The sequence below is a fragment of the Vigna umbellata genome, chromosome 2 (genome assembly GCF_029865625.1).
Source record: "Vigna umbellata cultivar VRB3 chromosome 2, Vumbellata_1.0, whole genome shotgun sequence".
Taxonomy (NCBI): domain Eukaryota; kingdom Viridiplantae; phylum Streptophyta; class Magnoliopsida; order Fabales; family Fabaceae; genus Vigna; species Vigna umbellata.
In genome coordinates this window covers 44,490,819-44,562,907 of record NC_142166.1, presented here as the reverse complement: position 1 = coordinate 44,562,907, position 72,089 = coordinate 44,490,819, and the positions used below count along the sequence as shown (strand labels likewise).

The 72,089-nt window shown below is 29.8% G+C and overlaps 7 protein-coding genes across 8 annotated transcripts; 1 reads left to right on the top strand and 6 right to left on the bottom strand.

Annotated features, from left to right (window-relative positions):
• Positions 1-3,169: 3,169 nt before the first annotated feature.
• Positions 3,170-7,244, bottom strand: LOC124844601 (uncharacterized). The gene is made up of 3 exons (XM_047321564.2): positions 7,088-7,244; positions 4,034-6,705; positions 3,170-3,833 (listed from the first exon to the last, which is right to left on the bottom strand). Exons 2-3 carry the CDS (start codon positions 6,618-6,620, stop codon positions 3,493-3,495), a joined length of 2,928 nt encoding a protein of 975 aa, XP_047177520.2. The 5' UTR covers positions 6,621-6,705; positions 7,088-7,244; the 3' UTR covers positions 3,170-3,492.
• Positions 7,245-16,558: 9,314 nt separating this feature from the next.
• Positions 16,559-17,041, bottom strand: LOC124844607 (uncharacterized). The gene has a single exon (XM_047321574.2). It carries the CDS (start codon positions 17,039-17,041, stop codon positions 16,559-16,561), a length of 483 nt encoding a protein of 160 aa, XP_047177530.2.
• A 10,364-nt stretch (positions 17,042-27,405) lies between these two features.
• On the bottom strand, positions 27,406-28,017 carry LOC124844593 (uncharacterized). Its single transcript, XM_047321553.2, has one exon. The coding sequence runs from the start codon at positions 27,963-27,965 to the stop codon at positions 27,576-27,578; it is 390 nt and encodes a 129-aa protein (XP_047177509.2). The 5' UTR covers positions 27,966-28,017; the 3' UTR covers positions 27,406-27,575.
• Positions 28,018-39,707: 11,690 nt separating this feature from the next.
• Positions 39,708-43,427, top strand: LOC124844597 (alpha/beta-Hydrolases superfamily protein). Its single transcript, XM_047321560.2, has 7 exons — positions 39,708-40,183; positions 41,068-41,106; positions 41,337-41,407; positions 41,562-41,626; positions 42,227-42,316; positions 42,408-42,500; positions 42,840-43,427. Exons 1-7 carry the CDS (start codon positions 39,813-39,815, stop codon positions 43,248-43,250), a joined length of 1,140 nt encoding a protein of 379 aa, XP_047177516.2. The 5' UTR covers positions 39,708-39,812; the 3' UTR covers positions 43,251-43,427.
• Positions 43,428-51,234: 7,807 nt separating this feature from the next.
• Positions 51,235-51,927, bottom strand: LOC124844602 (lachrymatory-factor synthase-like). The gene has a single exon (XM_047321565.2). It carries the CDS (start codon positions 51,803-51,805, stop codon positions 51,308-51,310), a length of 498 nt encoding a protein of 165 aa, XP_047177521.1. The 5' UTR covers positions 51,806-51,927; the 3' UTR covers positions 51,235-51,307.
• Positions 51,928-59,948: 8,021 nt separating this feature from the next.
• Positions 59,949-60,709, bottom strand: LOC124844604 (lachrymatory-factor synthase-like). Its single transcript, XM_047321568.2, has one exon. It carries the CDS (start codon positions 60,517-60,519, stop codon positions 60,022-60,024), a length of 498 nt encoding a protein of 165 aa, XP_047177524.2. The 5' UTR covers positions 60,520-60,709; the 3' UTR covers positions 59,949-60,021.
• Positions 60,710-67,192: 6,483 nt separating this feature from the next.
• On the bottom strand, positions 67,193-70,558 carry LOC124844605 (lachrymatory-factor synthase-like). 2 transcript variants are annotated; one of them, XM_047321569.2, is made up of 2 exons: positions 70,493-70,558; positions 67,193-67,877 (listed from the first exon to the last, which is right to left on the bottom strand). In XM_047321569.2, the coding sequence occupies exon 2, from the start codon at positions 67,866-67,868 to the stop codon at positions 67,386-67,388; it is 483 nt and encodes a 160-aa protein (XP_047177525.1). In that variant the 5' UTR covers positions 67,869-67,877; positions 70,493-70,558; the 3' UTR covers positions 67,193-67,385. The 2 variants fall into 2 exon arrangements, with proteins under 2 accessions (XP_047177525.1, XP_047177526.1); XM_047321570.2 differs by having other exon boundaries at positions 67,193-67,882; positions 70,493-70,554.
• Between the last annotated feature and the right edge of the window lie 1,531 nt (positions 70,559-72,089).

The window sequence follows — 72,089 nt, the reverse complement described above, 5'->3', positions numbered from 1 at the left end:
ACATTTGTATTTTTGTTTTTCATTCTCTTCCACCTATCCAAAACTGGATTAATATTTCTTCTCTCTTCCTCTACCGTGACATTGTCCATCCCAAACCCATCATCACCATTTGCCATTCTCTCCTCTTCACTTTCATCAACATTTTCCACCCCTTCGTCCTCAAGAACATTGCCTTCTTCATCTTCTTCTTCATCTTCTTCTTCTTCATCTTGCTCTTCATGTTCTTCTTCACCTTCTTCTTCATCTCCCTCAACATTCCCCTCTTCCTCTTGCTCTTCCACAATTTCTCCCTCAACATTCCCCTCTTCGTCATCTACTACCAAGGTCTTCGTACTTCAACATTTCCCTCCACCCCACCAATATCTTCTTCATCCATAACAACCTCTTCCTCCATCTGCCTGTACTCTTACTTCCTCTGCCTCCTCACCAAATGTAAGAAAACTAAATTTCCTCTGCCTGACTGGGTTGGCCATGTTGAACATAGATTTCAACTTCCTCCTTATTTGCCTCTGCATAGTTAGCCAACAAAATGGCTTCTCTGTCATCTGTCAGTGGTCTGAGGTTGTTCATTGCCTTTTGTTTGGAACCCTTCCACCAAAGTTTGAACTCTCCAGAGTACTTGAATTCTCTAACAAATCCCACATGCTTCAAAGTATGACCACATGTCGGGATCGATTCCTCTAATAACATGTATCTCTCCTCCCACATATTGTAGACCCTTGTTCTTCATGAACTTCCCCATATGATACAAACACACAGTCAAAAACCATTTTTCCTACAAGGTCAAATGAAAACTTCCCACATTAGACTGACAATGCACAGCGGAATGCCCATTACACACACAATTGCTTTTCTTGTTCAACGAATCACAGAGAAAACAAGTTAAACTTAAACTAAAAAATTACCTTGCACAACGAACCACACACAATCGCCTTTCTTCTTCAACGAACCACCTCAACGAACCACAAAAAAATCCCTTTCTTTCACGAACCAAACGCAAATAACCAACACATGAACCACGAAAATGCACGCGCAGATGAACCACGAACCAAACCCAAACAAAGAACAGCAACACCAACACCAATTGTAACTGATTTTGAGTACCAATTTCATTCAAGATTAAAGAGGAATCAGTTCGACTTAACACACGTCAGCAAAAAACCAAGAACACGTGGACAGAAACGTTAGACACATCAGCACATATTTAACGGTGTTAGTTTTCGAGGACTAAAAACAAAGTTTCGAAAAGATTGAGGACCAAATCGTACCTTACTTTGAAAGAGGGACGAAAACCAAAAACGACCAATAGTTTAGGGACTAAAAACATATTTAACCAATTAAGTATTTAAACATGTTTTCAGGAGGGTTTAGTCATTCTTCCATTCTTACAACTATAAATCATCTAAAGTTGGAGGGAAACTCTTGAAGTTTGTTTGGAGTGCCGAAAATATCGTCTTTGTAAATTAAAATTGAAATTGAAACTGAGATGCTCTCAATGTATGAAAATAAAGTGAATAAAATCCAGTTTTTGTAAATTATCTCTGTTAAATTTCTTTTGCCCATCAAATTTTAATAAAACTAAAACAAGAGTTTTTTTTTTGTATTTTTTTAAAATTTTGTTGTTTAATTGAGTTACAAGAACCATCTAATATTACACAAGTCTCTAGAAAAAATGATATATGAATTTTCTATTTTATTATCTATAGAGTTTTATTATCTATAGAATTTGACACACTTACCAATATTGTAAGAATTTACCAAAGACTTAAAAAAACAAAATTATTTTTAAGTCAAATATTATAATATTAAGATTGAAAGATAAAGTTATGTATTTTTTTTAAGTGCTTTATGTAATAATTTAAACAAACTTATGATATTAACTATTTATATATACGCAATAAAAATATCATATACAATATATATTCAATATATAGTATGATACACTATTGTTTCTCTCATCGGTTTGCATTAACAAACTTCTCACCTCTTCTCTTTGACATGTATAAGAAATCAGATTACCCATATAAAGTATTTGCTAGCTATGAATGAAAAGGAGTATATAAAATATTATATTATGTTTCATAGAAAAATATCACATCAATTAAATATAACATATACATTTAGAATATACAGATGAATACAAATTTTATCTTATAAATTAGTTTTATAAAATTAAATTAAATTTAAAATTTACTTATTAAAATAAAATTATTAAAATTAAATTAAATTTAAATTTTACTTATTAAAATAAAATTATTAAAATTAAATTAAAAATAATTAGTCAGATTCATAATATATATAAATAAGTGTAAATTTCATTTTTCAAATTAATTTTATAAATTTAATTTAGATTTAAAATTTAATTCTTAAAAAAAATTATAAATATATAATTTCTAAATATAAATATAACTTTTACTTGATCCATCCAAAGGTTATAATAAGAATCCGATTTAACATTGAACTAATAAAAGTACAGTTTAGAGGTTTAGTGGTCCAATCATAATTAAATTTAAACTAATAATTAAATACTTTATAAACATAAAAGAAATCTGTCATCATAGTTTTATAGCACTAAAAATTAAATTAAAATATCATTTTATAATTTCTTAAATTAAAGTATTCGTAAAATATCACATTAAATATATCTTACGCTTCGGTTTATGTTTTAACAAAATAAAATAACTCGTATGAGAAATAAGATGTTCAGATCTAGAATAAAGCAAAACTCAAATTCATATTAAGATCTATCAAGACATAATAACAATTGTAAATGAATATAAATGATTAATATATGTTTGTAAGAAAAAAAAAATGGTAAGATACTTTATTCCTTATTTAATCTTTTATTTTTTTAAATTAATTTTTAAAATAATTTTGAAGCTCTTTACCGAATTTAAACTTTTATATGAACCGGTTTTACTGTTATTGAGATTTATAGCTTTCTTGATAAATAATTATATAATTTTTCGCATGAGATTATAAAAGCTTTACAGAAAATTAAAATTCATAAGAAATTCTACAAATTAGTATATAAACAATAAGTTTATTTTAATTTATAAAAACCTATACTCTAAACCTATATTTATCATGCAAACCAGGTGGTAAACAGTTCACGGGTTAACAAAAAGTGGAAGAAAAGTCATCTACAAGAATAAAAGAGAGATCCAGCTGTTGGGAAATATATACAAAGATGTTGCATTGCTTTCATATGATTAATTTATTAATCACATTCAATTTATTTACATTTACTTTTACTTTTACACTCATCAGCACTATGTCAAGCATGCCCTTATAATATCAACCAAACATTTCTTCTTCAACAACTTCTGCTAAACTACAAACCTTCAACAAATTAAGGATTAAAACAAAAAAAAGGCAAAAAGTGAAAACTCAAACAAGAGTAAATAAAATCTATAACCATAGGTCAGAGGAATGCTCATGAGATATATGGAAAATCACAGAGTTGAGTTGTCATGTTTTCAGCGCTGAAACTCAACAAAAACTAGTTCTCTGAAAACTCTCTAGGGCTTTCACTACATCTCTTGCGCATGGCCTTGCAGTGGGATCGGTTGTGGTACAGTGCAGCGCTAGATTCATCATCTCAACCATGTCTTTCTCATCCCTCAATGCATCTCCACCTTTCATCACAGGATCAATCCACGTGTCAACATGACAATCAGAGTAGCAATATCGGGCCCACTCCACAATAGTCTTGTGCATGCCATTTCCTGCTTCTATGTCTATGCCGCTCCTTCCCGTCAATAGTTCAATCAGCATCACTCCCAACCCATATATCTCACTCTTCTCTGTCACATTTTTCCTTTCTCTTGCCTCTGAAAATGTAGAATATTCAAGTATCATCACTCACACAATCCGAAACCAAACATTAACTTATGACATAACATAAGACATTGTGGATTACTATCATGAAACTCTATATATATATATATATATATATATATATATATATATATATATATATATACCTAAATATGAATGTATATATATGTAAAATAGTGATTTAGTATAGTACCTTGGGCAAGGTATGTCGAAGAAGTGATACCCTTGACATCCAAACATGTCATTATGGGAGGGGTGACCTTAAGGCGAGGGACACCTTTGATGTCGACCCTAACTATCTCCCTTGCAACCTCTCCCACCAAAACCATGGATGAAGCGTGAGAATGCAGGAATTTAATCGCTTTTGCAACGCCAACAGCAATCTTGCAACGCTGTTTCCAACTCAAACTGTTCACAATCTCGCTTAGTTTCTTACCCTCTTCGTGTTCGTACACCAAGTACCCTCTCTTCCCACACCTACACGTCCCGACAAGATTGAAGATATTGGGGTGACGAACCTTTCCACCCTTCACTGTTTCTTCCCACATACTCGTCGAAAGAGAATTCAACTCACTGATTTCCATCACCGTGAACTGCATGCCATTCTCCATGCACTTCCCTTCGTAGGAAACCCAGTTCCTTCCTTTGGACACGACTCTTCCCTCTTTAACCGTAGAGAAAACGTTTTCTACCTTCATCAACTTCGCTGCTTTGTCACAAAAGAACTGCACTTCCCAGGTTCCGTCTTGGTTTTCCACTTTTCGCACTTCCGAGAAGCTCTTTCTCTTGTGAACATAAAAGACGAGTAAAGAAGCTCCTGCGAACGCAACCAGCGTTAGTAGAAAACACAGCATGATGAAGAGCCAAGTTGGGTTCTGGTTATTGCTTTTGCACAGTGGCAACCCGCTTGAAGAGTCTTCATCACGGTCACAAAGGTTGTTGCCGGTGACTGCACTGGCGTTGATGGCGAGGAAAGCACCGGTAGAAGGTAAACTTCCACGAAAATGGTTGTGTGAAATGTTGATCTGAACGAGAGACTCCGCGCTCCCCAAATCCTTCGGAATCTCGCCGGAGAATTGGTTTTCTGACAGGTCAAGGAGACCGAGAACCGGCATCTCCGAGAATTTCATTGGAATTTCACCACTGAGCTGGTTGTGACTCAAATCTAAGGCCACAAGCTTCTTGCACGAGCAAATTTCTTCTGGAATGTTACCGAAGAGTTTGTTATAGCTGAGCTTCAATTCCACCAGCTCTGATAAGCTTTTATAATCTAGAGGAATAGAACCTGAGAATTGGTTGTTTGATAAGTCCAAGTCCTCAAGAATTTGTGTCCCGAAAGAGGTAGGGAGTTCTCCTGAGAAGTTATTGTTGGCCAAACTGAGCATTTGAAGCGACGGCATGTTCCATTTTCTGTCATTGATCCTTCCGGAAAGTTGGTTTCCAGAGATATCCAAGAAGTACACCTGAGGCAGTGTGGTTAACTCCGGTGGTAATTTCCCCGAGAACTTGTTGTTTTGCAGTCTCACTCGGCGAAGGCTTCTGCAAGAGGTTAAGCTCTTTGGGATTTCTCCTTCGAAATAGTTGGAGAAGAGGATCAGCTTGAAAAGACTACCTGAGTGGCATATGTTATCTGGAATCTTCCCAGCGAGGTTGTTGGTGGAGAGGTCCAACACAGTGAGGTTGCTATGTTTTCCAAGCTCCTCAGGAATCTCACCTATTAATCCATTTGACCATAGCTGAAGGACCTGGAGCCGAGGCAAAAATGCAACACCCTTTGGAATCTTCCCAGTGAAGTTGTTTGAGAAAAGGTGGAGAATCTCCAGCCTCTGGAGCTGAACCACGCGCTCAGAAATCAAACCCGAAAGAGAGTTATCACTTAGATCGAGTGAAATGAGCTTTTTCAGTTCGAAAATGGATTGGGGAATTGGACCACTCAGTTTGTTTTGATAAAGAAAGAGATATTGAAGCTCGGTGAGGTGTCCGAGAGATTGAGGAATCGGTCCAGTGAGGTTGTTGTAGACAAGGTCGAGATGATTCAAAGAGAGTAACTCTCCAATGCTAATTGGTATCTCACCTGAAAGGTTGTTGTAGCCCAAGTAAATCCACTTCAAGCTCTTCATCTGGCCAATTTCTTGTGGTATCTTATCCACTAACTGGTTTGAAGCCAACGTAAGGTACTGCAAAGTGGTCATGTTGGTGATGGAATTCGGAATCTTTCCTACCAAAACGTTTCCTCCAAGATCAAGATACCTTAGGCTGGAAAGCAATCCAATTTGGTGAGGTATGTTCCCTGAAAACATGTTGTTGGAGAGATCCAGACTTTCAAGGTTCGAGAAAAGCACGGAAAACAATGGTTGAGGCAAAGAACCAGTGAAGTTGTTGTTGCTGAGGTTAAGGTAACGAAGTAGAGACAGAGAATTGAGAGAGTAGTTAAAAGTGATTTCCCCAACAAACTGGTTATTGGAAAGGTCGATGTTTGCGACGTATGGAAGTTGAAAAATAGAGGAGACCTCGCCGGTCATGTTTTTTCCCGAGAGCATCACAGCGTTAACGTGGGAAGAGTTAACGTTGTTGTCGCAGGTGATGCCATGCCACCTGCATAAAGTGGCAGAGGAAGTTTCCCAGTTGGAGAGAAAGTGAAGCGGGTCATCGATGGAAGCTTTGAAGGATAATAAAAGCTGAACCTCTTTTGGATCTCCGTGGGATGAGTGGAAATTGAGCATGAACAAGAAGAGGCATATAAATGTCATGGATTTTGTCTCTGAAGATCCTTTGGCCATGTCTAGCTTCCTGATGAGTTTTATTTTTTGTGAAGCAATTCAGTGTTCTATCTTCTGCCTTGGATTTATCTCCTCGGATCCCAAGCTGTAAAAAGTGGATAACATGATTAACGTAACTTTATAATTAGATTAGTGATCAGTGATCAAAGTTCAATAGCATGTCAATTAGAATAATGATGGGCAGAAAGAAAAAAACATATACTAAAGTATAATGAAATATTCTTTATTCTATGTGTGTATGTTTTGGAAAAAGACAAAGGAATATATGTCTTGTGGTAACAAAAATGAAAAACACTTATGCAGCTTTTGCAGGTGGCTATGAGTGATGAGTTTGACTTCTAGCTACCATTAATTTCATGTGAGTCAGTTCATGTGCTAAGGGACATTATGCATGCGCCAGGATATATATGAAGTTGGAAGAGAATTTGTAAAAGTGGCATAGATAATGAAAAGATATTATTACGTACCTAACTATCATTATTGGAGGAGTACTTAGTTTCTGCTGACGATGATGCTCGGAGTCAAAATGAATTGAGGATAGAGAAGAATTGGATTTGAAGTAAGTAAAGAAAGGGAGAGAGGGATATGGTGAAATATTCTTGGAAATACTATTTGAAGAGAATGGGTTGGACGTGAGAGAGAAGGGTGTGTGCGTGCTTAAATAGATGGAATGCTACAAGAACTGGAAGTGGGCACTGAGTTCATTCCTAACTACGAAACTGCCCCTTGACTTCTTAGAGATTGGCGTTTGAACACAAACGGTTGAAAGGGAAACAGGGACAGATGTTGGAAAAAGGCTCTGATTTTGTCGGATTGTTACCAAAATGCTCTTTTTTGACCGACTCACTGGCAGAGCACTTGAGAAAGTGACAAAGAATTTCTGTAACCGTTGAAAACAAACTCTTCAAACTCTTGCTATTATTATATTTAAATCACTAATGAAAAGGTTAAAAATGTGGAAAGCGCACACAAGAGTTGATAAATGTAATTTGGTGAATAATGATCATGCGTCATATCAGCTTCACGTTCTACTAAACGGTATCTATAATTTGCATAGATGAAAAGCATACGCTTAATTAACGGTTGGTCGATGAGAAAGTACGCTTTTGATTTTGAAGTATATATATTAAAATTTACTGGCCCGTCTGTAGTAATTATAGTTCGAATCGCGAACAAAGATACGACATGCAGGATGGTGCAGAGTGGTTTAATTTACTTTTGGTAAAGTTTTGGCTATCTTGGTACTTCAGCACTTGTTTGTTTTATGTTGTCAGAACATTATATGTTTGGTTTCTATTTGATGTTTCATTCCAGTCTTTCGTCTGTCGGACAAAACAACCATGCAAAGAAGAAGCGGGTATTTGAACAGAATAACTGATTCAATTCTATTTCTAAGACGAGGACAACACGTCCATGCATGCCAGCAATCTTCTTCACTTCTTTTCTTTGAACATTGTGTTGTCGGAAATGGAATCAACAAGAAACAAAATATTAAAATGATGAATATTCAATATGTAAGAGATTATTATGCAATTTAATTAGATTGAAGATCATCCAGGAAAGAGGGTAATTCATGGTTTATTCTTTCGTTGACTGTAACTAACTCACATGGCGATTGCTTACATTTATCATTGAGTGAACAAGGGTTTATATATTCATTGTTCAGATTACGTTCTGCTAACTAAAAATTATAATGGAGTGCACAGACATGGCTGCAGAAGAAATTAAAGAAATGGGGTGTGGGTGTAATTTTGTTATAAGTAGAGGGCATAAGTTGGTGGAGCGCAGGATAGAGCAGCTTTCCATTGGCATGTTAAAAAGCAAGATTCTTGAGGCACTTTTGCTTGGACTTTATTTTGTTATCTTGGATTCTCGTTCTCACAAAGCAGAAAGAGGTGCAGAGAGAAAGAAAAAAGACTTTAAGGGAGAGAAAAAGGGAAAGAAAAATAGGAGATGGAAGTGAGGCAAAGGGGAGTGAGCAGAGCCATGGGAGAGAAAAGCTGAAAGAGAATAGGGAAAATAAAATGGAGGAACAAAGTAGAAGAATGTAAAGAAAAAAAAAAGTTGCGAGTCTTTTACGTTACATAGACTGATGATTAGTACTGAGGCCGTGGGCACATTCACTTTATAATAATAATAATAATAATCTTTCATTCTTATTCAGTTGTCTTCAACCTCTGTATCTATCCCTCTGTGCTTTGAGAAGTAACGGACCCACCATGTCTTTCTCGAAGGAATATACAGTGTGTGGTCTTTGTCATACCCGGCATGCTTTGCCCATCTCCATTTTCTAGGGTTTTACACTCTAAATTTCCATTTCACCAATCTTATTCTCACCCTCCACTCCACTCCACTCCACGCTACCCCATTTTCCTTTCCTTTTTCTTGTCCTTCATTCCCACTATCTTCATTCATTATAATAAAACCATGCACTTTTAACATTCATAATTAATACACAAACACCATTCAACGGTTTTTCACCATTATCATGTATTTCATTTTCAAATTACCAAAATGTTACAATTTTTTTAAGAAAATTGCATATAGATAAGTCCGAAATGATTTCATAGCAAAGATGTGTGTCCATATGTAGTAACTTCACTAAAAATGAACTGAAATTATGTTAAGTTATAACAACTTTTATAAAAAATAATTTCAAAATAAAATTATGTCATATTGACACAATTTTTGTTAATTTTACTCTAAAAGTAAAATCGTCTTATGCCATGACAATATCAATTCTAAATGAAATGAATTGAAGTTATGTCGATTTAAATTTTTTCAATTAAAATTGTCTCAAATTATAAGGATTTCACTTTTAAATAATTTTTTATATTAATTGTCATTATTTAATACAATTTTAGTTCAATGAAATGTTTTTTTCTTGATACGGACATTTCTTTATCATGAAATTGTATCAAATTGACATAATTTTCTATATATGATTTTTTTTTTAAATTTGCGCCATTTCCAAAATAAAATTACTCTAGAATGATGAAAAAACCTAATCTGGACAGTCCTAGCACAGGATATACTCTCATGCATATTGTATGCGAAATTGGAGTGTTTATATATATCTTCATAACATTTTTATCGAACCCCTTACGCAAACTTTATGACATATGAAACATACTAATTAAAATCTAATCGATATTATTTGTGGTTAGAAATGAGAATTGAAATTAAGTAGCAGTGATGAGAGTACGGTTGGTGATATATAGAGAAGTAAACAGAGGTGATTCGTTGTTATTTAAAGCATGGCATGAGGTTGAACTCGTTTTGACATAGCTGTCGGTGATGATAACGATTGTAGCTAAAGTAGAAATATTATGGTGGGAGTGTGGTGCAGTTACCTAGCTAGCTATAGCAATAGTGATGTCGATGATGGTGGTCACTGCTCACTGCTCATCGTTATGGGCAGCAACGACTACTGAACTTTAAATTTCTTGCATGGCATGCACCTTTGATATTTAAATTTAAATTATTAGCTTTGAATTCAGAACAATTTTCCAGTGGATTTTAAGGTTGTGGAGTAATATTATCAATGGTGTAATATTCATGGCACATCACATATTAGCCACTCACTAAGAATGCTATGAAGCTTTATTAAGCTCGGTGTTTAATGATAACTCTGTAAGTAGATTTAGCTCCACAGTGGATAGCTAGTATGAAGGAGTAAAGCAACAACAACAGAAAACACTATTAGCTGTTTCAATAATTGAACCATTCAAACGTAAAAAAAAGAGAAAAATTGATTAGTTTATATACTTATATCATGAAGAAAAGTGGAATTGTGCCCATATGCTGTAAAGATAAGTAGTGCTTTGTTTGTCTTGGGTTAGTGCTTTCATTTGTACTAATCTATGGATTAGTATATATATATATATATATATATATATATATATATATATATATATATATATATATATACATGAATCACTTTTGAGCTATATATGTATGTAATATATGTGTCTTCTCCTTAATAAATTCATTCACATTCTGTAATTATTCAGTATAATGAGGTATGCATGACGCGAAGCCGATCCATTTTCCTTTGATGGGATCTGAGTCTCTTTAAAATTTGTAGGGTTCCATGTTCTTCTTTAGTGGTCCAGTTCAATCACTCAGCTATACTTTAATAATGCTTTGATAGATTAAGCAGCATTATTCGATAGAAAAAGTTTTAATGCACTTTCAAAGAGAATAAATTGAAGTAACCCGTGCAGAAATATATATTTATTTTTTTTTCCTTTTATAAAGGGCACTATAATATATACATATATTAATTAATGTTGAGCTAAAAGGTCCACTACGATGGTGACTAACTCACTAACATGGAGTATTAGAGAGATTAACGAAATTAAACACCACTTGGTGCTAACCCTAGCAATGGTGTCAAAACTCCACAGATTCCACTTAGAAAAAGTGATGAATTATAGTCAATTTCTTTGTTAATCATTCACATGAAACCCATCTAGAAACACTTGCAACTGGGATTTAAGCTGGCAAGGATCCACAAGTGTATCAATCAATGTAAGCAACCATTGGTTCAAATAAAGTTGATGTTGATGGATCTGCACTTAAGCAGTTTATTTTACTGTCAAATAAAACTAATTTTGAATAGTTAAATCTAGGATGTTTTGTACTATGAATTTACATTGGAACTGCTGCTACAATAATTGATTTCAAAAATTAATTAATAAATCAACCACTCATTAATTCTATATTTTTCTACCACACATTCCTTGTATTGGATCATTTCTTTATATGCCCTAACATCATTAATCTGGGCCCTACACCATTTGGATATATTTAAAGATAGAACCAAATTACATTGAATCACTATAAAACTACTTTCGTTAACCAAATAGATTTTATAAAGTAATTTAATTCCGGACTTTGTTGACAACGATCTCATTTTTTAAGATTCAATTTATTTAATATTTACATATGTCTCGATTTTTTAAAGAATAAAATCACTTCGATTTTATAAACCTTTTTATATAAAGTGGTTCAATTGAAAATTTTAAGCAGTTTAATATTTTTAGATTTCACACCCTGTAATAATGTCTAACCTTCTGCATCTTACGCCATATAAATTACTTTAGGTTGTCTCTGTTCTGTGTTCAGGCTAATAAAATGTCTAACCACATGCTTCTTATGAAATACATTTTATTGATTATTTTTCTTTGTACAACCAAATTTGAAATTAAATCTTTCGATGACTTTTTTGTTGTGGTAGGTTAGTTTATTCCGACCCATTGTTTTTCAACCAATGACGAACTATATATTTTATCAAATGTATCTATGTCAATTTGGTTTAATCATCATATCAATCTAGAATTAGAATGACCTTTGTTTTATTTTGTAGGTAAATCAATTGATGTCACTTATATTAGAACAAATGAATAACATAAGTCATGAGATGGATGTTCAGTGGGAAATTTTCATGTAATATGGTCTTAAAATGCCTAAATTATTGGGTGAGATTAAACCATAACAAAATCAAAGTTTATCTTTTGTTGTCTATAAGTAACACATTTTACGTTCAACGATTTCCAAAGATCCAATATTTGATTACTCAAAATTATCAACATAATATTCTTGTAACATTCACAATATCTAGATGCCTACAAACCTCAACATACATTAAACATCCTTCTACTAATACATAAGGAATCTTCTACATTTTCTTTTCGTCAAAGAAATTCTTAAGACATTGGTCAAGCCTAAAGTTGTCTCCTCTAGGCACAAAGCTACTATGGGCTTCACAATTTTACATGTCATATAATTTAAGAACATTTTCAATATAAGATTTATATTTTAGATAATTTAAGAGTATCCAAAGTACAATCTCGATGTATATATACAAAAGGTACATTACCAAGATCTTCTATTTCAAAATTCTTAACTAAAAGTCTCTTGGTTTCATCCATTAAATTGATATTATTATTCATAAGAAAAATATAATTAACATACAAAATTAAAAAACATTTTTATCCCCATAAAACTTATGATATAATCATCAACTGAACCAACCTCAAAACAATTCGGAATAATTACATAGTGAAACTTAAAATACCAAAATATATAAATAAAGGATAATACAATGTAAATGTATGACCATAATTGACTAATTGATTTCACCAGTATAAAGAAAAAAAACTTATCATATTTTTTGCACATCAATTAAAATATATTTGTCAACATATTTAAACATCATTATATCATACCAAAATATGAAAACAAAATAAAATCAATTATCTAATTATTAATATATTTTCACCAAATTGTAATAAGTACACATGTATGATTTTATTTTCACTAGAAACACGCTAAAAAGTATATAGAATATTATAATGAAGATATAAGTTCAAAAAGCGAAAAATCTATCATGTTAACCATCAAAATTAAAAACAAAATAAAAATGTATACTATTTATGGATATAAGTGAGATTGTCCTTTGTATTTTTTATTTATCCATTACAAAGTACAATCATCCATTAATTACCACATTAAAGTCATGCATTAAAGGTATCATAACCTTTTAGATACATAATGTAACACTCCAGCACTTAGAATACCACTAAGATAAGTAAAATTTGTAAACTTTACAATCTTTTATTTCGAAACTATGATACCACTACACTATTTAATATTAATGGAAATTGAAACTCTCATTTATTTTTTTCAACAACTGAAGAGTAAAATTAAAATAAAATGTATAATTAAACCAATACTAAAATCAGTTCCATGTTCATAAAATATTTTATGGTTATACATAACATTATATTACCTTTCCACGTAATAATTTTAGAAACAAAAAATAATTAGTATTTAAATATTAATTTACAAACTAAAAGTTATTGATATTTAAATTTTTTTATTATAAATAAAAAAATATAATTGAACTATGAATTGGTTGTTAAATTGGTTTCTAACATTATTTATTAAGATTTTAATTATGAAATAAATTAGGATCTAAATTAATCATTAATTAGAGATTAATTTAAACACTAAATTTTAAAACCAACACATAAAACAAAATCACCAACCGGCAAAATGTTGTAATTTCCTAAAGTATTAAGAAAAAATAAATCACATCTATATTGATAAAATCATGTCGTAGTTTCATTATACCTACACCCTAAACAATTTATGGTATTTGCAAAAATCCCCAAAAGCTTAAGTCATATTTATATATTTTATATCAATACATCTTAAAAATTAGTGAGAATTAAACTCAATACTTTCCATATATTATCCAAATACTCTATCCAAATGAATTATATAACTTATTTAATTATTATACTCATTCCAAAAATTATAATTTAACTAAAGTCAACACTTTCATTATTTAACTTAACACTGTCATTATTCTACTAAATTAAAAGTTTGTAGGATCTTACACATAATTACTAAGACACTTAACACCATCATTTTTAATTTAACACTATTAATATCTTTAATATATAATTATTCATATATTAGATCAATAGCGAAGGATGTAACTTTTAACCTTTCAGATTAATTTTGTTAATAAACGTAAAATATCATAGTGAAATTTTTATACATCAAAGATTGGAACTAACATTGAAGAGTTTATATATTTTAAAAAAAAAAGACTGTATCCCTAAATATTTACAAACAATTCCAGAAATAGATTTATGAACAAAACACCTTTATATTTATTTCACTATACATAATACATTTTGAATGTAAAATTGCATCAGAGTCTGTTTTCTTTTTCTTCTGTTACATGGGCCAATGCTAAAAACTCGGTTACTACTTTTTATGTTCATTTCATACCATACACGTCTTAGTCTAATTATCTTTTCTTTTTATTTCTTTTATAAAAACTTTCACTTGAATTGTTTTAATTCAGCATCATCAAAGTCATCCTGATTGTGCGAAGGGATTTTTGGGTTTTTTTTATATCAGGAAACATGTATCGTATATGTGAATTTAGACGTCTTTTCGCATTATATAGATTATTCGTAACTATATTTATGTCTTTTTCTTTTATATATATATATATATATATATAGATAGATAGATAGATAGATAGATAATTTGTGTGACTCTAATCATATTTAACTCTAGCAATTCCTGCTTTGAACTCTCTTTCTTGAACATTCATGTGTATCCAATTAGAAAAATTAGAGCTTAATATTCCACATGAATTTAGCTAAGAAGAAACTTCCTCCCTCACAATTCCTCATATGTTTAATCACCTGCTTCGAGAATGTCAAAAAAGAATAAAATATTAAAAATAATTCAATAATTCATTTAATCACTTACCTAAAAGAAAAGTATTAAAATAATAAATATTTATGAATAATATGATAATAATCTAAAAGGGATAGTAATCAATTTGTAAAATAAAATTTGCAATTATTGATATATTAATGTAAGATTGTTTTTAGAATGTTGTAGGAAATCATTATTGGCTTAGGCTTGTGATTATGCAAAGAACATCAACCTGATAGCCAACTTCGATAAACCTATTCCGAATATTAAAGTCTAGAAAAATGAAATCAACTCACAAGTATTATAAATATTATTTTAATCTTCATTATGTAGGAAATCAGGAGTTTACCTGGTAGATGACACTGCTTAAACGTACAGGAAAAGAGCAGATCTGGAAAAATAAAATAAAAAATTAAATATCTTGCTGCGTATATGTATATATATCATACATGTTCCATCTTAACTTTACTATTTATATAAATATATATAAAGAAGGAGGAAATCCGAAAGAAAATGCGTATAGGATCACAACACAACACAAGACATGCATGCTAATTTGGTCTCGAATTTGGTACAGTTGGTAGATATAACCATCAAATTGAATCCGTTCAATAAAAATTAGACAACTCATTCACAGTTGGATTTTTTATATATATAAACGTGGTGTAGAAATGAAATACTTATAATCCACTTTATTAATTGTTAAATTTGTATTAAAATGTATTATATTTATTCTTATCAGGAAGATGTCTTCTCAAGGTGGAAACTGAAGTTTTTTAGAATATGAGCTTGAATTTTTAAGTTATAGACATCAAGTTGGTGATGAACATTAAGAAGTTTACCTAGTAGTGTATATGAATATTAAGTAAATACTCTTAAAGCATCATTATATATTATAAGCTTTTTCATTCCTAAGCCAAAACTCAGTAATCAAATAGTATAATCACTCATATAAGTAGTTGAATAATACTGTATATATACATATATCTTTCATACTAATATTTCGTTGTTAGTTATGAATAAAAAATCATTGATAGCTATTACTTATATATTCAAGATTTTGAACATATCTTAATTACCTATATTTAGCTATAATTACATTTCTAAATATCTTGAACTTGGTTTATCTTGAAAATGTGTACTATGAGATAAATTGTGTAAAGAATGGAAAGCCAATGTGACACCAAGTCTTGTTCAGCTGATAATTTAATGAGTGCATACTACACCAAATCTAGACCCTGAAACCATGACCTGCACTAACTTCCTTCTCAACGATAAATTTCTCTTTTTGAAACTTACTTATTGTTTTTTCTGCATTAACTTCAACTATACAGTGCCATGAAACTGGTAAACTACCAATGAAATTAAAATAATCTCCAAATAAGTGAAAACTTTAAAGAATTAATTTCCTAGTGGACTCGGATAAATCCAAAGTATAAGAGAAAGAGAGAGAGACAGAGAATCTTTATGTTTTTATTAAAAATAACAGAAAACAGTAAGAGATTAATAATGTCTCTAACTCAACCTAAATAAAACCCACTATTTCATATTGTATGAGAAATTTATGATTTGAATGAATTTTGACATGAGACATATTAAAGTGTTAAAATTGATTAGAAAAAGAATTATTAAGTGTGTAGGTGTGATGTAAAAATTAGCAGAAGCATGATCGAAGAAACTGTATGATTTCAGGGATAACTAGTGGTGCGAGTAAGCTTGGATTTCCTATTCTGAAAACTTCTTTTGGCTATTTCCCTCATAGAATGAGTTAACGAGAGTTGAGGGTTAAGTCTGGTAGCGTTATATTCCTGACAGAAATCCCTGTGCGAGTTCAAAGCATCTTGCATGGCTACTGTAGTGGGACATGGCCCTACTCTTTCTTTAACAGCTTCAGAACAAAGCCCACAAACCCACTTTCCACAGTAACACTCTTCAACCTCTGTGATATAAACCGAAGTGCAATCCTCTTTCAACCCACAACACTGACATTCAGCTTGTTCCACCTCTTCGATCGCACCAAGTTGCTGCCTCTCCAACTTCAACTCGCTATAGTATTTCTCAATTTCACTCGACACGTCCGACACAGCCTTTCGAAGCTTTTGCTCATTCTGCTCCTGTGTGGAAAACACACGTAAGTAAATGTCCGGTTTAACGTTTGAAAGTTCAGACATGAAAGATAGAAAGAAGGAGAAAAAGTAATTATAAAGACAAGACCATGTAGGAAATTAACTAGCCTTCTCTTAATCTGCCTCGGTTGATGCCTTCATAGCAAAGGGTGCATGTGGTTATTTATACCTAAGATATGTGGGTGAGAGTAAGATTAAAAAAAAAAAGTTAAGTTAGATAAGATTTCCAAGTAACGATGCATTTGATTGAGAATTGACAACTCGAATGCCTTTACAGACCAACTGTATTTGTACATGTAAAGTCCGCTATCAATACTTATTAATTGGTCCACTAGCTCTGCAACAAGCTTAAGTTTTAGCAAAGATGTAATAAAGAAATGTTACATCTACATGTTGAGCAATAAATCTAATACTTACAGATAGCTAGCTAGGTACCTATTCCCTGTTTGCCAAGACATTTGGAACTAGCTCTCATCTTATATGTCTCTCTGGCTTTAACTCGTGAAGCTTCAGAAATTTTTCATGCACACATTGCAAGTTGTTGGTACCATACCATACCCAACTTTACACATACGTGAACACCTCTCTATCGCTCAAATTTAAATAAAGAACCATTCCAATTAAGGACATTGAAAAACCGCTCTATCAGTTCCATATGTTGTCATAAAAACAAAACAGCCGCACACAGCATTACAGCACCAGACTTTTGTAGTTTAACAAATGCCCATACCAGAGGCTTCTGAGTAAGATATTCATATTACGTTTGTCATGTTATGCCTGTAAATCTACTAATAGATTTACCACAAATTTCTTATATAATAATTTTAATCAGTATTTGGTCGTAGAACTTAATTCTAAGTGAGAAAGTCACACTACTGAGATTGAAATTTATGATACAACTTTTAAAAAGATAAAATTATGAAAAAATTTCACACTTTAAAGTGAGCAATATCTCAAGTATTTGAACATTGGAGCATAATATATAACAAAATAAGGGGTTTTATAACTACCAGAATGCAAATGGATTTTCAATATATGGCTGGTAAAACTTAGAATGTGACTCAGGTGATAAAATTATAACTAATATAAACTAACATTAGTTATGAACATAATCAATGTAGAAATTATCACATGTTTTATTTTGGTTCTGATAAAAAGAAATGTAAAATCATATCAATTTTTAAATTATTTCAAAGTACTTTACGTTAAATTTGATTTTTTTTTTATCAACAATAATAAATATAATTAAAAAAGTTCTCTCAATCCATTAAGTTTAACATTTATGATTCTCCCAAAAAAAAAATAGCAAGACAAAATATGGGGATCCTTTTCTGTATGCATATGGACCACTGGATCAATTATGTGGTCTTCAAACGCACAATTTCATTTCTTTACATAGTTTTTGTTATGTGGTCTTCAAAGTAGGTTGATTGGATTGTTAACGTGTAACAAAGTTCTCAATCATATAGAGAGGAAAGTTTACTTGAATTCTCTGATGTCCAAATCAATAAAAATTTTTGAACAAGTATATGTGAATAAAAACAATTATCAGATGAGATATAATTCCTCTTATAACATGTATTTTGCCCTTTAGCCATCTTAGGCATACCAATAACAAGTTAGAATGTTATTATTATATATTAATAGATTCTATTTATATCATAAACAATATTATAAATTTCATAATTATTATTTTTCCTTTATTTTAGAAAGATTAATATATCATAATTCTCGCACTTAGATCTTATATTTATTTTTTAGATCTTTGTCCATAATAATAATATTGTAAATATAGATAAGTAGATACAATTTTCATATTCAACTACATATCATGACACATGGAATTGTCTGTTATGGTACCTTTAAACGTGACATACTAATATATTACTAAAGTGTATTGTGTTGTATGGATCATATGTTAAACTTGATTAAACATTACAATATTAAAAGATTAAAATAAAATATATAATATCTCCAAATTGTTTAATATAAAATTCATACTCAATTAGAAAATTATGTCACTTTCAATTACTAAAGGTTATAGATTTTCAAAAGAAAATTCTTCAAAGTCTACTTTTGAAATTTGCTTGCATATAATAAAATAAGGTAAGACAATTTAGAATAGAAATCAATTATAACGAATACACCATTCTGATTAAACAAATAAAATTATTAAAACCAATTATTCAAATAACACAATAGTACACAATGTAATTATATTTTAAGGTAGATTATTAACACTATATAGCTATTTTTTTAATTAAGTAGTTACAGTGAAGGCATTGATGATGAAAATATTAATATTAGAATGTGATTTATTTTAAATCATGTCATTATATTTAGACTAGCATATTAAGATTGTTTGAGAGATTACAATTTTATTGGGACTTTAAGATCTGAGAATTATTTATTTGGCTACGTTTTAAGTGATATTTGTTCGTATTTATGTTAGTGCAGTGCTTATAATTTTGGAGTGTAAATTTTTTTGAGTTTTTGTTTTTAAATAGTAATTTTTATAATTTAATTTAGAAGTACATGAAATACATTTGAAAAAATATATAAATGTTAATAGAGAATCACAAGTTAAAAATTATACATGAAAAACCAGAAAGTAAAAGAGGTTGTAATTGTAAGACCCATAAAAAAAAAATCTATATATATATATATATATATATATATATTTATAGTAGTAAATTTTAGTATTTTATTAGTAATAATAATTTTAATGGATAGAAAAATGTAAATTTTGGATATAAAATTATAGTAATTTTAGAAGGAGAGGTTCAAATTTTTGGTAACTTAATTAGTAAATTTTTTTAAATTGAATAGTAAAAAGTAAATAGTAAATAGTAAAAAGTAAATAGTAAATAGTAAAAAGTGAATAGTAAAAATAAATTTTCAGCATTTGGATTTCTTAGCATGGAAGAAAGTAGTAGGTAGAAATTAGGATCAGATTTGGTGAGAAAATGATTGAAATATTATTTTTAAATAATATTAAAATAATAAATAATATTAAAATATTAATGAATAGTAAATTTTTTTTTACTATAAATAACCATGGGAGGGAAGATTATTCTGCACCAAGAGAAGAGAAATCAAGTGAGAGAAAGTTAGAGAGAAATTTTTAGTTGCAAGAAGGGTAGAGGTTCTGAAAGGTTTCGGAGAAATAAATTCAGAGCAAGAGACGTCTGGAATAGAGGTAGGGGAGCTAACTTTTCTATGCTTTTATATTATGATTTAGTATTTCTATGCTTTTATATTATGACTTAGTATTGTTTTATTACTATTCATATCTTGAAATTATGTATGAATACTGTTAATGCTTACTGTATGTTTATCTATATTGAAATTCGGTGTTAATATTATATGCTGTTGTTTTGAATCTGTAAATAAGAAATTTGTTAAAAACTAGTTGAGGAACACTTTGGCTAAGGAAAGATTTGGTACTTAAGTTGTCCATTGTGACGCACCTCTCTTTCCTGGAAGTCTACTCGACAAGTTTTTAACTTAAATCTTATTGAACAGATTTTGTACTATTAAAATATTGTGCAATATATCTTGTTGGAATGGAAATGTCTGATGAATTCATTTTTGTGGTAGATATGGAATTATGAATTATAATTGTGATAATTGCATTTTATTATACTGCATTTGAAATTATGCATCTGAACATGTTATGGGTAGTATGGGGAGATTTTGTAAGGGTATAATGTGAGTTGAGGAATATTAGTATGGTATGAGTCTTGTGGAGAGATTAAATAAATGTTATGGTATTTGTGTATATGTTGATGTTGAGGGTCCCGTAGTTGGAGGTTATCCTGATACTCTAATAATCATCTAGTCTCCAGTAGAGAGGGATGAATTATGTGGTGAGAGGAGCAGGAGGTCCTGGTCTATGTGCCGGTTTTGGACATAGTGAGGGGATTAACCTTGTAAATGGTATGAAGTATTTTGAAAGTATATTAAAAAAAAAAGAAGAAGTAGAAGTCATTACAAGTGCATAACTTCCCGTGACCGCTCATCAACGTATCATCCGGATGAGTGTCTATTGGGTATTGTGGTGTCTATTGGGTATTGTGAGACGAGTGTCTAATAGGAATTGTGGTATGAGAGTGTCGAACATAATTATTATATGATGTTTATATCAAGGTAATTATATATGTTTTATAAATGATTTGTTGCATGTTAGCTCACCCTACTTGTTTGTGTTTGTATGATGTGATTGTTGTATGATGGTATGAGTATGTATGACATAATTATTATATGAGGTTTGCATGCATGTTTCATAAATGATTGGTTGCATGTTAGCTCACCCTACTTGTTTGTGTTTGGGTATGTGCGATGATCGTATAATTCGTTATACGGGAGCAGATGAAGGAATGTTGCCTCACTCAGTGCCAAGGAAGGGAGAAGTAGAAGAACTATAATTAGAACATTTTTACATGTATAGACTTATATCAACTAGGAAATTTTAAAGGGTGAGATTACGGGATGTTACCGTAAATGTAATGTTACAATATATAAATTATGAATTATCCAATGTGAGAATTTGGGATGTTACATTAATGGTATCAGAGCAGTTCGTCCTTAGGATGACCTCTGTGTTGTGGGTCTTCCGTGTCTTCTCTGTGAAGAATTGAGTCTAAATGGTATAATTTACCATTTCCTCTAAATCTAGATAGTAGAGTATTGTGTCTAACTACCATGACTTTTACCATAGATGATTTTCCTTTCTTAATTATGAGGGTTTGAGGAAATATATTAGAATTAGTTAAAGCCTTGATAGGGAGATATAATACTAGAGTTTAAGTTTCAAAGGATGAGTGAAGATGTTGGTGTTTAGAAGTAAATTTTTAGAAGTTTCTAGAACAAAATTAATAGATGAGATATCTTACGTTTCACAAAAAGGAGTTGAGTTCAAAGGCTAGATTAAGAGAAGCTTTGGATAAGCATGAATGTGGCAAGGTTTGAGAAATCAGTTTGGTTTAGTATATCAGCAACGTTAGAAGTCAGAAGAGAAGGAAGTATTGATGAGAAACAGAGTGGCATTGTGTGAGATTGGTAACATGGATTGATGTATCAGTGATGATTGGAATCTGAAGAAAGAAAATAGATGAAGATTTGAAGATAAAGCTTAAAATAAAAAGGGATAGGAATACTGAAGTAGATTAAGAATAAATCAAATATTAGACGAAGAAGAGTAAATAAGAAGTTGTATAAGGCATAAAGAGGATTGAGAGAAAGTTTAATAGGAGGAGAAATTTATAAGTTAAGAGAACACGAGGTCTTTAGAGAAGAATGAAGTATTGGAAGGATTCTAAGCTAAATGGATGATTAAAAGGAGATGGTTAGATTTTTTTCAGTAAATACATTAGAGATAAGATTTGAGAATATGTGATTTTGGTATGAGGAGTAGTGGAGAAAATCCAGGTACGAAAATTTTGGCTTTCGGCTTATGCAAAATATTTGGTATTTTTATGATAGGATTAAAATGTCATGATTTATGGTTGTAAATTTTATTGATTTTGGAATGTTAAAGTTAGTAGAGGTAGTGTAGGTGGAATTGATATTATTATGAATATGGCAAGATAAGGAAGAAGAAGAGTTTGGAAATAGATAAAAAGGAGGGTTGCAACACTAATGTGATTAGGGAATTAGGAATAATTAAGAAGTTGTAGGTTGTAATTGGAGCAATTTCATCAGGCATAGTTATATGGTAGTATTCAAACCTCAATGGTGATGTCGCACCTTGATCTCTATTCAGTGATGTGTATGAGTGAACTTGTTGATAATTACTTTTAATTCGCATAAGATAAAAAAAAAATTTAGATTTAGTTAACACTAAATATCCTTGGGATATGGTTTTGATCTCGGGAAACACATTATAATTGAGGTAGGTTTAATGATGGTTGTGATAGGGCTAAAGTAAGAGTGTTTGGAAGGTTTATGATTTTAATTTTTGTGAGTACATTTCAATTTGAGATGCTAGAAATTTTATGCACAAAATAAGTAGAGAAATGATTCAGGTTATGAGTGTGAGACTTTTCTAGTTGAATGCGTTCAGATGAGTATTAAATTAAAAATTTTTATTTTTGAATTTTCGAGGACGAAAATTTTTGTTGTTGGGGAGAATGTAAGACCCATAAAAAAAAAATCTATATATATATATATATATATATATATTTATAGTAGTAAATTTTAGTATTTTATTAGTAATAATAATTTTAATGGATAGAAAAATGTAAATTTTGGATATAAAATTATAGTAATTTTAGAAGGAGAGGTTCAAATTTTTGGTAACTTAATTAGTAAATTTTTTTAAATTGAATAGTAAAAAGTAAATAGTAAATAGTAAAAAGTAAATAGTAAATAGTAAAAAGTGAATAGTAAAAATAAATTTTCAGCATTTGGATTTCTTAGCATGGAAGAAAGTAGTAGGTAGAAATTAGGATCAGATTTGGTGAGAAAATGATTGAAATATTATTTTTAAATAATATTAAAATAATAAATAATATTAAAATATTAATGAATAGTAAATTTTTTTTACTATAAATAACCATGGGAGGGAAGATTATTCTGCACCAAGAGAAGAGAAATCAAGTGAGAGAAAGTTAGAGAGAAATTTTTAGTTGCAAGAAGGGTAGAGGTTCTGAAAGGTTTCGGAGAAATAAATTCAGAGCAAGAGACGTCTGGAATAGAGGTAGGGGAGCTAACTTTTCTATGCTTTTATATTATGATTTAGTATTTCTATGCTTTTATATTATGACTTAGTATTGTTTTATTACTATTCATATCTTGAAATTATGTATGAATACTGTTAATGCTTACTGTATGTTTATCTATATTGAAATTCGGTGTTAATATTATATGCTGTTGTTTTGAATCTGTAAATAAGAAATTTGTTAAAAACTAGTTGAGGAACACTTTGGCTAAGGAAAGATTTGGTACTTAAGTTGTCCATTGTGACGCACCTCTCTTTCCTGGAAGTCTACTCGACAAGTTTTTAACTTAAATCTTATTGAACAGATTTTGTACTATTAAAATATTGTGCAATATATCTTGTTGGAATGGAAATGTCTGATGAATTCATTTTTGTGGTAGATATGGAATTATGAATTATAATTGTGATAATTGCATTTTATTATACTGCATTTGAAATTATGCATCTGAACATGTTATGGGTAGTATGGGGAGATTTTGTAAGGGTATAATGTGAGTTGAGGAATATTAGTATGGTATGAGTCTTGTGGAGAGATTAAATAAATGTTATGGTATTTGTGTATATGTTGATGTTGAGGGTCCCGTAGTTGGAGGTTATCCTGATACTCTAATAATCATCTAGTCTCCAGTAGAGAGGGATGAATTATGTGGTGAGAGGAGCAGGAGGTCCTGGTCTATGTGCCGGTTTTGGACATAGTGAGGGGATTAACCTTGTAAATGGTATGAAGTATTTTGAAAGTATATTAAAAAAAAAGAAGAAGTAGAAGTCATTACAAGTGCATAACTTCCCGTGACCGCTCATCAACGTATCATCCGGATGAGTGTCTATTGGGTATTGTGGTGTCTATTGGGTATTGTGAGACGAGTGTCTAATAGGAATTGTGGTATGAGAGTGTCGAACATAATTATTATATGATGTTTATATCAAGGTAATTATATATGTTTTATAAATGATTTGTTGCATGTTAGCTCACCCTACTTGTTTGTGTTTGTATGATGTGATTGTTGTATGATGGTATGAGTATGTATGACATAATTATTATATGAGGTTTGCATGCATGTTTCATAAATGATTGGTTGCATGTTAGCTCACCCTACTTGTTTGTGTTTGGGTATGTGCGATGATCGTATAATTCGTTATACGGGAGCAGATGAAGGAATGTTGCCTCACTCAGTGCCAAGGAAGGGAGAAGTAGAAGAACTATAATTAGAACATTTTTACATGTATAGACTTATATCAACTAGGAAATTTTAAAGGGTGAGATTACGGGATGTTACCGTAAATGTAATGTTACAATATATAAATTATGAATTATCCAATGTGAGAATTTGGGATGTTACAGTAATGGACATAATTTTATAATTTTTTACTAGTTGATAGTTATTACTAGGAAGGCAAACCAACTGGGATGAATTTCATTATTCCATAGGTATTTATAAGATAAAGATTCATCTTTATATCTATCTCTTAAAAAAAATATTCAAATTTAAAAATATTTTAAATATTTATTTATTTATTTCTTTTTTTATATACCGATATATATTATATTAAACGAAATTATAAAAAAGAATATTAAATTAATAATAATTTAAATTTAAACATAATTTTTTATTTTTTTAACTTTAATTTATATTAGATTGTGTAAATAAAACTTATGAAAATAACATCAAATTATTAAAGTATAGTAAATGAAATCTTATTGTGATAGTAAAATTACGCTAATGAGATAGAATTAAAAAAATAAAAATTATTATATAAACACTAGTAGAATACCAACTCATATTAAAAATTAATCCAAACACTAGTAGAAATTCTTTAAACTTTTGCTAATATATATATCTTTCAACTATCCACACCAATCTATTACGATCAGAGACATAAAATTTGTCAAAGCTTGGATCAACCCCCTTATATGATCGTTGTTTTCTTTTCAAGTAATATATATGCTTCAAATATAAAATCAGGAAATATATAAAAAAATCTTTATAAGTTTAATACAAAATGCCTTGTGGCCTAAGACATGTGAACTGAAATTGGAACAATACTTAGTTCTTTTGTTAAACAAAAAACTATCATAAAATTCCGTCATAGGGACATCGTATTAATCATAAAACAAAGTAATTTCACCTAATAATATTTTACTGGTTTCTTTATATTTCTGAATCAGATCACATATACATATATATAAATAAATAAATATATATATATATATATATATATAAGAAAAAAAATCTACAAAACTAAAATGATCTTATATATAAAAATAAAATAAAATCTCACTTTATTTTTTTTATTATACGCTTTTATAGACAACATAAATAAATTCACACTTAATTTTTTATGACATATATATATTGAACTTAATGCGAGAGTAATCAATAGCAATCACTATTTGGATTTATAATTCGTTATGACATAATATAATAATTTGTAATTGAATCACATAACTATTTTGCTTTAAAAAAATAATTTCAGAAATATGCTTCTTTTTATAATTATTAAAAGTTTATTTTATACACACTAGTATCACTTTAAAGCATCTCAACCTGCTAATGAAATTTAACAATAATAACGCTTATATATCTTGTAAATGAATAGAATAATAATAAATCTTATTAAATATGAAATATTTACAAAAATATTAAAAACTGAGTGTATATATATGTATATAAATTAAAAAATATTATTTAAATCAATTGAGTTACTTAACATCATCACATCTTATTGTGTATATAAGGAAGATATTTAAAAAGGGTTAAGTTTAATTAAATTAATTTTTGTGTAAAAATATTTTTAATAATGACACACAAATACTTTTCATTAACACTATGATATTTTGAACCATTATTACACCATATAATGTATCGATTTTGTAATATCTTTATCTTTTATTTTATCTGCCCTCGTGAATATTAGTTTTTCGGAAGATTTTTTTTAGCAAATCTTACTTAAAACATTTACAACAAAGAAAATCAATTTACAAGTGTATTTATTTTATCCAGTTAATAGTTATATTAAAGACTATCGTCCAACCATATTTATTAAATTTTTTTATTATGAAATAACACAAACTTAAATCTATTTAAACAATATCCACGAGATCCAGTTTATTATTATAATTATTATTTATTATATTATTATTAAACAAATATAAAATAAGTATTATTCCAATAAACACATGAATCATAATTCATATTAATTTTATAAATACAACTAATATATTTTAAAGATCTATATACCTTATAATCACTCGTACAGACATTATATTCAATAAGATCTTACAACTGATCAGCATTTATAAAACAATTATGATCTTACAATACTCTCTCCCTCGGAGAATTAGATGAAATGATCCATGAAACCTTTTTCATACATAGATAAAAGAGCAACGCTATTTTTATATCACAATTTTTTTTATTACCATTTGACACTATTATTCACTACTATCTACTCTCTTCTTCTTTTTCTTTCAGAGATATAAAATTAATTTTTGTTAAGACCATCCTACTTCTTTAAAAATTGTTAAATGGTGTTCAATATATACTTTTTTTTTCGAGATAAAATTAAACTTCATTGTCAATACATAATAATAAATTGAACCATAATATTTTAACAATTTTTTTAACAATTTTTTAACAACAAATTATATGTCAGTATTTTATTGACTTTTATATTTAAAACGGATGAATCATAAACTACACATCATAGATTACTGTAAAATAGTTGTAAAAAAAAATTATTAGAAAAACATGTTTCTAATGAATTACCTTGACTGTTGCATATATTAACAGTGAAGATATGATGTTTAGAGCAGAAAATCTGAAACCAACACAATGCTTACTGAAGTATACATGTTTTCTAATCCTTGGTGGACATGGCTGTGCATCTTAAAGTCTTCTTCAAGATCTCCTTCACGTCTTCAGCTTGATACAAAGCAGGATACGACCTACCAAGCCAGTTAAACCTCACACAATCGTTCATGTGCTCTTCCAAAGCCTTTTCTCTTCTCCCACCATTCTTCTCCATCTCCACATCCACAGCTTCAGCGCACAATCCGCATATCATGTTCCCCAAGAACATCTCACGCACGCGCCCTATGTATTCCTCGCTGCACTCCTCACACATTCCACAACACTCGCATTTCGCATTCTCCGTCGCCACTTCATTCTTGCCTTCCAAGCTTACACTGCTTTCAAAACCACCATTCATGTCGCTGCTGGTGGGACAACTAAATTGGTTCGGGGCCATCAAGGTAGAGCTCAATAGTGTTGTGGTTTTTGTTCCAGTAGAGCTGTGATGTATTTATACGAATGAGGGAGTATATACGCGGTTACTATGTACTACCCACAGTATTTGGGAGTTTGAGACAGGTGTTGTTTAGAAACCTAGCTAAGAGCGGATGTATGTGGACTCCAGTTGTTTTTTCTAATTAACAATGAAAACGACAACATACTAACAAGTATTCAACTTTAAACAAGATATTTCATTAAGTAGTTCGCATGCATGCACAGAGAACAACTTCAATTTCCATCAATCCGATATTCTCAAATGTCACATTTCTGTTTGTTTTATTTGAAACTCAAAAGTTCGCTTAAAATTTCACCTCACTTTATTCACTCACGCCTGCATTAATTCCATATAAAGCATAAAAACAACTTGAATTATTAAATATTAACAGGGAGTAACTTAAAACAGATTATATAAGAATATACATACATGTCCAAAGGAAACATGACATATAAAAACTAGTGATGCATGTTATATATTACTGTTTATATATAATAGGGAAAATGTTTTTTAACAATTTTTTTACAAACTAATAAAATAAATGACACATAATCTTTGTGAAAAAATTGTTAACGTATCCTAATCATATAATAGATATCGACAGAGATTAAAGATTGAATATTAATGAAATAAGTAGAGAAAATTAAGGGTATAAATTAATACAAGTGTGATTGTATAATTAATATTAGTTGACCTAATTAACGCTTTTCCCGAATTCATTGTCTCTGTGGCTAATTCATGTCGTGTGAGAGGAAGAGAGTGAACAAGTGAGACCCGGAAACGGAACAGTGGAAACTGTGGGCACGGTGTCCCCAAACAAAACCAACACCACTTGTTGGTGTTGTTTGATGAAAAGAAAGTATAATTATTAATGCAGAACAAACACAAAATATATGATGTCGCCGGAAATATTAGCAGATTTAACTAACGAAATCCGAAATCACGTGAGAAAAAGATCCATCGACGCTCATGTGATGTGATGTGATGAGATAGGGAAGAAAATAAAGCTAATTAACGTTCACGAGTTTCTTGGAGTTTTGAATAAAGAGGCTATTTAAAACGGTGAGATTTTATACCCATGATGTTTATAATATTTGAAATTAAATCAAATATTTTTCCTTTTAGGAAAAACAGTTCTTATCGGATTTTAACTCCTCGTTACTTAAGTCATTAAAGAATATGTGAATGACATAGAAATGTAAAGTAATATTGAATATGAGGTATTCGTACTAATATATTTATAAACCCATTTAGGTTCACGGGTATAGAAAATATGTTAACGAATTATGTTAATATCTTTTGAATAATAACTAAGATATAAATCTACTTAAGTACATTTTAGTAACAAAATAATAATGTTGATAAAAGAGAAAATGATGAAAGGCAAAATATTTTTATGATAATAAAAGCAAGTTGAATAACTCAAACATAAAAAAAATATTTGAAGACTTATAATTTAGTATGTTTGGAAATTAAAGTTATTGTAATTTGTCTTGTGTATGACTTAATTTTTAGAGAATATCACTTAGGAAAGTTTTAAAAATTTTAAAAATATTATGTAATAATCGATTAATTATAATAATAATTGATTATCTAAATTAATTAAGATGTTTTGGAAAAGTTTGTTATAATCGATTATCACATAGAATAAACAATTTTTAGAAAAATCTTTGTGATAATGAATTATCACATCGATAGAAAAAAAAATGAAAAGTTTCTGTCGTCACAACTGTGACTTGACTCTTTAGTTTCTTAACCTAATTTTTTGCTTAAACCTAGTTTCTAAAATAACTTTTCACTCAAACATTTAAAGTTGTGACGGTCCGAGAAACCTTCTCATGAAAAAGGGGTTTTGAAAAAAAATTTGGTTAGAGCTCCTCCTGAATTTAAAGAATGTGTTTCTTCATTCTTTATGGAACTTAAATGAGGTATTCATCTTTTCTCTATTGTGACTTGAAGAGAGATGATTTCTAAACTTAAATTATCTTTTCTATGATTGTAAGTTCTGATTTATTTTTAGTGATTGTTTAATTCCTCCTTAGAAAGATTAACAATTGGATATATGATTATAAGTTCTGATTTATTTTTGTGATAAGTTAATCCCTCATTAAAAAAATTAATAACTGAACATAGCATCTTTTGATTCGAACTAGTATTAAACTATTTATGTAAATCTATCATTCTCTATACTCTTTATTTCTTGTTATTATTTAAAAATGAATCAATTTTAATTGTAAAATCATACTATAAAAAGGTAAAACTTTTAAAAACACAGTTTTATTGAAGAAATCAATTCACCTCTTTATTTTATCCAAACACGATTATTCCGCTATGTTCCGCTATGTGATTCAAACAAATAACGTATATTTCTAATATTTCAAAATTATTATTATAATAACCCTTTATTATTGGATTCTTAAGTGATATTGGTATGCTTTTAGCTTATACTATGTGTTCTTAATTCTTGTTGTAATATGCTAATAAATTGCTTCAATATAAAAGTATGAAACCTCATTAAAAAAATATATAGTTTTTAATTAATTTAATTTATGGAATAATCAACGATAACCAAAGGGCTAATTAGATTCTCTCTTAGTTGTTAACTTTTAATGGGGCTCAGAGATAGTATTAGAGTGATTGTAAAAGTTTTTGCACCAATTATGAAGATATCTTCTTCACGCTTTATTTACTTTTTTAACATCCTAATTCTATAGCTCTCACTCCTTCACTTTTCTCTTTCTTTCTCTTTTCCTCTCTTCTTCGCACACAGAGAGTCTCACCTCCTCCCTCTTTTTCTTTGATTATTCTTTCTTTTCACATTTTTATGGTTAAAGCTTCATTCTTTTTGTATACATGCTCTATAAATGCATGTATGTGGTGTGTTGTGTAAGAGGAAGAAGATAAACGTGAAGGCTTGAATAGATGTGGGAAATCCATTTAGCCTTCAACAGATCTTGAGATCTGTCCACGGATGTCGAGATTCGTTGAAGGCTGAACGAATTTTCCACATCTGTTCAAGCTTTCGCGTATCAACTCTTTTAATTTTTTTTTTTGGTTTATTAATTTTTTTTTGTATATTTTAATTTTTGGACATTGTAAATGTTTATTTGTTTAGATTTTACATAATTTAATAATTTTTGTAATATTTTTTATGTATAAAAAAATTCTTAAAAAGTGAAATAAATCGTTGAAAGAGAAAAGCGAGGGAGTAAGGCTATAGAATTAGGTTTTAAAAAAGTTAAGGGGTGGGAGATGCTTTATTCAATGGATCTTGATTTACATATGAGAAATTTATTTTAACTAAAGAGCAAAATGAAAATGGGGAGGTGCAGCCTGTGGTGGTGGAGGGACTAACCCTCTTCTTGAGTTTGAGTATTTCATCTTACACCTTCAACATCTCTGCACTTTCCAAAATTGCATTTTTAACCTTTTAACATCTTAGCTTGCATCTCCAACTTTTCTAAAAATTTTATTTTTTAATAAATACATTTTTATTTTATTCTCTTTTTTATTAAAGTCATTTGCACCACCTTAATAATAATCTAACTTAATTTAAAATTTAAATATTATTTAATATAATTTTATATTTTAATAATTATTAAAATATGATTCATATTATAATAATAATTATATTAAAAAAATCAAATAACTAGTAATAATGATAAAAATAAAAAATAAAATAATAAAATAATAAAATAATAAAATAATAATAACAATAATATAAAATTTGATTAAATTAAATTATTACAATAAATTAAAACGTTATTAAATTTTAAATAAAAACAAAAATTTTAAAAACTTGTTTATTGGATAGCGTAAAATATGCTAGTAGTTTTTTATTTAAAATTTAATAAATATTTAATTAATTAAAAATAATAATATTATTTATTATATTTTTATAATTTAATAATTATTAAAATATGATTTATATTTTATAATATTTTTATTAAAATTGTAAAATAAAATAACTAAAATAAAAATAATAATAATAAAAATAAAAATAGTATTTAAAATCACATTAAAGATATTTAAATATATTATATTATATTAAAATATAAAATTAAATTAAATAATTATTAAAATTTAAATAGAAAACAAATTTAAAATTTGTTAATCGGATATAGAAATCCGATAATATATATGAAACGGATATGAGTATCCGATTAAAAATCTTTTTAAAATTTTATTTTATATTTAATTTTAATAATTATTTTTTTAATTTAATAATTTAATATAATTTAACATATTTAAATATATTAAATGTGATTTTAAATATTATTTTTATTTCAATTATTATGATTATTTTTATTTTATTATTATTATTTTTATTAATTTTAATAAAACTATTATAAAAATAGAAATTATATTTTAATAATTATTAAAATATAAAAATATAATAAATATTATAATTTTCAATTAAATGAAATAATATATTTTAATATATTAAATCAAATTTTATATCACTATTATTATAATTTCATTTTTTTATTTTTTATTTTTTATTATTTTTATTTTAATTATTTTATTTTTATTTTTTTAATATAACTATTATTATAATATAAATCATATTTTAATAATTATTAAAATATAAAATTATATTAAATAATATTTAAATTTTAAATTAAATTACATTATTATTAAGATGGTGGAGAGGGAGATTAATAAGAAAGAGAAGAAAATAAAAAGATATTTATTAAAGTATCTTTAATAGGAGAGAAGAAAATAAAAATATATTTATTAAAAACTAAAATTTTTAGAAAAGTTGGAGGTGCAGGTTGAGATGTTCGAAGGTTAAAAATGAAATTTTTGAAGGTGCAGGATGAAGTGTTGGAGGTGTAGGATGAAACACTCATTCAGTTTCTGTGTATCTAAATCCGTTAACTGGGGCGAAAGAGGGTGTTGCTCCCTCCACCACCACCCCTTGCTCCCTCCACCACCCCATTCCTGTTTTACCCCTCTCTTTATTTTCTCATTCCTATTTTACCCTTAGTAAAATTTTATGGTTAATAGTTTTTAGCTTCTACCCACTCTAATCCTCTACATGTATGCAGCGGCAACCTTTCTTTCTCTTTATCGTTCGTCACCTCATTGTTTCATTGTGCTCTTCTTTCTCCTTTTCACGTTTCACTTCTTCCTCTCTTTCTTTAATTGTGATAGAATTGTGGTCTCAGAGTGTGGTGGACTATCATTACCTGGTGTGCTTAGTGAGAGATTGCAAGTGGTGGTGGAAGCAATTGATCAGTCGTGCGAAGATCGGTGTGTGGTGGTGGTGCGGTGGTGCTTGAAGGATTCGTCGTGAAGGTGCGTAATAAACTCCAAAAAAATAAACGTATAATTGCATCCCTCAGCGGATGTCAACACCCGTTTAAGGGAAAACGGATGTCGATATCCGTTTTGCCTTAAACGGATGTTGACATCTGTTGACGGATGCTCACATCCGTTTGAAGTTACATGTTTATTTTTATTAGTTTATTTTTTTATATTAATTTTGGAGATATTTTAATAATGTAATTTATATGTTTTGATGTATTATTTTTTAATATATTTTTGATGTATTTTAATAATGTATTTTTGAAGATCTTTATTGTTATTAGTTTATATTTATATTTTTTTGTATTTTGGAGTTATATATAATTAGTTTTTTGTTTTAATGTTTTTGTATAATATATATTTTTTATATATGGTTTTTGTATTCTTTAACAATTTTATAATTATATAAAAAATTATTTATTAGTTTAATTATATGAAATGTATAATTTTATTATATTAATATTTTTGTAATTAAAACAAACGGATGTGGTGGAGTTGGGGGTGGAAATCTGAAAAGAGAGAGAAGGAGAGTTGGGAGATGGGGCTGAGGGAAAGGTAAAAATGGATAGAAAGATAAGATTTGAGTTTAAAGTAAATAAATATGATTAAAAGTAAAAAAAGTTATTTTTGTAATTAAAATTTTTTTTGAGTAAGGTTGGGGATAGAGGGAGAAGTGGTGGTGGTGTAGAAAGCTACAACTGGCGAAAGAAATTGGACTACTTTTCTTTATTTGTGGGAAAACTCTTGGAAGTTACTTCCTCCACCCCATCGTTTTTCTTCTGCATCCCCATAAACCATGTAAAATACCACTTCTGTCCTTTTAACATTTTTTATATTAACCCTAACTATTTTCACTGCGTGTGTAGCTCGAGGAAAATTTGGAAGAGGGCTCGTGCTTTTGTGCAGAATATTATTTTATTACTCGAATAAAAAAACTTTCTGAACAAAATTTTCACACCTCCCCTTCTATTCCGGATAATACTTTCCGTAAGTATATTTCGGTAAGACTATTACTTCTTCAAAGACTAACAACCCTCCTTCAGCATCTCAACAATGCTAAATCGCAGTAACCAATGACCAACCGAATCGTCATTCCTTTCTTCTTTCCTTAGGTGACACATATTTAAAAAATCAGTTCGAGGGACAAAACTGAAATTAAATAAAATGATGAGGTGCGGGAAGAAAATGACAGGGTGCGGGAAGCAATTTTCCAAACTCCAACTCATCAAGTGGCCTATTAATAAGATAAAGTATGGGAAACAAGATAAGATTTGTTCTTTTTAAAGTGCAAGTTGGCAAAGAGAATATTTGTTATAAGTGGTGAAAAAAATAAGTATCAAATTGAAATAGAGATAAAATATTTTAAAAACTATGTATTTTCATTGCTTTGATAAAAAGAATAAAACAATTAAACTGATATAGATAAATTATAATAATAATAATAATAATAATATAATAAGTCTTATCATTTTCAATTTTCTCTCTTATATAGTCCAAACAACCATTATTAATCTCTTTTTTCCTCTTTATTTAACATGCAGCTAATATCGTTTATTCACTGATAGCAGGGTAAGATAGTATAAAACAATTGAACGTGACATGCTTGAATTTGTTAACTGAAAATTTAAGAGGAAATATTTTTTAATTATTTTTTTTATTTTTTATGTACATACATGCTTTTTTTTAATAATGTAAAGATTTGTTTTTAATTAATTATTGCTTATTCCTTTTAAACAATTGGTATCATGATTAAAGAGATCAACTTTTTGAGTAGGTTGAGAAAATGTTGAGTGTGACGTTGTCTTTTTGTGTTAATTTGTTGGGCTCACCATTTTGAAAACTATGATATTGTTGAAATGTGTTTCCCAAAATAATGGTTTCCTTTCTTTGTTCCCTAATCACCAATCAACCTCATAATAATCTATTACAAAATATATTGACATATTTTTTTATTAAGAATAGTAAATTACTTTTCTTCAAACACCTTTACGTATTACATGAATCAAAGTAAGTTTATTGGTTCTAATCCAAATTTTTCAATTTTTATCTTCCCAAACTAATTGTATCACTTAGAATAAATTTACTTTACATATTAAACGCAAACGAATTATTTAAAAAAATTATATGTTTTTATTATTATGAAAACAAAATATTTAAAGTTTTAATAATAAATACAATTCTCGCTACTAATATTACGCCAGGATAGAAATATAAGAATTTCAAAACGAAAAAGACTAAGGAATGCCAAGAAAGTATAAAAAAATAAAAACTGAAGAGAATAATAAAGGAAGGGAGAATGCAAGGCAAGGAAGGATAAGAAGAACAATAATAAAAAAGGAAAAAAAGGAAAAGAAGATAAATATTAGTTTACTTTTTGTAAGTTGATTTGGACAACCCATTTAATACAAGTTGGTGGTGGACCAATAACAGTGATTTGGGTCAACTTATTTTTGTTTTATTTTTACTTAAATACGTAATTATTATTTATAATATTATTTTTTAAAAATTTTCTCTTCTACTGCTTCTTTAATTTTATACTTTCATAGTTTATTGTCGAACTTTTTATATTTATATATTTTTCTTACATTTTTATACTTTTCAATTATTGGTTTAGCAAATTTAGTTGTAATAGCTCGTAATGAGTTCAATGAATGACTTAAAGCTTAAGTTACTTTTTTAAAAAATTGCTTATTTCATGTTGATTCACTTTTACAGACAAACCTAGTGATTCAACTAGAGTACTTGAGTTCATTTAACTTGACATAGTTAAGAAGTTAAAAGTCAAGGTTTAATTAAAAAAGGAACATGATTGGGTTACTAAAATGTCAAGAAAATGTTAGGCACCGAATAAAGATTCAACTAATAAATGTGAAAATTTATTATAATTAAATATTATAACTTTACGGTGTGCGTATTTTTTTTAATATATTTTATTAGTTGAGTGTGTACATAAAGTGTAACATCGAAAAATTTGTTAATGTTCTATAGAATAGGTAAGTGCAACCTCGAAAAATGCATCTAACACACTTAATATTTATCATCAACATAATAGAAAATATAATAGTTATTTTAGTAGGTAGTAACTAATTGAAATGGTACTATCAATTGTTTATAAATGAAAAAAAAAAGTAATTATAGTCATAATAATAAATATGGTGTAATTTAAATTATATATTTTTTATATCAAAGTACTTTATATATATATATATATATATATATATATATATATATATATATATATATATATATATATATATATATATATATATATATATATATATATATATATTATTTCATCAAATATTTCATTAAAAAATTTCTTGTATCAATCATATTTTTAATTTAATTTTAAATCTTAAAAAAATTGAACGAATTACAATTAGATTTATTACTTAAAATAAATGTCTTTCTTTACATAGTATATGTTTACATTTAAAAGTATACGAGAAATGAAAATTTTTCATTATACTTATTATAATAACAAGTACATTTACGGACCGCGGACGCGGATATTTGCGAGATAAAATTCTTGGGTATCTGCAGATATTTACTATCCACAGGTTATGGGTAGCGAGTTTTTCAATACCCGCTTATAAATAGATCGGGTGTAGATATTATACTACTCGTATTCGCAGATATCTACTACTTGCAAAAAATAAAAATAAAAATTTAATTTATATTTTATTAAGTTAAATTTAATTAAAATTAATATTAATTTATACTATAAATTAATAAGGTTAAATATAATTAAAATTAAATTTATATTTATATTTTATAAGGTTAAATATAATTAAAATTAAATTTTAATTTATATTTAATTTAATATATATTATATTTTATATATTTTTTGTAATTTTATTTAAGTTTTATTATAATATTTTATAAAAATATATTTTTTTAAATACTTGCATGTGTCCACGGATATCCGCGGGTTTTAAAATATCCGCGAGTACTTTTTGAACGAGTATCCCTGCGAGTAACGGTCGAGTAGCGGATGAATTTTTTTTTGTCGAGTCAGGTTGCGGGTAGGCATTATACGTGCTCAACCCGACCCATTGTCATCCCTAAATACATTACATAAATATTTATTGACTTTTCAATGATTTAAAAATTTCTTCATAAATTTAAGATCTTTTTTATTTTATGGTTTCATTCAACATAGATAACTATTTTTAGTGAACTATCATCTAATTAATTATCATTTTTATTGATTACATTTAAGCAAATCCAACATAACATACTATACCATAAATAAATTCAATTTATAAAACTAACACGTACAAATTTTTATTACTCAAACTCCATTCTTACTTGTAGATAAAATAATATATAGATATGGATACATTGCATAAACTAGATTAAAGAAGATGATTTCGGTTTCTAACTCTGTTGAAGAGTTGTGCTGCAGCAAGAAAAATGTAACAGTTATTACAAGTTTTTCTAAAACTGAGTTCAGTGGTAGAATTGAAGACCTTTGAGAAATACTTATTTTCATTATTGTTATAAGTTAGTTAAGAGGAATTTCGTTTATGAATAGTAGTTGACCAAATGGCTCATAGTTGGAAAAAACAAATCATTTTCAGCACATACACAATGCTTACACGACAACTGTTGATAAAATCATTCGCAATTCGATAAACAACATTAAAAAATAAGATTCAACACAAACGTGAATATGATAATGTTAAACAATTATTTCACTTGTTTTCTATATGTCGGTTGTCTCTTCGTTATCTTCTGATAGCATGGGTTTAGACCCAATCAACAGGGTCGGTGATAAACTGGATTGAAAGGATCAAACAGTTAAAATGTTAAAAAAATATCTCATGATCGTCTGGTCCGGATTTGTTGAGTAAAGTAATGATATAATTAATGTTTTAACGATTATGATTAAATCGTTAAAGTTTGTATTAATAATCATTAAAAGATAAATCAATTAATCAGATTTTCTAAACTTTATAAATAAGGGTCTAATATCGGAGTAAATTATTAAATTTTAAAAATTTAAATAGAAAAATTATGACTTAAGCGTTACCATAAACTGATCGGTTATTAAAACACGAAATGAAGAGATATTTGATAAAGACATAAATTTTTTTATCCTCGTCCTATTTCAACATAAACACTTTCTTTGTAACTTTGCAGTCAATACAGAAGGAAAATCTCGTTATAAATTTCATACCCTCTTAATATTCTAATTAATGAAGGATATGCAAGTAATTTTCTCTTACATCTTTTTTATTTGAACAAGTCTTGTAACACAATTCACCAGTACTTTTCTTAACAAAGAATCACGAATATCATTTATTTTTATTTACACTTTAAAGTTTGAAAAGTACAAAAACGTATCAATTTATTGATCTTGTTGGAATAATAGATTATTTGTGGATTGAATCTCTGCATAGAGCGTCTAAAATTAGAAGATATCGACAAGGATTTTCAAACGAAGAGAGAGAAAATTGAAGTGCAAACGAGGCCACACACGAAAACGCTAAGAAGTTTAGTTTTCGTCACCTAACTGCGATATCATGATACACAACAAAACATGTCGTTGGTTTTATAAATAAAAAGCTCTACTTTTTATTCTTATTGAAATCTCCGTCTGAACTTTCCTAACACTATCGGCATTCTAATTATTTATTTGCTTTAAACTAAATAAATAAATAAATAATGGAGCGCGTGGAGTTAAATTCAAAGCATTGTGTGGACTATCTATATTCAAACCGCTGTTCAATAAATGGTACATCAGTTTTTGAATGTAAATTCGAACCATATTTTGTATTTCTTGAAGATACTAGTCATCTTGACAATTAAATTTAATTCTCAAGAAATTGATAATAAAATGAATATAGTTTTATTACAATTAATAATTTGGTGACAATCTAATATTTTGTAAGGTAAGTTTTGAAGAAGAGATAAAAAGAAATTTATTTACAGAAAATTACCTTAGAGAATTTTATTTTCTCTATAATTTTTTTTTATATATTAATTATAAAAAAGCACACAAATTTAGAAGTTTATGTCCTATTTTTCTTTTTCTTAATTCTGTAAAATGTTTATTAAAAAGGAAAATAGAAGCGACTATAATGCACGCGCAGTTTTCTAGAACTGGTAGGAAAAGCCAACCACAATCACCTAGACTACGCGTTTTTTTGCCCGCCAAGTATACCAAATGAAAATACGCCACGTGGAGAATCTCAGCAATAATCTAAGCAAGTGCAACGAGTATTGGCTGTACCATAGAAATAACCGTTATTGATTATTTCCACTTACGATGCGAACAACGTTTTATCAGCATTTACATTTTTTCCATGGCGCAATCTCAACCGTCAGATATCGGGGCCCACAAAACAAACGGATCCGGGACAAGTATAAATAAACACCCAACTACGTCAAACCAGATTGCGCTTGCATTGTGGTGTGTAGCGGTGTTCTGTTCCTGTTATCTGTGTTGTGAATCCGTGTCTGTTTCCGAAATCGTCTCCGTCGCAGGGGGCGATGTCTTCCGCCGAGACGGAGATGGAGCCTCTCACGTCGGGGGCGAGCAACCGCATAATTCCGCTCCTCAAGGCTCTCAGGGCTTCCCTCATCTTCGTCTACACCTTCTTCCTCTCCTTCCTCTTCTTCATCCTCCCCCGCCGCCGCCGCCTCTCCTCAACGGCGGGGCCACCATCACCCAAGAAGCATTTGAGGCGGCGCTGGCTCGTGCGCGAGGAGGAGGACACGTGCCGGCGGAGAGCCTTGGCGCAGGACTACCTTGGAATGGGTCGCGACGAAGGGTGGTGCCGGTGGAGCACTTCCATTTTCTATGGGGTTAGAAACAACGCTTTGTTTTGCCGCTCTTGGTTCCCAGTTTCCGAAGATGTCAAGTGAGTTTTTCTCTCACTTCATTTTCACTTTACGTTTTTGGCAACTTCAACACGTCTTCTCCGTTTTTTTAACGGAATTCTGTCAAACCCTATTGCTTAACGAACTCTTGTGTCTGTGTTCTGTTCTCTATTTCTTAGCCTCGTGTGTACACGTAGAGAATTCTATAGATAGAGATTGAGCTAAAGTTCTCGACACATTGAAATTTGGAAATTCTGTTTCAGGGTAAATGGTGAATGAGCTTAAACATTAAAAAAATAGAAATGATTTGTCACCGTAGCTTGATTGAAGTAATTGGAGTTGTAAGAGAGGAAATTTTGCTAGCAAGTTTCGTGGTTTCATTTTGAGAGGTGTTTTAGTTTTTCCGTCGTTCCTGTGAGAGCATTTGAAATTGAAGTGGGGTGAATTAAGTGCATCTAGAATTGGGTCCTCTCTTGTTGATATAGAGTAACTGGACAAAGAGAGATGAAAGATGCAAGTGGTCGAAAATTTGAACTGAAGTTTTTGTTCTTAAAAATTGAAGTTTTTGTTCTTAAAAATTGAATGTAGAATTATTTTGTTCTACATGCTAAATGCAATGAAATTTGCTTGTGTATTATTGTGTTAGTCTACAGTGTTATTGACTTGTAGGTTTACTATTGAACTGTTTACAAACAGCAAAACGTTAAGGTTCACTGATTTATAATAGTCGTGTTCACAGGACAGTTGTTTTGTGTCTTTTTTCTGACATGATAGATGAGACAGTCTAACGAATGTATTGTTAGAAAGCTCCTGCTTATCGACTGTGCTTTCTTTTCTTTATTTAATTGCTTGCATCTTTTCTTGTTAGCATGTAAAGCCAACTTTCTGTAACATTTGGCCTAACTTATTTTCTTTGTTCTTTAAGGGGCATTCTGATCATCATTCATGGGCTCAATGAACACAGGTAATCTTGCTCAATTGCTTTGTCCTTTTTTTTTTTAAATTGCCATCTTTCAGGGGTTGATGAATGTTTTTCATTGCGGGACTAGTTTACTCTGCCTTTAGATTTTGCAAAATTTGATTTTTGAAGCGATTGTCAATACATTTAAATCTTTCCTTTGATTGTTTCTAGTAAGATAACAAGAAGTATCCCCCATCTCCTTCCAATTATCTGACATATTACTCATTTTTCAGCGGAAGATATGCGGACTTTGCGAGGCAATTAACATCATGCAACTTTGCTGTCTATGCAATGGACTGGATAGGTAATTTAAGATTTCTCTTTCCATTCGGCCCCTTGTGATCCTCATTTTTTTGCACCTTTTTTAATCAAACGGATTTACGTTAGACTTAGTAACAGTAAAATTCTGTCTTTATCGTTTTGTGAGGGATCTGGAGTGATTTGTTTTACTGTTACAGGTCATGGAGGCAGTGATGGATTGCATGGTTATGTTCCTTCTCTTGATCATGTGGTTGCAGACACAGTACGTGCATTCCTTCTTTCTTTAGTTAAAAATCATGTTCTTGTATGAATATAGACTTTTGGTATCTGTTCCCGTTTGTGATAGTTCTTGGAAAGGAAAACCGTTTTCCACATCATTATTTTTCTACCATTTTAATCGGGACAGAGATATTGCGTAAAGTTGGAATACATATTAACCTTTTATTCTTAGAGCATGAAGCAGTGATATTTCTGAAGTTTTTTTTTTCTTTTTTCATGTTATGGTATTATATTCTCCGGAATCTCATATCCATAAATATTATAATGGGAACGTTATTTGAAAACTTTCTTGAAAACAAAAGATATCTAGTAATATTTTTTATAAGCATCTGAATAAACATTCTCACTTTCGTGGAAATGCAAAAGGATTCTGTGAAACAAATTCAAGTTAACTTGAGAGCTTATTTCTTGCTTTGGCTTACCAATATTTTGATCATACTCTCTAGAATAGTTATTTTGTATCTTTTATTCAATTTCATTGTAATTGTTATTTGTAGTAATTTTCATGCCATACAATAATTTCAGATGTCAGTCAGTGTTTTTAGCAGTGTACTTTTCTTACTGATAGTAATGGCTTGAACAGGGGGCTTTCCTAGAAAAGATCAGATCGGATAATCCTGGAATACCATGCTTTCTCTTTGGTCACTCCACTGGGGGAGCTGTGGTCTTGAAAGTAAGGGCTGAAATATCCTGTATATATACCTTTTGGGATTAAATTTGTCTCTGTTGAATTTGGAAATTTAATTTCTTCAAATTTCGTGTAGGCTGCTTCCCATCCTCATATTGAAGTAATGGTGGAGGGAATTATATTAACCTCGCCAGCTTTAGGTGTGAAGCCAGCTCATCCAATTGTTGGTGTAAGTTTTGCATTCGTAGGTTGTGCTTGTTATATAACTATAAATTAACGTGTTTCTGATTTGTTACTGCAACGTTAGCTATGTGCGGTAAACTTGTGCATGTTTCTTATACCTGCAGTAAAAAACATGCTGTAATATACAAAGTTATCATGAAAGTAACAACCTCCCTTTTCAATTGATAATGTCAATCCTCCGACTTCCAATAAAACTATAGTCAGGCTGCTATGATATGATATGATATGATATCTAGTTACACAGAATCATTGACTCATTCACAATCTCAAGTTTTAAAAGTTTGAGTGTGCTTAATGCATATTGTTTATTGATGTGTTGATGCAGGCTGTTGCTCCAATTTTTTCTCTGGTGGCTCCAAGGTTCCAGTTCAAAGGAGCAAACAAAAGGGGCATTCCAGTTTCGAGGGATCCAGCAGCGTTGTTGGCGAAGTACACAGATCCTTTGGTGTACACAGGACCTATAAGGGTACGAACTGGGCATGAAATATTACGGATATCCTCGTACTTAATGCGAAACTTCAACTCCGTGACTGTACCATTCTTTGTTCTGCACGGCACTGCTGATAAGGTAACTGATCCACTGGCCTCACAAGATCTGTATGACAAAGCAGCTTCAAAGTTCAAAGACATAAAGCTGTATGATGGTTTTTTACACGACCTTCTGTTTGAGCCTGAGCGTGAAGAGATTGCTCAGGACATTATCAACTGGATGGAAAAGAAACTATTCACTATCTGAAAATGTAAGAAAAAAATATGTAATTGTGTTTGGTATATATGAGAACACAAGGGATGCCAACTTTGATAAGTGTAGAAAATTGAATTCGCCCAGGCAAATGGGGTGGCTGAGGCAGATAGCATTATTAATCTTTCGTTTTAGGCTGTTTGATATATATCAATATATGAATTCTGCGAACATCTTTGCTTATCAAGAAACTTGTAAATTTATTACACCTAAAATTTCAGTAGTGTTTTCATTAGAGGTGTCATTTGAGCCCTTGGCCCATGGGTTGACCCTGACCCCTTCTAAAATCAAGCCCCAATTTTCTAGCCCACTTAATAGGGGGCTTTTTAAAAGCCCCAACCCCTAAAGCCCCACATAAAGTGGGTTGGGGTAGGGTTAGGATGGGGCTAGCCCCCAAACTAAATTAATTCACTTTTAATGTTTTTTTAGTTATTTCTTTTATTTACTTTTCAAGTTCAATAATTTCCAAAATTTACATGATATTTAATATCTTTTTAATTAAATATAAATGTATAAATATTGATTTTAGAAAAAATTATTTAAAATAATTTTTTAATTATAAGCATATTTTAAATATATAATTTTATTATTTTGGAAAGTTAAAAAAGAAAATTTTTATTATTATTTTTATTTAAAAGAAAATGAAAAAAATTTCAAAAAAGAAATTATAAAAGTAACACAGTTGAAAATTTGATTTTTCAATAATCGAATTCTGATATCTATATAAATATTTGAAATATTAATTATGGATATATTTTAAATTCAAATTTACTGATTGGATGAATTTTTAATATCGGTGTAAAATTTTTATTTTTTATAGTTTGTCATATAAAATTCTTTTGTTGAATGTTTTGTATAGATATATATACATTAAAAAATTAAACCACAAATTTTATAAAGTTTAAAATTAATTTCACGTAATAAAAGAACTAACTTTTTAGTGAAAATCCTTGTTAGGCAAAATTGTTATAAATATCATATATGTTAGTATACAAGATCTAGATGTAATCCTAGTGGTTATAAAATCAGATTTTTTTTCTAACCTTTTAGATTAAATTAATATTTTAAAATGACTTATTTTTATCCAACAAAGATCGTTTTTATTGAATTATATATCATAATTGAACCGATTGTAATAAAAAATAATTAAATAATAGATACAATATTTTTAAATAAATATAATGTTATCATTTATAATACTAAAATTAAAATTATTATTTTATTTAATTATTAACATATAAAATAAATAAAAATTATAATAATTATAATAATAAATAAATTACATCAATGTCTCTTAATAAGAAACTAATAAAGAAGACAAATGAATATAATATGAAATATATGAAAAAAACATAAAAATATATAAATTGATTTAAATGACTAAATTATACGTTTTATAAATTTTTTTTTAAAAGAATTATATAACTTTATAAATAATAAATATTAATTTTATTAAATTTGGAAAATTAAAAAAGTTAAAAAGTTATTAAGTTAAAATTTTAACATGTTCACACCAATTAAAAATAATGTAATTTTGATCACAAATCTTAATCGAATGATATTGATTTAAACTAGTGACAAAATATATTACCATTTATAAATAAATTCGTTAGTCCATCAAAATTTTACAAATTAAATTAATTTTTTTTAACTTTTAAACCTATTTTATGTGGATATCTCTGAACCGTCAAATTTACAAACCAAAATTAAGAAACCAAAATTAAGATGAAAAAATTATCAAAACAAAATTTGGAAATTAAGGAATAATTGTATAAAAGCATTATTATTAAACTAATTAATACAGAAACACGTTATGAAGTAGAAAATTAATTTTATTGGTAAAAAAATATAATTATACATGAATCAATTATGATTATAAGTTATTACTAACAAAGATAAAATGAAAGATGGATAAAAAATACACATGATTTGTGATTACTTGTATGATGATATTATGTTTCTGGATGTTAAATTTTGTAAAAAGGAAAGCCCATGGGCTGGCCCTGGCCTATAGGGCTTTAGGGCTTTTTAGCCCTGTGGGCTTTTTAAATAAAGATATTTTTTGGCCCTGTGGGCTTTTTTGGCCCCAACCCACGTGGGTTAGGGCCAAATCTTATTAAAGGGGCTCATTTGACAGCTCTAGTTTTCATCTCTCGACAATTTAGATTCACCGTTCAATGTACCGTGTCTCCTCTCTCAAGTTTCGTATAAAGCTTCCCCCTACCCCGAAGGAAATGGCTTCATATAAATTTGTTACATACATATTTGCCAAGTAATTAAGAAATCATCCGTGATCATTTAACATAAACTTCTCAGTCCAATACTTTCATCAAGGTATTTTGTACATAAAACACTAACATAAGTTTTGTTAGATTATTAGTAAAAGCTGTTTTGTTCGAGTCTATTTCAGCAGAGGAGATTCACATAATTCTATCATAAAATTTAGGCTCAGCTGTTAACTAAATACTTCAATATTTGTTGCTGAAAAAAACTTCTAACATCAAATTAGAAAAAAGACACCGTTAAACTAAGGTGGCAAAACTATTATTAATATGTTTCTATAAAAGTAATGATACTTTGATAATCTTTATTTTATATATTACTATTTCACAACCTTATTATTATATTAGTATAAGAATATAATATTTAAAAATTACCTTATTATTTTTTCAAGTTGTTGTATATAAATTAAACATTTTCAATTTTTTTATTGTTTCCGTAAACCCAGAAAGAAAAAAAAAAGAAAAAACAGTGTTTCTCATCATTAATATATAGAGACTAATTTTGTTTTATACAAAATTTCCTTTTAATTTCTTTTTATTATAAAAATATTATAAAAAACAACTCTTTACTCTTTGCTACTTAAATAATCTGGACTGTTCATTTTTAAATTTTATTTATTCGATTTATTTGCACATTCATTTTTATTGTTGGAAGATGTATTTTATTTAATTACATTCTAAGCATAAACTGTTCTGAACAATAATTTTATCAGAAAAATATTTAAACCTAACTATCATTTTAACTAGATGACAGTGAATTATTGCTCCCACTAATTTAAGTACAGTTAAAAAAAGTTACGTGTAGCTTTCAAGACTCTAGTAATGTATAGGAAGGACATACAAAATGTCATTATCAAGTCCTTATCTAACTTGCTTAATTTTGTAACCAACTTTTTTTTGGTGGTATTACTTTTACTCACTCTTTTTCAAAATTATCTTAAAAAGATTTCAACAGTACACAGTGATATCAAATTTAAAAGTTCTCTGTATGTAATATTTTGTTTATATTTTATCTCCTTAATATTACGTTGTACTCGTAGGATAAAGTATTGCAAAATACATTTTCTATTTTTGTGGATGAATGTTATTATTTTAACGTTGTGATATTACTGAAATCATTATTGCTAGTTGTAGCAGTGGGGACCGGACGTCCACCTAACCACGACAGGCCAGCCGCGCTATCCTTTTGCTTGCCGGAGGAGGGACCAGACATCGAGCAGGGCGAACGACTTCATGCCTGATTACGTAACATTGCCACTTGTCATCCGGATGCACAACCACTCATACGAGGTCGGTCGGTCATACCACCAATTAACCAGATTGCCTATAGGGACCGACCGGGAGAAGACGGCCGAACGGCGGGAGACCGGCTGGCCACATCGTTAATTAATCAGGTTTAAGGTAAGTGGTGATTAAAAGCTATTGGGTTGATTTTGGGTCGTGATTAACTTTTCGCTCAAACTGACTTTGGCATCGGAGAATCTTTTGTAGGTCTCCCACCCGCGCGCAGAGGGAGGAAGGAAGGAAACGAGGAATCAGGAGCGAGAACCGGACGTTCGAGAGACAAGAGGAGAAGCACGTGGAAACATTGGACAACTTAGCCCCTACATACCGAAACACTAACGTTCACCAACTTTATAAATAGAGCACTTCCTTCACTCCAAAAGAAGATTATCAGAATCATTCTTCTCTCATTCTCTCTTCTCTTAGTTTCATTCTTTCTCTTTTCTTCTTCTCCTACAAAACTGAGATCCTCAGAAATTGTGAGAAGTTCCTGTTGTATCTGGAGGCTTGCGCAATACACCGCGGATAAATTCGTAAGGACAGTGAATCTACATGCCTCAAGAAATATTGCTCGTGACTATGGATCAAAACTTTATTTCTAAACTGAAAAGTATTTGCGAAACCACTTACATGGATTCAAGCTACTGTCAAAAGTAAAAAAAGTAAAAAAGGTATGAAAGTTTACTTTTCTTTATTGTATGATGATGTTTGAATTTTTGAATGATACTTCTAATCATAAATAAATGGAATTGATTATTGCGTATTAATATGTTAATATCAATTTGGATGATTGAATTCTATAATGAATTCTATAATTAAATTCACGTAATTGAATTCCATAGTTGAATTCTCGTGATTGAATTCACGTAATTGAATTCTGTAGCAGAATTTTGTAAATTGAGACTTCTTTTTTTAGGATATAATAAAGTTACGGTTTTGTTCAAATTAGAAAAAGGAAAAGAAAAAGAGAATTACATTTGAAAGGGGTTGCAGCGTTTTAAGATAGCCTTAGGTTATCTTCAATTTGGGGTTTCAAATTGGGTTTGAAGTGTGGGTTTGTTTTTTTTTTTTTTCGACTTGGGTTTTTTCCTCTCGTTGGTCCCAGCATTAGGGGGGAGTCAGACCTAGCTTTGAGGGGTGATTTTCTTCCTTCCTGGTCTCGTGCAAGTCTCGCGCAAGGAGAACTTCCTCCTTCCTCTCCACTTCTTCTTTTTCGCGAGCATGATCAACGAGAATCCTGAGATGGAGCGAGAAGCCAGCGACAGCGTGGAGATGGCGTGTCCAAGCGGCTCACGGCGACACCTCTTCGTGGCGGTAGGTATGACCATGACAGCGTCGGGATCGTGGAGGCGTGCTCCTTCAAAGCAAATCGCGATGGTGATCGCGGCGTGTCGAGCGAATTGCGTGTTCCTCTTGCAAGCTTAGGTTTTTCGATTTGTGGTTACATTTAGGGTTTCGTTGTGGTTTTTGGGGTTTCTCTGTTCTCATGTTCGATTCTGATCTTGGGGGTTTCGATTCCTGTGTGAAGAGCTCACGTTTCTGAATGCATGAAGATGGCGAGGGCAGCGGCGCCCTGATGGGCGAAAGCAGCGGCGGCGTCGAGTTTTGGGTTCATTTTTCGTTCTCTGATCTTGGGGTTTCCTTCTTGGAATTTTTCGCATGGAGGAAAGACCAGGTTTGGTGGCACAGGTGCGACGCTCTCTCCATAGTAGTGTGCGCCGCAATGGCGGCCCTCCGCGGGTTTGAGGACGCTCTTGTAACGGTGGGAATCACGGAAGCCCCTTGGTCTAGAACTGACGACGGGTTGAGTGCGGACAGTGTGGCGGCAACGGCGTGAATCTCTGTTTCTGGGAATCTCGTGTTCTTGATTGTTTTGGGGTTTCGTAACTTTGTGTGTTTTGATTCGCGATTGGGGTAAATTCTTTCCTGTTGATTCATAGCGTGTTTTGGGGTCTGCGTTGATTAAGAGAGGGTCGTTCCTTTCCTTACGGCAGTGAGAGTTGACGTTTCATGAGGACTTTGGATTACTGCAAGATAAACCCATCGGAATATCCAATTGGAACTAGAAATTAACGAGATTTAAAAGAAAGTAATGAGATGATTAAAATAATAAATGTTTTATTATTTTAAATTAATATTGAATTATATTTATTTATATTTTCTTATTATTGTTTGAGTAAAATCTATTCAGGACATGAGATAATGGTGACATAGGTGAAGCTACTTAGAATAAGAACAATATATTGAGAAAAGTTTGAGTTTTATGACATAAATTTAGTGAGTATTCCACCCTTTATGATGCTAATTCTAAATTAATGGAAAATAGAGGAGAATCATTACCTCAGTTTCAGTATACCCAGATAATTGAGAGTTTATTGCACTTGATGAGCTTTTCTAGACCTGATATTGCTTATACAGTATGTAGACTGAGTAGGTACACTTAATGTCCTAATCAAGAACATTGGGATGCACTTTCCAGGCTTATGAGATACTTAAGAGGTTCAATGAATTATGCCATTGAATGTAGTGAATTTCCCGTTGTACTAGAAGGGTACAATGATACTAACTTTTGTCGCTTTTGAGATGGCTGATAGTGAGGCTGAGTGGTTGAAAAACTTCTTAGCAAACATTCCACTAGGGATGAAACCAATCCCATCGGTGTCAATACACTGTGATTGTCAATCGGCAATAGCTATAGCTAAAAAACAAGAATTACAATGGAAAGAATAGACATATTCAATTGAGACACAATTTGGTAAAGCAGCTGCTAAAGAGTGAAACTATTTCCATTATGTGAAGTCAGAACGGAATCTAGCAGATCCTCTGACAAAACCCTTGGGAAGAAATATGATATTAGAAACATCGAGGAGAATGTGACTTAAGCCAGTGACAAACAAACAAGTAATGGTAACCCAACCTTTCTGATTGGAGATCCCATGAATAAGGTTCATATGGATAAAAACAAGTCACTTGTTAGTTCTGATAGTACTAATTTGATTTTAAATCAAATATGTCCATTCATATGATGTGTGTGAAAGTGCTAAAGAATTATTGAGAGGTTAAACTTTGTAATTAATCAAAGTTTTAATGATCTTCATATCCCTTACGAATGGTGTATGATTTGCAGCATACACTTGATGAAATCACTTATATGAATGTCAAGTGGGGTCGCTTGCACGAGATTTTGGCATGATCTCTAGAGCACTCATGAATACCGGGCACGCGCATGACCTAGTAAGTGCATCACAGCGATAACAACAAGGATGGTGGTGGTGTACTGTGATTGATAAACCTCTAACACACTCAAGTATCTTTGGTTCATATAGCTTGCTATACCAACTATATTGTGTGTTAAGTTTCTCGATCTGGGACTGGTTCATATAGCTTGCTATATCAGCTCTCATGCATTACATCTTGTGAAACCAGAATAATTTCTTTTCTCTTTCGTTTGGATATATATTTTGCAATATGTGGGGGATTGTTGTACTCGTAGGATAAAGTATTGCAAAATACATTTCCTATTTTTGTGGATGAACGTTATTATTTTAACGTTGTGATATTACCGAAAGTTTCGTGCTTCATTGTTGCCAACGTTCTTTTATTTTTTTTTTGCAAGTTCATATTAATAAAAAAATCTTTTCTCAAAAGATATTTTGCTAGATATTTTGGATCTTTTGGATCATGAGCCTAATTCACCAACTTTATAAATAGAGCACTTCCTTCACTCCAAAAGAAGATTATCATAATCATTATTCTCTCATTCTCTCATTCTCTCTTATCTTAGTTTCATTCTTTCTCTTTTCTTCTTCTCCTACAAATATTGTGGGTTTATTTTTATTCTCTTTTTAAGAGATTCTTGCTAGTTCTGAAATCCTCAGAAATTGTGAGAAGTTCCTGTTGTATCCTGGGAACTTGAGTAATACACCGCGGATAAATTCTTAAGGACAATGAATCTACACGCCTCAGGGAAATACTCGTGACTATGTCAGCCTTTTCATACAACATATTATTGTATACAACTGCCTAAAATTGAAATATGTTTGAATAAAGATGAATCACGAAGGAAACTCTTGTAGATACCCACATGGACTGCGTCTGTTACTAATAAAACAAAAATGGCAGAAACCACAAGAGAAAGCAGCACAATACACGGTATATATAATAAACAATTTTGTGACTACTTGTTTAAAATTTTATCAGAGACAGTTTAGATTAAAAGTAATGCATAATTACAATGGAAAAAAAATATTAAAAAATGAAGAATTACGAGGTAACTCAAACCTGTTTTAAACAATAATTTAAAAAAGATTCAGTTCGACCCAGATGTTAAAATATATATTTTTGCCAATCTACCCACAGATTTGAACTATCAGCACTGATTAGATCGAATGAGATGAAACTGAGACAAAACGGGAAATAAAAAGAAGTTGTTAAAAGCAGATGAAATTACGAAGGGAACAGAAAAAGATCACAATTTGAATCTACCTAGTTTGTGTTACATGCAAGCTCAATCTTCTTGACCATGAACTCCAGATAAGACTCAATAAGCGAGTTCAAATCTTGGAAGCTCCAACCTTGAACAGGATCAGAGACAAAGCTCCACTCGATCTTGGATCCATCCTGGTTCATGGGAAGCACCTTGATTGTGGCCACATAGGACATAAATCCCAAGTTGTTTTCACCAACTTCGTAGGTCAAACAACGTTGTACAGGATCTATCTCAAGCAGCTTCTCTTTGGCCCATTTCAGGGTTGTTGTCTTCTCAGCATCATCACCAACCCCTTCTTCTTCAACAGTGGAAGCACAGTAGCGGACGAGACCAGGTTGACCTGAAAGTCCCTCTACATGGTAACATGTTTCTATGGGAAGCCACTTGTGTACGTTGCAGAAATCTTCCAGAACCTGCCATGTAAGTTGTGGATCGGTGGCTGGTAGCTCAGCCATGGCTTTACCTTCCCATTTGGGGGTAGATTCCTCTGTCATTGTTATCTTCTTATGGTTAGAGTGAGGAACACTGTAATTACTTGACTCAAACTTCAGGGGTATATATCCACTCAGGAAAGGAAAATATTCTATGCATCGTGAGAATTATTGGGAGAGTGGGAATCTCTTGCAACCACACAATCAAAATCAGGCACATGCCATTTCATAAAATAAAGACATACTTGTCATAAAGGTTAAGGCCTTGTTCACTTGAGTGAATTTGAAGGAAAGTAATTGAAGGAATTTGAGAGGATTTGAAAATAAATTTTTTTATAGATTGGCCTGAATGTGGTAATAAATAAATACAAAATTAGATGATGCTTTACGTTAGATTCTATGAGACTAATTTATAATATATATAAATTAAAGTAAATTTTATTTTAGGTTCACCTAATATTAAATTACTATTAAATTATCCATTAATTTTTAATCTGTGTTTGAAATGTACATGTAGTGAATTATTTTTCTTAAGAAAAGCTTTAACCATTGGTTTCATTTATCTTGTTCATTTCGTCTCTTTCATAAAAACCACATAAAACACGTTTCTACGAAATACCACATAAAACACAAACCACATAAAACACGTTTCTAGGAAGGAAGTATGAAAGAGATGTGAACTATTTTTTATAAGTTGTTAAAATAACAATTTAAAAAGTAAAAATAGTGTACAACAATTTAAAATAGCTAGTAAATAAAAAAGTATTGTATGACTACTATACTTTTGTAAAAAAGGTAGACGATAAAAAAAATATTTTCAAGACTTAGTAAGGGTAAATAATTTTTTTAACATAAACTAGTTTCAAATTCGTGTTTATGCATAAGTTAATGTTGGTATGTGTATCTATTAAAAGAGAAATAGAAATTGAAAGAAAATTTATATAATATTTTTAAAGTTTATTATTAAGTATTGAATAAAAATAATTTATAAATTTAAGAAATCAATGTGTTTATATAAATATAAATAGTAAACTTTGTAAGAATATAAAAGATAAAATATGTACAAAAATAGAGTAAATTCTCTAGAAAATATATAAAAATATGTACAGTTGACTCAATTAATTAGTCTTCAAATTTAATGAATAGTGTTAATTTCGTTATCTTTTTAAAAAAGATTTAATTTTGTCCAAATCCGGGAAACACAATTATTGGTGCCAAAGTCTTAGGAGTTTTATTTCATTATTATTTATAAATTTAACATTTTAATAAGTAATAAATTTAAGGTTTTTAGTTAAAAATTTGTTAAAAAATTATTATTTAATACTTAAAATTTTATTTTTACTATTATTAAAAAAATGCATTAAAAAAATTTAAGAAACTATTATTTTTACCAAATTATAAAAATGCATTAAAAATAATTGCGCAATTTATTATCACACATTGCCATATAAAAATGTTCTTTTAATGATATGAAATGGCCAAGTTAACGAATTTAAAACTATCGACCCAGAATTGGAGAGAACAGTGTGTACCAATGGCAAATTTCACATTTGGTTGAGGAAATTTAGTTCTCATATAAAAATACTAATAAATAGAAACAAGATGTTTTATCATACATAAATTTAGTACTGTACTGTCACCGCATTTAGTTTCTCCCTCTGATTAATGTTTTATCATACATAAACTAATTCATAAACAAGAAAAATTAGAAACAGAAAATTAAAATTAAACCCTAACTCTTTTATATCATACTTTCATTTTAAACATCATGTTAAAAAAATATTACTTGAATATTATATTTGAAAATTTTAACAATAGTATATGTTCCCATTTTGTTTGTTATTTTTTAATATGTTTTATATTTAATTACTCACCAACACATAAGTAATTTAAATGTCTCATATATACATATATATTTAACTTTATAATATTTTATACTTAATTTTAAACTTAATTACACATATTTTAAGATAAAAAAATAAAATTAATAGTACGATATAAAGATAATAATAGAAGTTAAAAATTGAATTAAAACAATTAATCTATAAATAAACAAATAAAAATTCCTTCAATTTTGAAAATATCTAATTAAAACTAATAAATATATTATTTAAAAATAATTAATAACGATATTTGTTTAATGGAATTCATACTAATTAAAAAAAGGGTTAAATATGTTTTTAGTCCCTGAACTATCAGACGATTTTGTTTTTAGTCCCTGCTCAGAACTTTGATGGTTTTTAGTCCTTATAGTTTTGAAACTCTGAGTAATAGTCCTTAAAAATGGACGGTGTTAAGTTTTTGTGGATGTGTCAAACGGCGATGCCACGTGAGCTGTGATCTCTGCCTTCACTCTCTGCCACGTGGAATGTTTAACTGTTGAACTTAGATTAAGCACTTCGTGATGTTTTATAAATGAGATTTGAAGAAGTTTGGTTCTTCTTCGTCGCTGCAGCTGAGGAGAAAGAACTTGGGTACATCTGAAGGTGAAAGAACTTGGGTACATTGTTGAGGTAAGTTCGTATGTTTTGGTTTTGGTCTTCTTCTGTTCTTCGTGTAAATATGAGGATTTGGGATATAGGGTTTCTGTGGGCACCAAAGCTGATGAAGGGATTGTTTTGTTGTAGTGAAATGAAAGGTGACAGTGGAGGAAATGGTTGGACGCGAAGGTCAATTGGTTCGTCTAAGTCGCAAAGCTGTGGATCATCTTCACGGCTACCTTCTAAATTGTGTGGTTGTGGTGAAGCATTGTTGGTTTTGAAGGCAACTACTGTGAAGAACAAAGGAAGATTGTTTTATAGATGTAGAAATTGGGCAGTAAGTGATTAAATATTTCATTTCATTTGCTGAATTTTGAATTCATCCTGTGTTGTTTTGATTGCAGAGTAATTCAAGTTGTAATTACTTTGAATGGCATGATGAAGGAGTTTCTGAAACTGAAGGAAGCTTTGAAAGAAAACGTGAAGAACTTCAAATGTGTTTGGAAAATGAAAAACTCGTATTGGATCTAAGGAAGAAGAACGACAAGTTGAAAAGGAAGTTAGAAGAAGAGAAGAAAGTTGGAAAAATGATGTTGTTGTTGTTTATCTTGTCATGGGTTTTCTTTTGTATTATGTTTTTGTTAAAGATGAATTGTAACTAAGAATTATGGTGTTGAATAAAATGAGGATTGTCTGGAAATTGTTTATGTTGTTGTTTGTTTTCCCTTTAACATTGGACTGATACTGTTACTGGTGTATTCATTTATGTTGATAAAGAAAACAGTTCACAGCATAAGAAAGCACAGGCAGAGTATCTGTAAATGTGGACTTGGAATAAATAAAGTTAACTTACCATTATGCAAAGATGGAATACAACTCAAAGTTTAGTGGTCCCTTTGAAAATGAAGTGGTCACATACTATTAAATAACATAAGTTTAGTGGTCCCTTTCCACTACAAAAAATATTAAAAGCAACCACACCAACCACTGTAGCCAGTACTATAATTGTTCCGTTAGTGGGTCACTTTCAATTACAAAATTCAATACAATAAAGGGTTGGAACAAAGGCATCTTCAATTGGTACTAGCTTGGGACCCTAGATGTTGTGCAGCCAGTCTTGAGGATGTTCTTCTTCCAGCTTCGTGCCCTAATGCAGGTCCTGCTCCACTGGCACTTCTTCTTCCCCTTGAGGATGTTCCTCCTCCTTGGTGACTTGATGCAGCTTCTGCTTCACTGCCAGTTGTTCTTCCCCTTGATGCAGCTCCTTCTGACCTTGATGCAGCTCCTTGAGAACCTCCTGCACTGGAAGTGGCCCTTGTGCTGCCAAATCCTCCTGTACTGGAAGTGGCCCTTGTGTTCTGTAAATGGAAGTAAGCAACATTGCAATTGTAAGATTGTAAATAAGTTTGAATGTGTAAATAAGTGAACCAGTAAAAGATTGATTTTGTACCTTTTTGTTTGCCCTTTTACATGTTCTTACATTATGACCAAATTCATTGCAGCTGCTACACTTCATAAGAAGATTCTTCTTTGATAATTTTGTATGAGTGACATATTCATCAGCCTCCCTTCTTCTTAGTTTTTTAGGCCTCCCAGGGGGTGTTTTATAAATTGGAGGCAGTAGGGAAGGAAATTCAGAAGTAGACCACAGTTGTTGTCCATTGATTGGAACAATCTCAGGGCCATAACAAGTGTCATAAGCCTCTCTCTTGTAATAAGGATGTACATAGTCTTCAGGGTTTTCTTGTTTGTAATTGATGGCAGCCACAGCGTGCCTACAAGGAATTCCTACCAAATCCCAAAGGTAACAACTACATGAATGGTTACTAAGGTCAACTACAAATTTATCCATAGTAAACCCGTGAGTGATTTCAAATTTTGCTCCCCCTACCCAAGTTGGAATCCAATTTTCAGAAAACCACATTTGTTTTTACAAACTGCCCTTACTCTGTTCAGGTCATTCTTCACAAACTTAACCTCTTTTTCATTTAATACACTATGCTCCAATAGTGCATTTTTGAATTCCTTTAAAGAACAGAACTCCATCCCCAATTCAAATCTGAAGTTCTTGTTCATATCATCTTTTCTAAACTTTTTAAATTTCCCCTTTGACCTCACATCCTCATCACTATCTACATTTGAATCCAATTCATCACTGTTGTATTCTTCATTGATCTCATGATCTCCAACTTCTTCATTCAGTAAAAATGAACCTTCCCCAACATTGCCTCTTCCACGGACACATTTCTTCTTCTTTTTCATTCTATTCCACCTATCCAAAACTGGATTAATGTTTCTCCGAAATTGGTCCACCCTATCATTCTGAACATCAAACCCATCATCTTCATTAGCCATTCTGTCTTCTTCACTGTCATCCATACATTCTTCAGCTGAAGCTTCTACTTCCCCCTCAACAACATTCCCCCCTTCCTCTTCTTCCCCAAGATAATCATATTCATCACCAACAACAAACTCTTGTTCTTCCTGACCCATTTGAACATCTTCATGTTCATCATGACCATCACACTCTTCTTCTTCCTCACCCATTTCAACGTCTTCATGCTCATCATCACCATCACACTCTTCTTCCTCACTCATTTGAACCTCTTGCTGTTCATGACCACCACCAAACTCTTCTTCCTCACTCATTTGAACCTCTTGACCACCACCAAACTCTTCTTCCTCACCCATTTGAACCTCTTGCTGTTCCTCACCCATTTGAACCTCTTGTTGTTCCTCACCACCATCACACTCTTCCTCCTCACCCTTTTCAACCTCTTGCTGTTCATGACCACCATCACAGTCTTCCTCACCCTTATCAACCTCCTGCTGTTCATTACCACCATCACAGTCTTCCTCACCCTCTTCTAGACCCATTCCACCCTCTTGTACAATCTCATCCACTTTGGAAACCACTTCCTCCGTGTCTATGTTTCCTTTTTCAACATCACCCTCTTCCACTTCCTCAGCCACTTCACCACAACTAAGAAAGTGAACTTCCACTGCCTCACTAGGAAGAACATGTTCAACATAAATTTCTACCTCTTCGTTATTCTCCTCTGCATAATTAGCCAAGTACAGTGCTTCTCTGTCATCACTCAATAATCTGACATTATTCATCAGCCTTTCTTTGGACCCCTTCCACCAAAGTTTGAACTCTGCATCATACTTAAATTCTCTAACTATTCCAACCGCTTCAAAATATGACCAACGATCCGGATCAACTCCTTTGATCACGTGTATCTCTCCTCCAACATACTGTAACCCCTTATTACTAACAAACTTCCCCATGTGATGCAAACAAATGTCGAAAACCATTTCTAGACCTACATTCACACATCAACGCTTTACGCACAAATTGGAACAACCATAACCGAAAAACAAAAACAATAGCTTAACTTACCTTTAAGCTTGTCTTTACGCTTGTCTTTGACGACCACCGGAACGACCACCGCAACCACCACCGCAAGGACAATCAAGATACAATGCTTCCTGTCAAAGCTTTCCACTACAATGCTTCCAGTAAAACTACGTTTTCCCCCCAATTGAAATATTTACTTTTCACAAATTCTGAACCCTATATCTAATTTCAATTAACAACGTAATTAACTGCTTAATCTAAGTTCAACAGTTAAACATTCCACGTGGCAGAGAGTGAAGGCAGAGATCACAGCTCACGTGGCATCGCCGTTTGACACATCCACAAAAACTTAACACCGTCCATTTTTAAGGACTATTACTCAGAGTTTCAAAACTATAAGGACTAAAAACCATCAAAGTTCTGAGCAGGGACTAAAAACAAAATCGTCTGATAGTTCAGGGACTAAAAACATATTTAACCCTTAAAAAAATTATAAAACACGTTTAATAGTAAACATATTTAAAATTATTAATCACAGATAACAAAATTTAAATACATCACATAATATCAATGATAATAAATATTTAAATAATTACATAATCGTTTTCATTCATTCTTAATTTACATTTATTTGAAAAATATATATTAATAAACTTCGATAAATTTATTTCAATATTTTTACATTTAAAATATAAATTTATTATTTATTTATAATTCGTCAAAATTATAATTATAAATATACTTTTATTTATATATAGAAATTATAAATATAAGTAAGGAGAAGTTTTGACAGAAAAAAATTTCAAAAATATAATGTTATGTGCTTAAGTTACGTTAAGTTATTTAATAAAAAAAAGATTTTTGAATAATTTAAAAACACTTGGAGTGAATGGTGCATGGCAGAAATTGTTTAGTAAAAAAAAGGTTTTGGAATAATTTAAAAATATTAGCAGTGAATGGTGAACGTTAGAGGAGCATGGTAGCGAGAAAATAAAAATAAAAATTTCTTTGTCACCTTACTACGAAGTTAACTTTTGTTTTTTAAAAATTAACGAAATCAACTTTATTGGTGTAACTATACAAAGTGAGGACCAAATTGAGGATTTCTTTTAAAAGGGGACGAAGTTGATACTAACCACTGAATTTAGGGACAATTAAGCAATTAAACCAAATATAAATTAGTGTATGAATAAATTGATGTAGTGTGAATTGTTAGACTCTTATAATCAATGTATTAACAAACTTGTTCAATATGTGTTATTAAACTTATCTAATCGGTATATGAACATATTCATCTAATGTGTATGGTTAAACTTGGCTTATTAGTATATGGACAAACTTGTGTAATGTATATTGCAAAACTCGCTTAATCTTATAATAAATAAAGTAATCTAATGTGTATTAATAAATTCATCTGATATATGTATAAACAGACTCATATATAGTATATTGTTAGAGTTATGTAATGGACAACCGGCCATCCGAACAATGCAGGATCCGCAGACGAAGCTCTGGAAACCACAGAATCAACACACCTTTGTGTGATTCCGAGCGTTTCCGACATAGGCATCAAGGAGTCACAATATTTTAGGTTTTTGACGGAGTTCTTGAGGCTCTTGAGCATGTGTTGCGAGAGGAACCTCTCGGTCTTGAAAACGATGTTGTCTTCAGAGTAATCTTCTGTCATTTCGAGAAACTCCGCACACCGGAGCGCGACCACATTGGACGGGGAGAGGTCGATCTTGAAGGCCTCAGAGCCGCCGAAGAAGCCCGTGAATGTTCACTTTCTACCAACGTGCCAAGAGTTAAGAAGGAAAGTTGTGAATACACATGGCCGGACATTAGCCACATCTGCTGATTTTTAACACGGTTAGTTTTGGAGGACCAAAAATTAAAATTTGCTTAAGAAGTAGGACTAAAATGTACCTTCCTTTGAAAGAAGGATTAAAAACAAATTCGTTTGATAGTTTAGAGACTAAAAACATATTTAACCCTAAGATTTATCTAAGTACTAAAAATGAACAGACTTGTCTAATGTTTATTAATAGTCTCGTTAATTTATATATTAAAATAAATTGTTTAATGTATATTGTTAGACTCATTTAAACAATTTTGTGACTAATTTTTTAAATTTTATAAAAAATATGTGAATTATTATTAGATTAAAAGTAGGTAAAATGGAAAAAAATATTAAAAAAATGAAGAATTACGAGGTAACTGAAATCTGTTTAACCAATAATTTAAAAGATTCCGTTCGATCCAAATTTAAAAAGAAAAAATACATATTTTTTCCAATTCTACTGACAGATTTGAACTCGTGGATCAGCACTGATTAGATCGAATGAGATGAAATTGAAACATAACGGGAAATAAAAAGAAGTTGTTAAAAGCAGATGAAATTACGAAGGGAACAGAAAAAGATCACAATTTGAATCTACCTAGTTTGTGTTACATGCAAGCTCAATCTTCTTGACCATGAACTCCAGATAAGACCCAATAAGCGAGTTCAATTTTTGGAAGCTCCAGCCTTGAACAGGATCACAGACGAAGCTCCACTCGATCTTGGATCCATCCTGGTTCATGGGGAACACCTTGATTGTGGCCACATAGGACTTAAATACCAAGTTGTTTTCACCAACTTCGTAGGTCAAACAACGTTGTACAGGATCTATCTCAAGCAGCTTCTCTTTGGCCCATTTCAGGGTTGTTGTCTTCTCAGCATCATCACCAACCCCTTCTTCTTCAACAGTGAGAGTACAGTAGCGGGTGAGACCAGGTTGACCTGAAACTCCCTCTACATGGTAACATGTTTCTATGGGAAGCCACTTGTGTACGTTGCAGAAATCTTCCAGAACCTGCCATGTAAATTGTGGATCGGTGGCTGGTAGCTCAGCCATGGCTTTACCTTCCCATTTGGGGGTAGATTCCTCTGCCATTGTTATCTTCTTACCGTTAGAGTGAGGAACACTGTAATTACTTGACTCAGACTTCAGGGATATATATCAATCTTCAGGAAAGGAAAATATTCTATGCATCTTGAGAATCATGAGAGTTATTTGGGAGAGTGGGAATCTCTTGCAACCACACAATCAAAATGACGCACATGCCATTTCATAAAGCAAAGACAAAATACTTATCATAAAGGTTAAACGTTATCTTCTATAGATTGGCCAGAATGTGGAGAGAAATAAATACAAAATTAGATGATTCATTGTACGTGTTGCGTTAGATTCTCTCACAAACTAATTTATAATTATAAATTGAAGCAAATTTTATTTTATTTTCACCTAATATTAAATTATCATTAAATCATCCATTAATTTTTAATTTGCGTTTGGAACGTACATAAAATGTAATTATTTTTCTTAAGAAAAGCTTTAACCATAAAGTTTTTGGTGGCTACATTGGTTTCATTTATCTTGTTATTTATTTTCTTTTCATCTCGCTTCTCTCGTAAAAACCAAATAAAACACGTTTCTACGAATGAAAATGATATGAACTATTTTGTATAAGTTGTTAAAATAACAACTTAAAAAGTTAAATAGTGTACAAAAATTTAAAAATAGTAAAAAAATTGTAAAAGTGTGTAAACAAAATAAAAAAAAGGACACGAATCTAAAAAATAAAGTATTAGAGTGGATAGACGTCGAGTATTTTAAACTTAAAATGATTCACTAATATAAATAGAATTTATTAAACTCGTCTTATTACTTAAAACACAAATAATCTCTCCAAAATTATTCATCTTAGTTCTCTCTCACTTCTCTATAAGAAATCGAACTCCTCAGTCATTTGTTTGACGATCAGGAAGTTCCTATGAGATTACAAATTAGCGATCTCCATTTCTAACTGTTCAATTCTTTGTTTAGAGCAAGTAATTTTCTATCTCATTTTTCTTTTGTTATCTGTTTATGATCATGCTTTCGCATGTGTCATTTGTGCTCTATTTTTTATTCTTTGTAAATTTGTGGTCTTAAGGACTCACTTTGATCACGATTTGGTGATCTGTAGATGTTTTTAGAGTTCCTTGAGTCGGAAGCAAGGGTTTCGGCATTCTTAGAGTTCATTGACTTCGGTATAACGTAAGAAAAGCTAGTGTTTGTATATTATTATGTTTGTTGTGTAAACTTGGTGTTTGCATGTATGATAATTTGATTTGATCACAATCTGAATATTTATGTTAGTATTAGTTCCTTTAAATGAATATATTTGATTAATTGATGATTGGTTTCTGGTGAAGTGTGATTTTGATGTTACTATGGTGATGAATTGTATGTTATAAAGTTGTTCTAATGTATGAAATTGATTATAAGGTTAAAGAGTAGTGAGTGGTCTAATACATATATTTTTGTGATTAAGGTTTTGATAAACAAGTTTAAGAGATAACGTTTAGATCATGAAGTCTGGTATTTTAGGTCTGGTGAGATGTCATTTGAGAGTTGTTAACACCTTGAGTTGGTAAAAATCTAATAAGAATTAGGTATGAGTCAAGGTAGTGATTTTAGAAGGTTTTAGGTTCAATTTTAGAGGTTTTAATAGGTAAAAATCTAAATGAAGTAATTCTTATGTATAATAGAACTTTTCGATTTATCTTTAGGTAGTTTAAAACTTATTTGAACCTTGAGAATGATATAAATTTGATGCAATACTCTTTTATAATTGATAGGTTGAATTTGGTTTGGTTTAGGTTAGTTTTAGGGGTTTTGACAAGTGAGATTTTAAATTCGAATGTCTGGGCTAAAAGTGAGGGTTTGGAGTCTGTTATAAAGTCCATTTGAACTTGTTCATGCTGTTAGTTTGTAGAAATGAGTGTTATAAGGAGTTGAAATGAGGTTGGGTAGTTTAAAGTGATCAAATGATGTTTGGAGTAGATATTTTGAGCTATAGAACTATGTTTTCAGAAGTTTTGCCATGTCTAGAAGGTCTTAAGGATCAGTTGAAGATGTGTTGAAAGTGCCCAAGGTCATAGAAGGAGAGTTTCAAGTCTGATATGTCGTTGAGTGCTCTATCATGGCACTGAGCGCCTTTGTCATGGCGCTTGAGCACCACTTTTCAGTGTCACTAGGGCCGAGCATCAGGTTTCTGGGACTGAGCGCTACTTCTGTAAAGATGAGTTTAAAGGGTTTTTGTGTTGCTTAATGGTTCTTGTGTATTAATGTATATGAAGTAGTTTCATGTGATTTCTTACCATGTTTATGTGAAATATATGTATATGATTATGTGGATATATATGATGATGGTGATAACTATGTTGTTGATTAAGTGAAAGGTATTTATGGACGTAATTTCATGACCCTCGTGGAGATGTTACATGGTGGTGTCCTGTATTGTTGTAAGTATGAATGTAGGAAGCTTAGTCTTGGAGTTTATCCTGACATGCTAAGATCATTTATGCTCAATTAGAGAGAAGTGATACATGTGGTGAGAGTAACAGGAAGTCTTAGTCTATGTGCTTCCAGTATGGCCTACAACGGAGTACAGACTAACCTTGTGAGTGTGGTAGGGTGATACCTATTAGCAATGACTCTGAAGTAGAGGCCACCACAAGTGTAAAACCTGTCATAACTCGACATTCATACTATATTCGGATGGTCAAGTCTAAGTTTGTTGCATGATTAGGATGAATATTTATTTGGTGTGAAGTGTAACACATGATGTAATGCTATTTTCATACGATAAAATGTTTTACCACTAGTTTATCCTTGCTTTTGTATTTGTTTGTCTGTGTGTTGTTTTCTATTTTGCAATGATCACCTTAATCGGTGTGAGCTTAGGAAGGGAACATCTTTTCAGTTGATTTAGCGTTTGGTTTAGAGAGAAACAACATCATAGATAGATTTTGTTCTTCAAGGATGGAATCTCCTACTTTAGTAGTCTCAAGTTCCTTGTAAGTTATCATATGTATAATGTTGTATTTTAGTAGTTTTATACTATTAAAATAGGATGTTACACATGATAAAAAAAATATTTTAAAAACTTAGTAAGTGTGAATAATTATTTAGCATAAACTAGTTTTAAACTCCTTCTCATGCACAAGTTGATGTTGGTTTGTGTGTCTATTATAAGAGAATTAAAGATTGAAGAAAACATAATACATATTTTAGAGTTTATTATTAAATTTTGAATAGAATCAATTATAAAAATATTTTATAAAAACAAAAGTAAACTTTGTGAAAATATAAAAAATAAAATATGTACAAAAATAGAGCGGACTTTTAAAAATATAAAGGATATGCAAAAATATAAATTAGTGTATGAGTATATTGATGTAATATGAATTGCTATACTCTTCTAATCAATGTATTGACAAACTCATTCAATATGTGTTGTTAGACTCGTCTAATCAGTAAACGTATTTTTTAATGTGTATTGTTAGACTTATCTAATTAATATATGAACAAACTTGTGTAATGTATATTGCACGACTCGCCTAATCATATAATGAATAGAGTCGTCTAATGTGTATTAATATATTCATCTAATACATGTACAAAGAGACTCGTCTATCATATATTGTTAGACCGGTGTAGTCCGTATATGGACAAATTCATCTAATGTGTGTTGTCAGGCTCGTATTACTAGACTTGTTTGATTAATGTATGAACATATGTATTCTTAAATTTATCTAATTAATGTATGGAATGACTTAAATTTGAATTCGTTGCTTGAAACTTTGATACAATTTGATTCACAAACTTTTAAAATGAAATGATACAGTCTTTCTAATTCAATTGCATTGAATTCTTTTTACTTATCATGTGGTGTTTCAAGTTGTTATTTGAATTGTTTACACTTATTGACATCTTTTAGCTCAAATGTCAATATGAAAGACATTTTAATAAGTAAATAAAATAAATATCTTTGAATTGAAAATGCTATATCTATTATTTTTTAAGTTGAGAAAACAAAATGTATCAAATTTTGAAAATAGAATTAATTTCAATTTCACCTTCAACTTTAGGAGTTAAAATCATATCTAACTCTTATTTAAAATATTTTAGGAAGTTATATATATTCGTGTTAATTTTTTATTAAATTGATTAATTTTTAAATAATAAAAAAAATTAAGAATATTTAGGAATAAATATATTTATATAATAATTTAATATAATAATGATAAATATATTTTTTATTGATAGTTTTTCTTCGGATAATAGTATTACATGATTATTTTTTATATGACAATATAAATACTTCAAGACACAAAACTTAAGTATATTTTTTAAATTTAATTTTATTAAATGACAAAGTAATTAAATATTATAAAAGAATAAAATTAAAAATTAAAAAAATATGAAAAAAGAATTAATATTTTAAATATAAGTTAATTATTAATAACTTCTTGAATGACTAAGTAATTAGAAATTATGAAAGAATAGAATTAAGAAATAAATAAATAACATAGAAAAAAGAATTAATACTTTAAATATAAGTTATTCTTTAAAATAAGTGTATGAAAAATATATTAGATAAAAGCATTTAATTGTAACTAAAATGTATATAAGGACACATATTAAGATAATTATTTATTTATTTATTTTAAAAATTAACTAATTTTTAAGAATGTCTATCATGGTTTAAGTTGATTAAAAAAAATCATGTAGCAGAGAAAATTTTATATCACAATATAAACAGTTTGTATTGTTAATAAATATATATTATTAATATTATTTAAATAATATATCTTTAAAAAATAAAAATAAAATATTTTTCTCTAAATTTAACTTTATCAAATTATCAATCAAGTAATTAAAAGTCATAAAATATAAAAACAAAAATAAAAATATAATTTAGAAAATAATTAATATTTTTATATAAATTATTCTTTAATAATTTATTAAATGATAAAGTAATTAGAAATTATAAATGAATAAAATTAAGAATAAAAAAAAATACTATATAACAAATGAGTTAATATGGTAAATATATTAAAAAGGTTTTTAAGGTGATTAAAATATTCTAAGGCACAAGTATTAAAAGATTAATTATTTGTTTATTTAAAAAAAAATTAAACTAATTTTTGGAAATACAAATCATAAATTAAATCAATTAATAATATAATTCAAATTTTATACATAAGTGACATTTTAGAACATATATGAAAATTATAAATTTGAGAAAGTAATAGTTTTGTTTAAAAACTATAATAATAATAATTTAGATATTAAATTATAGAATTGAAATATATTAATATTTTTACGGTAAGTCATTTAAAAACAAATCAAATAAATAAAATTGTAAAATAACTTTTTACCAAGACAATTTTTTATATGTGAGTGCGCGTGTGTGTGCGTCCGCGTGTGTGTGCGTCTGTCTCTGTGTGTGCGTGTGTGTGCGTGTGTGTGTGCGTGCATGCGTTCCTGCGTTTGTGTTTGTGTCTGAGTGTCTGTCTGTGTGTTACTTTTTAAAAGAATATAATTTTTAGAATTAAAATATATATTTCTAAATTTTATTTTTTAATGACTAAATAGTTATAAATCTTAAAAAGATAAAATTTAGAAAATGAAAAAAATAGTATAAAAAACTATATTTTAAATTTAAGTTATTTTATAATAAATGATCAAAAGTTAAGTTAAGAATAAAAAAATAGTGTAGACAAATTAGTTTGAAAATAAAATAAATAAATAAAAGGGTAAATAAATTTTTTGCATATGTAAGCAAACTAAATATAAATAAAAAATAAATTAAAAAATAAATAAATAGATAAAAGAATAAAATAAATTTCATGTGGCAACAAAATAAATATAAATTAAAAACCAATTTCTAAAACTTTTATCAACAAAATAAAACAAATAATAAACTAAATTTGCTAGTATATTTTGTTATATTATAATAAATAACTTTATTGCACATAAACAACAAAATAAATATAAATTAAAAACCAATTTCTAAAACTTTTATCAACAAAATAAAACAAATAATAAACTAAATTTGCTAGTATATTTTGTTATATTATAATAAATAACTTTATTGCACATAAACAACAAAATAAATATATATTAAAAAATTTTAAAAATGTCAAATAACTAAAAAAATTAACTGAGAATTATCAATAAAATAAATTTTCTAGTATTTTGTTCTTATATTATAATAATAATGGTCTGAAGAGTTACAGTTATAGAATTAGATTTTTCTCATTGAGCTGAAAAAGAGTGCAAGGATTTGTTGAAGATGTAATAGTGACTAAAATTATATTGGGTAATTTAATTTCTTTTATTTTGAAATGTGAAAATCATTTTCCTATAATTCTTATTTTAAAAATATTGAAATAATAAAATACAAACTATTAGGAAAACAGATTAAAAATAAAAACAATTGAAAAATAATGTCATTGAATAATATTAAGAAACATCCAAGTAAAAAAATAATGAATAAAAAATATAAAAATATAATAAAGTAATATATTTGTCTTAATTTCATATACATTATAAAAATAAAATAATTATAAAAAAATTGTATTTTTTTTAAAAAATAATAATGAAAAGCTAAAAAAATAATATCAAATAAATGTTAAAAATATGTCTTAAAGTATAATTTCTTTTATCAGTATAATAATATGGAGTTACTAAATAACCAATCTTAGTTGACTGAATTAAACAAACAAACACGTAGAAACAAAAACACTTGCATAAAAGTTTAAAGACAAACAAACATTATAGTTTGAGTTTTGAGATAATTAAGCAAACAAACACTTGCAGAAAAAGTTTAACAACAAGCAAATATTAGTTTAATGTATTATGCTTGATTATTAATTGCATAAATTTCAAACACCGAGATTTATTATCTGACCAGATGTTAAAACCTATGGTGTGTTGTATGCAAGTTGGATGTTCTTCTTTATGATCTGCAGAGAAGACTCAACATATGACACCAATCCTTCAACAGTCCATCCTTCCGCTGGATCAGAGACAAATCCCCATTCAATCTTGCATCCGCCCTCCTCCCTTGACAGCACTTTGAGTGTGGTCACATAGAACTTAAATCCCATATTGTTCTCAATAACTTCATAGCTCAAACTTCGTTCAACAGGATCAATGGCAAGTACCTTCTCTTTGGCCCACTTCAGTGTTGGGGTCTTCTCCACATCATCAACAATGGTTGAAGCGCAGTATCTGATGAGACCTGGTTTGCCAAGAGTACCCTCTAGTTGATAGGATGTGTCTAGTGACATCCACTTATGGATGTTGCAGAAATCCTCTATCACACTCCATGCTACTTCAGTATTTGTGTCTGCAAGCTCAACCACTGCTTTACCTTTCCATCTTTCATCGGATTTCTCTCCCATAGTTCTTGCCTACACTTTATAGTCAAGCAGTTATACATCACTCTACTTAATGCAGAAAGTGCACAAACTAGATATCATAACTATAGGATGTTATTTCTAAAATAGAAAAACAAAGATGAGTGATGAGTTATAAAGGAGATTGATGTGCATGCTGTGTTAATGTCTTAATATCATTGCTAAAAAGGAGTAACTATATTTGATGGGTGCTAGTTTTTATTATTGGATACTAAAGAAATTGAATCTACAACTTTTTACATTATCTCTTTCAAATTTATTAAACTAATTTTAAATCTTCAAATGGTTAATAGAATGAATTGAACTCGCTATCTTTCTTATCACCTATTATATCTTTAATACTAAGTCATCTTTATATTTTAAATATTTGAATAAGTAAAAAATAATAAGTAAAAGTATGTTTATATTCTTTTTTTAAAAAAAATAGAAGAAAAGCAGTGGTGTGCAACTATACATGATAGAAATAGAATAGGAATCTGCTGCTGATCATTAAAGTTACAGCACAACTCAAGTTATTCATTTGTCCTCTACCCATGTGTTTCTTTCTTTTGATTGAACATCTTTTCGGACAAGAATAATAATCTTTCAATAAAAAAAGTATGATCCAAGACTTAAGATTTAAAGTATCGTTACATACAAAAGTTAATGTTAGAATGAAATGATTAGAGAAAAAAATTAAAAAATAAATCACTAATACGCTTATTAAGAAAAAAAAAAGAAACATCCGAAAAAAAAAAGGCATGAAAATGACTTTGATCAAGAAAAGGATTCAAGATTCGATTTTGCATAAAGAAAATGTTAGCACATTGTGACTTCCACCATAAAAGTAGTAACCAATTGCCTAATTTTTCTGATACAAAATTGTTAATGTTCTTAAACAAATTTATTTACTAAGACTTGTTTACGTGTGCATTTTATTTTTGAAAGAGAAATTAATTTATAAAATGAATTACATTTTTTATTAATCTTTTTAGTCCAAATAGGTGTTACCTTATTCTTTCTTTTCTCTCTATATAATAAAAGGCCAAGTTGAGGTGGTGTTTAGTTTTAAATTTTAAGTTAGAAGACTCTCACAAATAATAAAAAAAAACATGCATCGAAAATAAATACCAGTACCTCTTAACACTTTTGTAATTAACACTTTTGTAATACTCAAACTTGTTAACCCAAAAGTGCATAAAAGAACTTATTGTTATTAAGAGCTTTGTTTGGATCCAAAGTTAGAAGGAATTTTAATTTTCTTTATAGAGAAACACTCCATATTTTCAGTAAAGAACACACACACACACACACACACACATATATATATATATATATATATATATATATATATATATATATATATATATGCTCTAAACATTTCAATTTTACATCTAATTAATTTAACTGTTCATTTTAAGCTTTCAATATTTTTAGTTAAAAAGCTTTCACAATGTATGATTTCAAAAAAGTGCATCCAAAATAGTTATTGTTATACATTTGTTATATTATTTCATTCTTCTATGTTTTAATATTTGTAAGTTAAACTTTAAAAGTTCAATATGGTATTTGGTATTTCAAAAATTGTTTATTTTTTAGTCCTTTCTTGTTACCCTAACTAATATTTTAGTTAAGGAAGTTATCAAAATAAACTTAACAAAACATAAAATATTTAAAAACAAAACCATGATTAAAACCTGTGTTAACATGTATGTAAACCAGGTTCAGAATACTCGTTTGTCTGGATTATTTAAATCAACCCATAACCGTTTTAATTAAAAACAACTAAAATAAAATATTTAAAAAACAAAATTTGAGGATTTTAAAACTTAATGTAAAAAAAAAGAGAATAGAAAGAATTAAAAAGCAAATGAAATGTTTAGAATACATCACGTTTGTTGAAAGTATCTGGACTGCTGTGTTTCTTTTCCATCATCCTTCAAGAATATTAGTCTTAGAGCTGGTTAAGAATGTTTCTATTATTAACTATTTAAATATCATATATTTAGAACATATCATAATATATAGTATTTGTTGAAAGTATTTAGGATGTGCTTGTCTTTCATCAACTTCAAAAAATATTAGCGGAGTAAAACTTGTTAAAAAATGTTTCATTGTTAATTTAGGTCACCATAAAGATGATCCGGATGAAACTTGTTAAGAAGAATGTTATTTTTAATTACCTACAACTTTGATAGAGACTAGCGCAGAAAAGCTTGAAGATTAGCATATTAGCCCGAGTAAAACTTGTTAAAAGTATTTTTATTGTTAATTAACTATTGTAAATGTATGAGAAAGATTGACTAGGTAAAAAGTATTAAAAGTATTTCTATTGTTAATTACCTATAGATCTTTATATAAGGATGATTGAGACCCTAAAGTAAAACTAGCAATTCTATTATTAGTTACCTATAGGTTAAAACTTGTTAAAAATATTTCCATTATTAATAAGCTATATATTCTTGATGGGAAAAAAATTAATTAATCCTTAGCCTATCTAAACTATCATTATTACTAAACCCTTATTTTTTATATTTTATTCTATAATATAATTAATAAATATAACAATTTCAATATTTTAAATCATACAAAACTTGATTAAATTAGATAAATTAGATAAATTGACTTACCTCAAAATGGTTACACTCAATGAGATCTATGCATAAAACAACTGAGAATGTCTCTTTCCTTCTGCACTTGGTGCTATGGATTGGGTTGTCTTCTCTTTATATACTAGGTAAGGATAATGTTCATGAGATTACCTGTACAATGTGGGACTTTTAAGTCACAGTAAGTGATAAGAAAGAGAGGAAAAGCTGGGACTTTCTTACCTTAGCTATGATTATGTAATAATAATTAGACTGTTGCAAGACTTGATGATACCAAAATTTGACTCTCATAATATCTTTTCCTTGCATTTCGATAGAGGTTTAAAATTCAAACTAATAGATCATACAATTATAATATACTCTTATTATTATATTATTATAAGCATGTATATATTTTTTCCTTACGTATTCTATTGAATTAGAAATGACTTTTTCATACTATTAGTACTCGATAAATTCGCCCACAATTAAAGTTGACTGAGATTTCTGATATATATAAATTGTTCCAGTGCGATACCTAATCTGTCGGGTCACTTTTTGTACGTGACTTTATTACATATGTTTATCAAGAGTTAATTTAATACTAATCAACAAAAAAAATATCCTAATTGTTTGTGTCTAAAATCTAATAAGTCTTGAAGATAATTTCTTTAAAATATATTTATAATTTCCTAAATATCTGTACACAATACATAATTACATGAGATTCATAGTTGTAAAATTTGAAACTGGACAAGATGAGATAAATAATCAGCTGAATGAAACCACGATCACGATCAATTGACAATGAGATACCACACAGATAAGTTTTTGGAATGTGGGAGAACATGGCAATTGATGACTGAAAGAAATCATGAAAACGACCAACAGAAAATGACTTGGATGTTGTAAATCTTTTTTTTTTCCTTTATCCCTATTCTTATAATGTTTTTACGATTTTATGAAAAAAAAATCATTTTCTTGTAAAATTAAATTATATAACATAAACGTTCACTATTTTAATATTTGTGTTAGCTAATACATTACATTTACTACAAACATATAAAATATCATGTATACTGACACAAAAATTTCACGAGGACACAATGTAGCCACCTTTAAGGTAATGGTTGGAAGAGGTGATCCAGAAATTATGCAGAAACAACATATTCACTATCCCCTAACATAATTGAAGAAAGCAAAGATATTATAATAGTGGGTAGCACTAAGTACAAAGTGAAAGAATATCTCAATCAAAACTTGGTAGACGACTGACTACTTTCGATAAGAACAAATAAAAGATTTTTAGGTTAAATAATAGAATTTGTCAGATACCTATATAATACATAATTAGATCACCGACTAAATAAAAGGTCTATTGGATTCCTGATAATTGATACTATCATGATGATGGTAGGCCACAGCAGAAAATAAAATAACCAAAGTCTGCAATTTACATAGGCTTTACATGTAAGTTGGGAATTAAATATGGATAATGTAGGGCTAAAGGAAAACTTACACCTAACCAAAAGTTATCATTTGGAGACCCCTCCATATATTTCATATTCCAAATTCCTTATATGTGTGCGTAATCCGTGAGTCAGTACTATTGCTTTTCCATGGATTATTATTTATATAT

Coding starts and splice junctions, on each gene's coding strand:
- LOC124844601 (XM_047321564.2), bottom strand. CDS start 6,620: ATGGCCAAAGGATCTTCAGAGACAAAATCCATGACATTTATATGCCTC. Junction 3,834..4,033: donor TTCGACATACCTTGCCCAAG/GTACTATACTAA, acceptor CTACATTTTCAG/AGGCAAGAGAAAGGAAAAAT.
- LOC124844607 (XM_047321574.2), bottom strand. CDS start 17,041: ATGTCTGAACTTTCAAACGTTAAACCGGACATTTACTTACGTGTGTTT.
- LOC124844593 (XM_047321553.2), bottom strand. CDS start 27,965: ATGGCCCCGAACCAATTTAGTTGTCCCACCAGCAGCGACATGAATGGT.
- LOC124844597 (XM_047321560.2), top strand. CDS start 39,813: ATGTCTTCCGCCGAGACGGAGATGGAGCCTCTCACGTCGGGGGCGAGC. Junction 40,184..41,067: donor CCAGTTTCCGAAGATGTCAA/GTGAGTTTTTCT, acceptor TTGTTCTTTAAG/GGGCATTCTGATCATCATTC. Junction 42,501..42,839: donor CAGCTCATCCAATTGTTGGT/GTAAGTTTTGCA, acceptor GTGTTGATGCAG/GCTGTTGCTCCAATTTTTTC.
- LOC124844602 (XM_047321565.2), bottom strand. CDS start 51,805: ATGACAGAGGAATCTACCCCCAAATGGGAAGGTAAAGCCATGGCTGAG.
- LOC124844604 (XM_047321568.2), bottom strand. CDS start 60,519: ATGGCAGAGGAATCTACCCCCAAATGGGAAGGTAAAGCCATGGCTGAG.
- LOC124844605 (XM_047321569.2), bottom strand. CDS start 67,868: ATGGGAGAGAAATCCGATGAAAGATGGAAAGGTAAAGCAGTGGTTGAG.